Source organism: Heptranchias perlo, unplaced genomic scaffold (genome assembly GCF_035084215.1).
Source record: "Heptranchias perlo isolate sHepPer1 unplaced genomic scaffold, sHepPer1.hap1 HAP1_SCAFFOLD_82, whole genome shotgun sequence".
In the NCBI taxonomy this organism is placed as follows: domain Eukaryota; kingdom Metazoa; phylum Chordata; class Chondrichthyes; order Hexanchiformes; family Hexanchidae; genus Heptranchias; species Heptranchias perlo.
The window spans coordinates 939,646-1,011,734 of record NW_027139855.1 but is presented as its reverse complement, the minus strand read 5'-3'; positions in this window follow the sequence as shown (position 1 = coordinate 1,011,734).

Here is a 72,089-nt window from a genome sequence, read left to right as displayed (position 1 = left end):
ACCACGAAAAGTTCTTGTATTTTAAGACAAAATCTTACTCTATTAAGGAAAAAACTTCCAGCTCGCTGAAATATGTTGATTTGCTGAAAACCATCAAAACCACGAAAAGTTCTTGTATTTGAAGATATAATCCTTTTTCGTTGAAGAAGAAAGATCTGGCTGACTGAAATATGTTCATTAGATGAAAACCAACAAAAATTGACAAGAACCACGAAAACTTCTTGTATTTTAAGATAATATCTTACGCTATTAAAGAAAAAACTTCTGGCTCGCTGAAATATGTTCATTTGCTGAAAACCAACAAAACCACGAAAAGTTCTTGTGTTTGAAGATAAAATCTTTTAGCTTATAAGAAGAAAGATCTAGCTGACTGAAATAAGTTCATTGGATGAAAACCAACAAAAATTGACAAGAACCACGAAAAGTTCTTGTATTTTAAGATAAAATCTTACTCTATTAAGGAAATAACTTCTGGCTCGCTGAAATATGTTCATTTGCTGAAAACCAACAAAACCACGAAAAGTTCTTGTATTTGAAGATAAAATCTTTTTGCTTTGAAGAAGAAAGATCTCGCTGACTGAAATAAGTTCATTCGATGAAAACCAACAAAAATTGACAAGAACCACGAAAAGTTCTTGTATTTTAAGATAAAATCTTACTCTATTAAGGAAAAAACTTCCAGCTCGCTGAAATATGTTCATTTGCTGAAAACCATCAAAACCACGAAAAGTTCTTGTATTTGAAGATAAAATATTTTTGCTTTGAAGAAGAAAGATCCAGCTGACTGAAATAAGTTCATCAGATGAAAACCAACAAAAATTGACAAGAACCACGAAAAGTTCTTGTATTTTAAGATAAAATCTTACTCTATTTAGGAAAAATCTTCCAGCTCGCTGAAATATGTTCATTTGGTGAAAACCATCAAAACCACGAAAAGTTCTTGTATTTGAAGATAAAATCTTTTTGCTTTGAAGAAGAAAGATCTTGCTGACTGAAATAAGTTCATTCGATGAAAACGAACAAAAATTGACAAGAACCACGAAAAGTTTTTGTATTTTAAGATAAAATCTTACACTATTAATAAAAAAAATTCCAGCTCGCTGAAATATGTTCATTTGCTGAAAACCATCAAAACCACGAAAAGTTCTTGTATTTGAAGATAAAATCTTTTTGCTTTGAAGAAGAAAGATCTCGCTGACTGAAATAAGTTCATTAGATGAAAACCAACAAAAATTGACAAGAACCACGAAAAGTTCTTGTATTTTAAGATAAAATCTTACGCTATTAAAGAAAAAACTCCCAGCTCGCTGAAATATGTTCATTTGCTGAAAACCAACAAAACCACGAAAAGTTCTTGTATTTGAAGATAAAATCTTTTTGCTTTGAAGAAGAAAGATCCAGCTGACTGAAATAAGTTCATTGGATGAAAACCAACAAAAATTGACAAGAACCACGAAAATTTCTGGTATTTTGAGATAAAATCTTACACTATTAAGGAAAAAACTTCCAGCTCGCTGAAATATGTTCATTTGCTGAAAACCATCAAAACCACGAAAAGTTCTTGTATTTGAAGATAAAATCTTTTTGCTTTGAAGAAGAAAGATCTAGCTGACTGAAATAAGTTCATTGGATGAAAACCAACAAAAATTGACAAGAACCACGAAAAGTTCTTGTATTTTAAGATAAAATCTTACGCTATTAAGAAAAAACTTCCAGCTCGCTGAAATATGTTCATTTGCTGAAAACCATCAAAACCACGAAAAGTTCTTGTATTTGAAGATAACATCTTTTTGCTTTGAAGAAGAAAGATCTAGCTGACTGAAATAAGTTCATGAGATGAAAACCAACAAAAATTGACAAGAACCACGAAAAGTTCTTGTATTTTAAGATAAAATCTTACACTATTAAAGAAAAAACTCCCAGCTCGCTGAAATATGTTCATTTGCTGAAAACCATCAAAACCACGAAAAGTTCTTGTATTTCAAGATAAAATCTTTTTGCTTTGAAAAAGAAAGATCTCGCTGACTGAAATAAATTCATGAGATGAAAACCAACAACAATTGACAAGAACCACGAAAACTTCTTGTATTTTAAGATAAAATCTTACTCCATTAAGGAAAAAACTTCCAGCTCGCTGAAATATGTTCATTTGCTGAAAACCATCAAAACCACGAAAAGTTCTTGTATTTGAAGATAAAATCTTTTTGCTTTGAAGAAGAAAGATCTAGCTGACTGAAATAAGTTCATCAGATGAAAACCAACAAAAATTGACAAGAACCACGAAAATTTCTTGTATTTTAAGATAAAATCTTATTCTATTTCGGAAAAATCTTCCAGCTCGCTGAAATATGTTCATTTGCTGAAAACCATCAAAACCACGAAAAGTTCTTGTATTTGAAGATAAAATCTTTTTGCTTTGAAGAAGAAAGATCTAGCTGACTGAAATAAGTTCATTAGATGAAAACCAACAAAAATTGACAAGAACCACGAAAAGTTCTTGTATTTTAAGATAAAATCTTACACTATTAAAGAAAAAACTCCCAGCTTGCTGAAATATGTTCATTTGCTGAAAACCATCAAAACCACGAAAAGTTCTTGTATTTCAAGATAAAATCTTTTTGCTTTGAAGAAGAAAGATCTCGCTGACTGAAATAAGTTCATTCGATGAAAACCAACAAAAATTGACAAGAACCACGAAAACTTCTTGTATTTTAAGATAAAATCTTACTCTATTAAGGAAAAAACTTCCAGCTCGCTGAAATATGTTCATTTGCTGAAAACCATCAAAACCACGAAAAGTTCTTGTATTTGAAGATAAAAACTTTTTGCTTTGAAGAAGAAAGATCGAGCTGACTGAAATAAGTTCATCAGATGAAAACCAACAAAAATTGACAAGAACCACAAAAATTTCTTGTATTTTAAGATAAAATCTTATTCTATTTCGGAAAAATCTTCCAGCTCGCTGAAATATGTTCATTTGGTGAAAACCATCAAAACCACGAAAAGTTCTTGTATTTGAAGATAAAATCTTTTTGCTTTGAAGAAGAAAGATCTCGCTGACTGAAATAAGTTCATTAGATGAAAACCAACAAAAATTGACAAGAACCACGAAAAGTTCTTGTATTTTAATATAAAATCTTACACTATTAAAGAAAAAACTCACAGCTCGCTGAAATATGTTCATTTGCTGAAAACCAACAAAAGCACGAAAAGTTCTTGTATTTGAAGATAAAATCTTTTTGCTTTGAAGAAGAAAGATCTAGCTGACTGAAATAAGTTCATCAGATGAAAACCAACAAAAATTGACAAGAACCACGAAAATTTCTTGTATTTTAAGATAAAATCATATTCTATTTCGGAAAAATCTTCCAGCTCGCTGAAATATGTTCATTTGGTGAAAACCATCAAAACCACGAAAAGTTCTTGTATTTGAAGATAAAATCTTTTTGCTTTGAAGAAGAAAGATCTCGCTGACTGAAATAAGTTCATTAGATGAAAACCAACAAAAATTGACAAGAACCACGAAAAGTTCTTGTATTTTAAGATAAAATCTTACACTATTAAAGAATAAACTCACAGCTCTCTGAAATATGTTCATTTGCTGAAAACCAACAAAACCACGAAAAGTTCTTGTATTTGAAGATAGAATCTTTTAGCTTTGAAGAAGAAAGATCTGGCTGACTGAAATAAGTTCATTAGATGAAAACCAACAAAAATTGACAAGAACCACGAAAACTTCTTGTATTTTAAGATAATATCTTACGCTATTAAAGAAAAAACTTCTGGCTCGCTGAAATATGTTCATTTGCTGAAAACCAACAAAACCACGAAAAGTTCTTGTATTTGAAGATAAAATCTTTTTGCTTTGAAGAAGAAAGATCTCGCTGACTGAAATAAGTTCATTAGATGAAAACCAACAAAAATTGACAAGAACCACGAAAAGTTCTTGTATTTTAAGATAAAATCTTGCTCTATTAAGGAAAAAACTTCCAGCTCGCTGAAATATGTTCATTTGCTGAAAACAATCAAAACCACGAAAAGTTCTTGTATTTGAAGATAAAATCTTTTTGCTTTGAAGAAGAAAGATCTCGCTGACTGAAATAAGTTCATGAGATGAAAACCAACAAAAATTGACAAGAACCACGAAAAGTTCTTGTATTTTAAGATAAAATCTTACACTATTAAAGAAAAAACTCCCAGCTTGCTGAAATATGTTCATTTGCTGAAAACCATCAAAACCACGAAAAGTTCTTGTATTTCAAGATAAAATCTTTTTGCTTTGAAGAAGAAAGATCTCGCTGACTGAAATAAGTTCATGAGATGAAAACCAACAAAAATTGTCAAGAACCACGAAAACTTCTTGTATTTTAAGATAAAATCTTACTCTATTAAGGACAAAACTTCCAGCTCGCTGAAATATGTTCATTTGCTGAAAACCATCAAAACCACGAAAAGTTCTTGTATTTGAAGATAAAAACTTTTTGCTTTGAAGAAGAAAGATTGAGCTGACTGAAATAAGTTCATCAGATGAAAACCAACAAAAATTGACAAGAACCACGAAAATTTCTTGTATTTTAAGATAAAATCTTATTCTATTTCGGAAAAATCTTCCAGCTCGCTGAAATATGTTCATTTGGTGAAAACCATCAAAACCACGAAAAGTTCTTGTATTTGAAGATAAAATCTTTTTGCTTTGAAGAAGAAAGATCTCGCTGACTGAAATAAGTTCATTAGATGAAAACCAACAAAAATTGACAAGAACCACGAAAAGTTCTTGTATTTTAATATAAAATCTTACACGATTAAAGAAAAAACTCACAGCTCGCTGAAATATGTTCATTTGCTGAAAACCAACAAAAGCACGAAAAGTTCTTGTATTTGAAGATAAAATCTTTTTGCTTTGAAGAAGAAAGATCTAGCTGACTGAAATAAGTTCATCAGATGAAAACCAACAAAAATTGACAAGAACCACGAAAATTTCTTGTATTTTAAGATAAAATCATATTCTATTTCGGAAAAATCTTCCAGCTCGCTGAAATATGTTCATTTGGTGAAAACCATCAAAACCACGAAAAGTTCTTGTATTTGAAGATAAAATCTTTTTGCTTTGAAGAAGAAAGATCTCGCTGACTGAAATAAGTTCATTAGATGAAAACCAACAAAAATTGACAAGAACCACGAAAAGTTCTTGTATTTTAAGATAAAATCTTACACTATTAAAGAAAAAACTCACAGCTCGCTGAAATATGTTCATTTGCTGAAAACCAACAAAAGCACGAAAAGTTCTTGTATTTGAAGATAAAATCTTTTTGCTTTGAAGAAGAAAAATCTTGCTGACTGAAATAAGTTCATTAGATGAAAACCAACAAAAATTGACAAGAACCACGAAAACTTCTTGTATTTTAAGATAAAATCTTACGTTATTAAAGAATAAACTCCCAGCTCACTGAAATATGTTCATTTGCTGAAAACCAACAAAACCACGAAAAGTTCTTGTATTTGAAGATAGAATCTTTTAGCTTTGAAGAAGAAAGATCTGGCTGACTGAAATAAGTTCATTCGATGAAAACCAACAAAAATTGACAAGAACCACGAAAACATCTTGTATTTTAAGATAATATCTTACGCTATTAAAGAAAAAACTTCTGGCTCGCTGAAATATGTTCATTTGCTGAAAACCAACAAAACCACGAAAAGTTCTTGTATTTGAAGATAAAATCTTTTTGCTTTGAAGAAGAAAGATCTCGCTGACTGAAATAAGTTCATTAGATGAAAACCAACAAAAATTGACAAGAACCACGAAAAGTTCTTGTATTTTAAGATAAAATCTTGCTCTATTAAGGAAAAAACTTCCAGCTCGCTGAAATATGTTCATTTGCTGAAAACCATCAAAACCACGAAAAGTTCTTGTATTTGAAGATAAAATCTTTTTGCTTTGAAGAAGAAAGATCTAGCTGACTGAAATAAGTTCATCAGATGAAAACCAACAAAAATTGACAAGAACCACGAAAAGTTCTTGTATTTTAAGATAAAATCTTACTCTATTTAGGAAAAATCTTCCAGCTCGCTGAAATATGTTCATTTGGTGAAAACCATCAAAACCACGAAAAGTTCTTGTATTTGAAGATAAAATCTTTTTGCTTTGAAGAAGAAAGATCTTGCTGACTGAAATAAGTTCATTCGATGAAAACGAACAAAAATTGACAAGAACCATGAAAAGTTTTTGTATTTTAAGATAAAATCTTACACTATTAATAAAAAAAATTCCAGCTCGCTGAAATATGTTCATTTGCTGAAAACCAACAAAACCACGAAAAGTTCTTGTATTTGAAGATAAAATCTTTTTGCTTTGAAGAAGAAAGATCCAGCTGACTGAAATAAGTTCATTGGATGAAAACCAACAAAAATTGACAAGAACCACGAAAATTTCTGGTATTTTGAGATAAAATCTTACACTATTAAGGAAAAAACTTCCAGCTCGCTGAAATATGTTCATTTGCTGAAAACCATCAAAACCACGAAAAGTTCTTGTATTTGAAGATAAAATCTTTTTGCTTTGAAGAAGAAAGATCTAGCTGACTGAAATAAGTTCATGAGATGAAAACCAACAAAAATTGTCAAGAACCACGAAAACTTCTTGTATTTTAAGATAAAATCTTATTCTATTTCGGAAAAATCTTCCAGCTCGCTGAAATATGTTCATTTGGTGAAAACCATCAAAACCACGAAAAGTTCTTGTATTTGAAGATAAAATCTTTTTGCTTTGAAGAAGAAAGATCTCGCTGACTGAAATAAGTTCATTAGATGAAAACCAACAAAAATTGACAAGAACCACGAAAAGTTCTTGTATTTTAATATAAAATCTTACACGATTAAAGAAAAAACTCACAGCTCGCTGAAATATGTTCATTTGCTGAAAACCAACAAAAGCACGAAAAGTTCTTGTATTTGAAGATAAAATCTTTTTGCTTTGAAGAAGAAAGATCTAGCTGACTGAAATAAGTTCATCAGATGAAAACCAACAAAAATTGACAAGAACCACGAAAATTTCTTGTATTTTAAGATAAAATCATATTCTATTTCGGAAAAATCTTCCAGCTCGCTGAAATATGTTCATTTGGTGAAAACCATCAAAACCACGAAAAGTTCTTGTATTTGAAGATAAAATCTTTTTGCTTTGAAGAAGAAAGATCTCGCTGACTGAAATAAGTTCATTAGATGAAAACCAACAAAAATTGACAAGAACCACGAAAACTTCTTGTATTTTAAGATAAAATCTTACTCTATTAAGGAAAAAACTTCCAGCTCGCTGAAATATGTTCATTTGCTGAAAACCATCAAAACCACGAAAAGTTCTTGTATTTGAAGATAAAAACTTTTTGCTTTGAAGAAGAAAGATCGAGCTGACTGAAATAAGTTCATCAGATGAAAACCAACAAAAATTGACAAGAACCACGAAAATTTCTTGTATTTTAAGATAAAATCTTATTCTATTTCGGAAAAATCTTCCAGCTCGCTGAAATATGTTCATTTGGTGAAAACCATCAAAACCACGAAAAGATCTTGTATTTGAAGATAAAATCTTTTTGCTTTGAAGAAGAAAGATCTCGCTGACTGAAATAAGTTCATTAGATGAAAACCAACAAAAATTGACAAGAACCACGAAAAGTTCTTGTATTTTAATATAAAATCTTACACTATTAAAGAAAAAACTCACAGCTCGCTGAAATATGTTCATTTGCTGAAAACCAACAAAAGCACGAAAAGTTCTTGTATTTGAAGATAAAATCTTTTTGCTTTGAAGAAGAAAGATCTAGCTGACTGAAATAAGTTCATCAGATGAAAACCAACAAAAATTGACAAGAACCACGAAAATTTCTTGTATTTTAAGATAAAATCATATTCTATTTCGGAAAAATCTTCCAGCTCGCTGAAATATGTTCATTTGGTGAAAACCATCAAAACCACGAAAAGTTCTTGTATTTGAAGATAAAATCTTTTTGCTTTGAAGAAGAAAGATCTCGCTGACTGAAATAAGTTCATTAGATGAAAACCAACAAAAATTGACAAGAACCACGAAAAGTTCTTGTATTTTAAGATAAAATCTTACACTATTAAAGAAAAAACTCACAGCTCGCTGAAATATGTTCATTTGCTGAAAACCAACAAAAGCACGAAAAGTTCTTGTATTTGAAGATAAAATCTTTTTGCTTTGAAGAAGAAAAATCTTGCTGACTGAAATAAGTTCATTAGATGAAAACCAACAAAAATTGACAAGAACCACGAAAACTTCTTGTATTTTAAGATAAAATCTTACGTTATTAAAGAATAAACTCCCAGCTCACTGAAATATGTTCATTTGCTGAAAACCAACAAAACCACGAAAAGTTCTTGTATTTGAAGATAGAATCTTTTAGCTTTGAAGAAGAAAGATCTGGCTGACTGAAATAAGTTCATTCGATGAAAACCAACAAAAATTGACAAGAACCACGAAAACATCTTGTATTTTAAGATAATATCTTACGCTATTAAAGAAAAAACTTCTGGCTCGCTGAAATATGTTCATTTGCTGAAAACCAACAAAACCACGAAAAGTTCTTGTATTTGAAGATAAAATCTTTTTGCTTTGAAGAAGAAAGATCTCGCTGACTGAAATAAGTTCATTAGATGAAAACCAACAAAAATTGACAAGAACCACGAAAACTTCTTGTATTTTAAGATAAAATCTTACTCTATTAAGGACAAAACTTCCAGCTCGCTGAAATATGTTCATTTGCTGAAAACCATCAAAACCACGAAAAGTTCTTGTATTTGAAGATAAAAACTTTTTGCTTTGAAGAAGAAAGATTGAGCTGACTGAAATAAGTTCATCAGATGAAAACCAACAAAAATTGACAAGAACCACGAAAATTTCTTGTATTTTAAGATAAAATCTTATTCTATTTCGGAAAAATCTTCCAGCTCGCTGAAATATGTTCATTTGGTGAAAACCATCAAAACCACGAAAAGTTCTTGTATTTGAAGATAAAATCTTTTTGCTTTGAAGAAGAAAGATCTCGCTGACTGAAATAAGTTCATTAGATGAAAACCAACAAAAATTGACAAGAACCAAGAAAAGTTCTTGTATTTTAATATAAAATCTTACACGATTAAAGAAAAAACTCACAGCTCGCTGAAATATGTTCATTTGCTGAAAACCAACAAAAGCACGAAAAGTTCTTGTATTTGAAGATAAAATCTTTTTGCTTTGAAGAAGAAAGATCTAGCTGACTGAAATAAGTTCATCAGATGAAAACCAACAAAAATTGACAAGAACCACGAAAATTTCTTGTATTTTAAGATAAAATCATATTCTATTTCGGAAAAATCTTCCAGCTCGCTGAAATATGTTCATTTGGTGAAAACCATCAAAACCACGAAAAGTTCTTGTATTTGAAGATAAAATCTTTTTGCTTTGAAGAAGAAAGATCTCGCTGACTGAAATAAGTTCATTAGATGAAAACCAACAAAAATTGACAAGAACCACGAAAAGTTCTTGTATTTTAAGATAAAATCTTACACTATTAAAGAAAAAACTCACAGCTCGCTGAAATATGTTCATTTGCTGAAAACCAACAAAAGCACGAAAAGTTCTTGTATTTGAAGATAAAATCTTTTTGCTTTGAAGAAGAAAAATCTTGCTGACTGAAATAAGTTCATTAGATGAAAACCAACAAAAATTGACAAGAACCACGAAAACTTCTTGTATTTTAAGATAAAATCTTACGTTATTAAAGAATAAACTCCCAGCTCACTGAAATATGTTCATTTGCTGAAAACCAACAAAACCACGAAAAGTTCTTGTATTTGAAGATAGAATCTTTTAGCTTTGAAGAAGAAAGATCTGGCTGACTGAAATAAGTTCATTAGATGAAAACCAACAAAAATTGACAAGAACCACGAAAACATCTTGTATTTTAAGATAATATCTTACGCTATTAAAGAAAAAACTTCTGGCTCGCTGAAATATGTTCATTTGCTGAAAACCAACAAAACCACGAAAAGTTCTTGTATTTGAAGATAAAATCTTTTTGCTTTGAAGAAGAAAGATCTCGCTGACTGAAATAAGTTCATTAGATGAAAACCAACAAAAATTGACAAGAACCACGAAAAGTTCTTGTATTTTAAGATAAAATCTTGCTCTATTAAGGAAAAAACTTCCAGCTCGCTGAAATATGTTCATTTGCTGAAAACCATCAAAACCACGAAAAGTTCTTGTATTTGAAGATAAAATCTTTTTGCTTTGAAGAAGAAAGATCTAGCTGACTGAAATAAGTTCATCAGATGAAAACCAACAAAAATTGACAAGAACCACGAAAAGTTCTTGTATTTTAAGATAAAATCTTACTCTATTTAGGAAAAATCTTCCAGCTCGCTGAAATATGTTCATTTGGTGAAAACCATCAAAACCACGAAAAGTTCTTGTATTTGAAGATAAAATCTTTTTGCTTTGAAGAAGAAAGATCTTGCTGACTGAAATAAGTTCATTCGATGAAAACGAACAAAAATTGACAAGAACCATGAAAAGTTTTTGTATTTTAAGATAAAATCTTACACTATTAATAAAAAAAATTCCAGCTCGCTGAAATATGTTCATTTGCTGAAAACCAACAAAACCACGAAAAGTTCTTGTATTTGAAGATAAAATCTTTTTGCTTTGAAGAAGAAAGATCCAGCTGACTGAAATAAGTTCATTGGATGAAAACCAACAAAAATTGACAAGAACCACGAAAATTTCTGGTATTTTGAGATAAAATCTTACACTATTAAGGAAAAAACTTCCAGCTCGCTGAAATATGTTCATTTGCTGAAAACCATCAAAACCACGAAAAGTTCTTGTATTTGAAGATAAAATCTTTTTGCTTTGAAGAAGAAAGATCTAGCTGACTGAAATAAGTTCATGAGATGAAAACCAACAAAAATTGACAAGAACCACGAAAAGTTCTTGTATTTTAAGATAAAATCTTACGCTATTAAGAAAAAACTTCCAGCTCGCTGAAATATGTTCATTTGCTGAAAACCATCAAAACCACGAAAAGTTCTTGTATTTGAAGATAACATCTTTTTGCTTTGAAGAAGAAAGATCTAGCTGACTGAAATAAGTTCATGAGATGAAAACCAACAAAAATTGACAAGAACCACGAAAAGTTCTTGTATTTTAAGATAAAATCTTACACTATTAAAGAAAAAACTCCCAGCTCGCTGAAATATGTTCATTTGCTGAAAACCATCAAAACCACGAAAAGTTCTTCTATTTCAAGATAAAATCTTTTTGCTTTGAAGAAGAAAGATCTCGCTGACTGAAATAAATTCATGAGATGAAAACCAACAAAAATTGACAAGAACCACGAAAACTTCTTGTATTTTAAGATAAAATCTTACTCCATTAAGGAAAAAACTTCCAGCTCGCTGAAATATGTTCATTTGGTGAAAACCATCAAAACCACGAAAAGTTCTTGTATTTGAAGATAAAATCTTTTTGCTTTGAAGAAGAAAGATCTCGCTGACTGAAATAAGTTCATTAGATGAAAACCAACAAAAATTGACAAGAACCACGAAAAGTTCTTGTATTTTAATATAAAATCTTACACTATTAAAGAAAAAACTCACAGCTCGCTGAAATATGTTCATTTGCTGAAAACCAACAAAAGCACGAAAAGTTCTTGTATTTGAAGATAAAATCTTTTTGCTTTGAAGAAGAAAGATCTGGCTGACTGAAATAAGTTCATTAGATGAAAACCAACAAAAATTGACAAGAACCACGAAAACTTCTTGTATTTTAAGATAATATCTTACGCTATTAAAGAAAAAACTTCTGGCTCGCTGAAATATGTTCATTTGCTGAAAACCAACAAAACCACGAAAAGTTCTTGTATTTGAAGATAAAATCTTTTTGCTTTGAAGAAGAAAGATCTCGCTGACTGAAATAAGTTCATCAGATGAAAACCAACAAAAATTGACAAGAACCACGAAAAGTTCTTGTATTTTAAGATAAAATCTTGCTCTATTAAGGAAAAAACTTCCAGCTCGCTGAAATATGTTCATTTGCTGAAAACAATCAAAACCACGAAAAGTTCTTGTATTTGAAGATAAAATCTTTTTGCTTTGAAGAAGAAAGATCTGGCTGACTGAAATAAGTTCATGAGATGAAAACCAACAAAAATTGACAAGAACCACGAAAAGTTCTTGTATTTTAAGATAAAATCTTACACTATTAAAGAAAAAACTCCCAGCTTGCTGAAATATGTTCATTTGCTGAAAACCATCAAAACCACGAAAAGTTCTTGTATTTCAAGATAAAATCTTTTTGCTTTGAAGAAGAAAGATCTCGCTGACTGAAATAAGTTCATGAGATGAAAACCAACAAAAATTGTCAAGAACCACGAAAACTTCTTGTATTTTAAGATAAAATCTTATTCTATTTCGGAAAAATCTTCCAGCTCGCTGAAATATGTTCATTTGGTGAAAACCATCAAAACCACGAAAAGTTCTTGTATTTGAAGATAAAATCTTTTTGCTTTGAAGAAGAAAGATCTCGCTGACTGAAATAAGTTCATTAGATGAAAACCAACAAAAATTGACAAGAACCACGAAAATTTCTTGTATTTTAAGATAAAATCATATTCTATTTCGGAAAAATCTTCCAGCTCGCTGAAATATGTTCATTTGGTGAAAACCATCAAAACCACGAAAAGTTCTTGTATTTGAAGATAAAATCTTTTTGCTTTGAAGAAGAAAGATCTCGCTGACTGAAATAAGTTCATTAGATGAAAACCAACAAAAATTGACAAGAACCACGAAAAGTTCTTGTATTTTAAGATAAAATCTTACACTATTAAAGAAAAAACTCACAGCTCGCTGAAATATGTTCATTTGCTGAAAACCAACAAAAGCACGAAAAGTTCTTGTATTTGAAGATAAAATCTTTTTGCTTTGAAGAAGAAAAATCTTGCTGACTGAAATAAGTTCATCAGATGAAAACCAACAAAAATTGACAAGAACCACGAAAACTTCTTGTATTTTAAGATAAAATCTTACGTTATTAAAGAATAAACTCCCAGCTCACTGAAATATGTTCATTGCTGAAAACCAACAAAACCACGAAAAGTTCTTGTATTTGAAGATAGAATCTTTTAGCTTTGAAGAAGAAAGATCTGGCTGACTGAAATAAGTTCATTAGATGAAAACCAACAAAAATTGACAAGAACCACGAAAAGTTCTTGTATTTTAAGATAATATCTTACGCGATTAAAGAAAAAACTTCTGGCTCGCTGAAATATGTTCATTTGCTGAAAACCAACAAAACCACGAAAAGTTCTTGTATTTGAAGATAAAATCTTTTTGCTTTGAAGAAGAAAGATCTCGCTGACTGAAATAAGTTCATTCGATGAAAACCAACAAAAATTGACAAGAACCACGAAAAGTTCTTGTATTTTAAGATAAAATCTTACTCTATTGAGGAAAAAACTTCCAGCTCGCTGAAATATGTTCATTTGCTGAAAACCATCAAAACCACGAAAAGTTCTTGTATTTGAAGATAAAATCTTTTTGCTTTGAAGAAGAAAGATCCAGCTGACTGAAATAAGTTCATCAGATGAAAACCAACAAAAATTGACAAGAACCACGAAAAGTTCTTGTATTTTAAGATAAAATCTTACTCTATTTAGGAAAAATCTTCCAGCTCGCTGAAATATGTTCATTTGGTGAAAACCATCAAAACCACGAAAAGTTCTTGTATTTGAAGATAAAATCTTTTTGCTTTGAAGAAGAAAGATCTTGCTGACTGAAATAAGTTCATTAGATGAAAACGAACAAAAATTGACAAGAACCACGAAAAGTTTTTGTATTTTAAGATAAAATCTTACACTATTAATAAAAAAAATTCCAGCTCGCTGAAATATGTTCATTTGCTGAAAACCATCAAAACCACGAAAAGTTCTTGTATTTGAAGATAAAATCTTTTTGCTTTGAAGAAGAAAGATCTCGCTGACTGAAATAAGTTCATTAGATGAAAACCAACAAAAATTGACAAGAACCACGAAAAGTTCTTGTATTTTAAGATAAAATCTTACTCTATTAAAGAAAAAACTCCCAGCTCGCTGAAATATGTTCATTTGCTGAAAACCAACAAAACCACGAAAAGTTCTTGTATTTGAAGATAAAATCTTTTTGCTTTGAAGAAGAAAGATCCAGCTGACTGAAATAAGTTCATTGGATGAAAACCAACAAAAATTGACAAGAACCACGAAAATTTCTGGTATTTTGAGATAAAATCTTACACTATTAAGGAAAAAACTTCCAGCTCGCTGAAATATGTTCATTTGCTGAAAACCATCAAAACCACGAAAAGTTCTTGTATTTGAAGATAAAATCTTTTTGCTTTGAAGAAGAAAGATCTAGCTGACTGAAATAAGTTCATTAGATGAAAACCAACAAAAATTGACAAGAACCACGAAAAGTTCTTGTATTTTAAGATAAAATCTTACGCTATTAAGAAAAAACTTCCAGCTCGCTGAAATATGTTCATTTGCTGAAAACCATCAAAACCACGAAAAGTTCTTGTATTTGAAGATAACATCTTTTTGCTTTGAAGAAGAAAGATCTAGCTGACTGAAATAAGTTCATGAGATGAAAACCAACAAAAATTGACAAGAACCACGAAAAGTTCTTGTATTTTAAGATAAAATCTTGCACTATTAAAGAAAAAACTCCCAGCTCGCTGAAATATGTTCATTTGCTGAAAACCATCAAAACCACGAAAAGTTCTTGTATTTCAAGATAAAATCTTTTTGCTTTGAAGAAGAAAGATCTCGCTGACTGAAATAAATTCATGAGATGAAAACCAACAAAAATTGACAAGAACCACGAAAACTTCTTGTATTTTAAGATAAAATCTTACTCCATTAAGGAAAAAACTTCCAGCTCGCTGAAATATGTTCATTTGCTGAAAACCATCAAAACCACGAAAAGTTCTTGTATTTGAAGATAAAATCTTTTTGCTTTGAAGAAGAAAGATCTAGCTGACTGAAATAAGTTCATCAGATGAAAACCAACAAAAATTGACAAGAACCACGAAAATGTCTTGTATTTTAAGATAAAATCTTATTCTATTTCGGAAAAATCTTCCAGCTCGCTGAAATATGTTCATTTGGTGAAAACCATCAAAACCACGAAAAGTTCTTGTATTTGAAGATAAAATCTTTTTGCTTTGAAGAAGAAAGATCTCGCTGCCTGAAATAAGTTCATTCGATGAAAACCAACAAAAATTGACAAGAACCACGAAAAGTTCTTGTATTTTAAGATAAAATCTTACACTATTAAAGAAAAAACTCACAGCTCGCTGAAATATGTTTATTTCCTGAAAACCAACAAAAGCACGAAAAGTTCTTGTATTTGAAGATAAAATCTTTTTGCTTTGAAGAAGAAAGATCGAGCTGACTGAAATAAGTTCATCAGATGAAAACCAACAAAAATTGACAAGAACCACGAAAATTTCTTGTATTTTAAGATAAAATCTTATTCTATTTCGGAAAAATCTTCCAGCTCGCTGAAATATGTTCATTTGGTGAAAACCATCAAAACCACGAAAAGTTCTTGTATTTGAAGATAAAATCTTTTTGCTTTGAAGAAGAAAGATCTCGCTGACTGAAATAAGTTCATTAGATGAAAACCAACAAAAATTGACAAGAACCACGAAAAGTTCTTGTATTTTAAGATAAAATCTTACACTATTAAAGAAAAAACTCACAGCTCGCTGAAATATGTTCATTTGCTGAAAACCAACAAAACCACGAAAAGTTCTTGTATTTGAAGATAAAATCTTTTTGCTTTGAAGAAGAAAGATCTTGCTGACTGAAATAAGTTCATGAGATGAAAACCAACAAAAATTGACAAGAACCACGAAAAGTTCTTGTATTTTAAGATAAAATCTTACACTATTAAAGAAAAAACTCCCAGCTTGCTGAAATATGTTCATTTGCTGAAAACCATCAAAACCACGAAAAGTTCTTGTATTTCAAGATAAAATCTTTTTGCTTTGAAGAAGAAAGATCTCGCTGACTGAAATAAGTTCATGAGATGAAAACCAACAAAAATTGTCAAGAACCACGAAAACTTCTTGTATTTTAAGATAAAATCTTACTCTATTAAGGAAAAAACTTCCAGCTCGCTGAAATATGTTCATTTGCTGAAAACCATCAAAACCACGAAAAGTTCTTGTATTTGAAGATAAAATCTTTTTGCTTTGAAGAAGAAAGATCTCGCTGACTGAAATAAGTTCATCAGATGAAAACCAACAAAAATTGACAAGAACCACGAAAATTTCTTGTATTTTAAGATAAAATCTTATTCTATTTCGGAAAAATCTTCCAGCTCGCTGAAATATGTTCATTTGGTGAAAACCATCAAAACCACGAAAAGTTCTTGTATTTGAAGATAAAATCTTTTTGCTTTGAAGAAGAAAGATCTCGCTGACTGAAATAAGTTCATGAGATGAAAACCAACAAAAATTGACAAGAACCACGAAAACTTCTTGTATTTTAAGATAAAATCTTACTCTATTAAGGAAAAAACTTCCAGCTCGCTGAAATATGTTCTTTTGCTGAAAACCATCAAAACCACGAAAAGTTCTTGTATTTGAAGATAAAAACTTTTTGCTTTGAAGAAGAAAGATCGAGCTGACTGAAATAAGTTCATCAGATGAAAACCAACAAAAATTGACAAGAACCACAAAAATTTCTTGTATTTTAAGATAAAATCTTATTCTATTTCGGAAAAATCTCCCAGCTCGCTGAAATATGTTCATTTGGTGAAAACCATCAAAACCACGAAAAGTTCTTGTATTTGAAGATAAAATCTTTTTGCTTTGAAGAAGAAAGATCTCGCTGACTGAAATAAGTTCATTAGATGAAAACCAACAAAAATTGACAAGAACCACGAAAAGTTCTTGTATTTTAATATAAAATCTTACACTATTAAAGAAAAAACTCACAGCTCGCTGAAATATGTTCATTTGCTGAAAACCAACAAAAGCACGAAAAGTTCTTGTATTTGAAGATAAAATCTTTTTGCTTTGAAGAAGAAAGATCTAGCTGACTGAAATAAGTTCATCAGATGAAAACCAACAAAAATTGACAAGAACCACGAAAACTTCTTGTATTTTAAGATAATATCTTACGCTATTAAAGAAAAAACTTCTGGCTCGCTGAAATATGTTCATTTGCTGAAAACCAACAAAACCACGAAAAGTTCTTGTATTTGAAGATAAAATCTTTTTGCTTTGAAGAAGAAAGATCTCGCTGACTGAAATAAGTTCATTGGATGAAAACCAACAAAAATTGACAAGAACCACGAAAAGTTCTTGTATTTTAAGATAAAATCTTGCTCTATGAAGGAAAAAACTTCCAGCTCGCTGAAATATGTTCATTTGCTGAAAACAATCAAAACCACGAAAAGTTCTTGTATTTGAAGATAAAATCTTTTTGCTTTGAAGAAGAAAGATCTAGCTGACTGAAATAAGTTCATGAGATGAAAACCAACAAAAATTGACAAGAACCACGAAAAGTTCTTGTATTTTAAGATAAAATCTTACACTATTAAAGAAAAAACTCCCAGCTTGCTGAAATATGTTCATTTGCTGAAAACCATCAAAACCACGAAAAGTTCTTGTATTTCAAGATAAAATCTTTTTGCTTTGAAGAAGAAAGATCTCGCTGACTGAAATAAGTTCATGAGATGAAAACCAACAAAAATTGTCAAGAACCACGAAAACTTCTTGTATTTTAAGATAAAATCTTATTCTATTTCGGAAAAATCTTCCAGCTCGCTGAAATATGTTCATTTGGTGAAAACCATCAAAACCACGAAAAGTTCTTGTATTTGAAGATAAAATCTTTTTGCTTTGAAGAAGAAAGATCTCGCTGACTGAAATAAGTTCATTAGATGAAAACCAACAAAAATTGACAAGAACCACGAAAACTTCTTGTATTTTAAGATAAAATCTTACTCTATTAAGGAAAAAACTTCCAGCTCGCTGAAATATGTTCATTTGCTGAAAACCATCAAAACCACGAAAAGTTCTTGTATTTGAAGATAAAAACTTTTTGCTTTGAAGAAGAAAGATTGAGCTGACTGAAATAAGTTCATCAGATGAAAACCAACAAAAATTGACAAGAACCACGAAAATTTCTTGTATTTTAAGATAAAATCTTATTCTATTTCGGAAAAATCTTCCAGCTAGCTGAAATATGTTCATTTGGTGAAAACCATCAAAACCACGAAAAGTTCTTGTATTTGAAGATAAAATCTTTTTGCTTTGAAGAAGAAAGATCTCGCTGACTGAAATAAGTTCATTAGATGAAAACCAACAAAAATTGACAAGAACCACGAAAACTTCTTGTATTTTAAGATAAAATCTTACTCTATTAAGGAAAAAACTTCCAGCTCGCTGAAATATGTTCATTTGCTGAAAACCATCAAAACCACGAAAAGTTCTTGTATTTGAAGATAAAAACTTTTTGCTTTGAAGAAGAAAGATTGAGCTGACTGAAATAAGTTCATCAGATGAAAACCAACAAAAATTGACAAGAACCACGAAAATTTCTTGTATTTTAAGATAAAATCTTATTCTATTTCGGAAAAATCTTCCAGCTCGCTGAAATATGTTCATTTGGTGAAAACCATCAAAACCACGAAAAGTTCTTGTATTTGAAGATAAAATCTTTTTGCTTTGAAGAAGAAAGATCTCGCTGACTGAAATAAGTTCATTAGATGAAAACCAACAAAAATTGACAAGAACCACGAAAAGTTCTTGTATTTTAATATAAAATCTTACACTATTAAAGAAAAAACTCACAGCTCGCTGAAATATGTTCATTTGCTGAAAACCAACAAAAGCACGAAAAGTTCTTGTATTTGAAGATAAAATCTTTTTGCTTTGAAGAAGAAAGATCTAGCTGACTGAAATAAGTTCATCAGATGAAAACCAACAAAAATTGACAAGAACCACGAAAATTTCTTGTATTTTAAGATAAAATCATATTCTATTTCGGAAAAATCTTCCAGCTCGCTGAAATATGTTCATTTGGTGAAAACCATCAAAACCACGAAAAGTTCTTGTATTTGAAGATAAAATCTTTTTGCTTTGAAGAAGAAAGATCTCGCTGACTGAAATAAGTTCATTAGATGAAAACCAACAAAAATTGACAAGAACCACGAAAAGTTCTTGTATTTTAAGATAAAATCTTACACTATTAAAGAAAAAACTCACAGCTCGCTGAAATATGTTCATTTGCTGAAAACCAACAAAAGCACGAAAAGTTCTTGTATTTGAAGATAAAATCTTTTTGCTTTGAAGAAGAAAAATCTTGCTGACTGAAATAAGTTCATTAGATGAAAACCAACAAAAATTGACAAGAACCACGAAAACTTCTTGTATTTTAAGATAAAATCTTACGTTATTAAAGAATAAACTCCCAGCTCACTGAAATATGTTCATTGCTGAAAACCAACAAAACCACGAAAAGTTCTTGTATTTGAAGATAGAATCTTTTAGCTTTGAAGAAGAAAGATCTGGCTGACTGAAATAAGTTCATTAGATGAAAACCAACAAAAATTGACAAGAACCACGAAAAGTTCTTGTATTTTAAGATAATATCTTACGCGATTAAAGAAAAAACTTCTGGCTCGCTGAAATATGTTCATTTGCTGAAAACCAACAAAACCACGAAAAGTTCTTGTATTTGAAGATAAAATCTTTTTGCTTTGAAGAAGAAAGATCTCGCTGACTGAAATAAGTTCATTCGATGAAAACCAACAAAAATTGACAAGAACCACGAAAAGTTCTTGTATTTTAAGATAAAATCTTACTCTATTGAGGAAAAAACTTCCAGCTCGCTGAAATATGTTCATTTGCTGAAAACCATCAAAACCACGAAAAGTTCTTGTATTTGAAGATAAAATCTTTTTGCTTTGAAGAAGAAAGATCCAGCTGACTGAAATAAGTTCATCAGATGAAAACCAACAAAAATTGACAAGAACCACGAAAAGTTCTTGTATTTTAAGATAAAATCTTACTCTATTTAGGAAAAATCTTCCAGCTCGCTGAAATATGTTCATTTGGTGAAAACCATCAAAACCACGAAAAGTTCTTGTATTTGAAGATAAAATCTTTTTGCTTTGAAGAAGAAAGATCTTGCTGACTGAAATAAGTTCATTAGATGAAAACGAACAAAAATTGACAAGAACCACGAAAAGTTTTTGTATTTTAAGATAAAATCTTACACTATTAAGGAAAAAACTTCCAGCTCGCTGAAATATGTTCATTTGCTGAAAACCATCAAAACCACGAAAAGTTCTTGTATTTGAAGATAAAATATTTTTGCTTTGAAGAAGAAAGATCTAGCTGACTGAAATAAGTTCATTAGATGAAAACCAACAAAAATTGACAAGAACCACGAAAAGTTCTTGTATTTTAAGATAAAATCTTACGCTATTAAGAAAAAACTTCCAGCTCGCTGAAATATGTTCATTTGCTGAAAACCATCAAAACCACGAAAAGTTCTTGTATTTGAAGATAACATCTTTTTGCTTTGAAGAAGAAAGATCTAGCTGACTGAAATAAGTTCATGAGATGAAAACCAACAAAAATTGACAAGAACCACGAAAAGTTCTTGTATTTTAAGATAAAATCTTGCACTATTAAAGAAAAAACTCCCAGCTCGCTGAAATATGTTCATTTGCTGAAAACCATCAAAACCACGAAAAGTTCTTGTATTTCAAGATAAAATCTTTTTGCTTTGAAGAAGAAAGATCTCGCTGACTGAAATAAATTCATGAGATGAAAACCAACAAAAATTGACAAGAACCACGAAAACTTCTTGTATTTTAAGATAAAATCTTACTCCATTAAGGAAAAAACTTCCAGCTCGCTGAAATATGTTCATTTGCTGAAAACCATCAAAACCACGAAAAGTTCTTGTATTTGAAGATAAAATCTTTTTGCTTTGAAGAAGAAAGATCTAGCTGACTGAAATAAGTTCATCAGATGAAAACCAACAAAAATTGACAAGAACCACGAAAATTTCTTGTATTTTAAGATAAAATCTTATTCTATTTCGGAAAAATCTTCCAGCTCGCTGAAATATGTTCATTTGGTGAAAACCATCAAAACCACGAAAAGTTCTTGTATTTGAAGATAAAATCTTTTTGCTTTGAAGAAGAAAGATCTCGCTGCCTGAAATAAGTTCATTCGATGAAAACCAACAAAAATTGACAAGAACCACGAAAAGTTCTTGTATTTTAAGATAAAATCTTACACTATTAAAGAAAAAACTCACAGCTCGCTGAAATATGTTTATTTCCTGAAAACCAACAAAAGCACGAAAAGTTCTTGTATTTGAAGATAAAATCTTTTTGCTTTGAAGAAGAAAGATCGAGCTGACTGAAATAAGTTCATCAGATGAAAACCAACAAAAATTGACAAGAACCACGAAAATTTCTTGTATTTTAAGATAAAATCTTATTCTATTTCCGAAAAATCTTCCAGCTCGCTGAAATATGTTCATTTGGTGAAAACCATCAAAACCACGAAAAGTTCTTGTATTTGAAGATAAAATCTTTTTGCTTTGAAGAAGAAAGATCTCGCTGACTGAAATAAGTTCATTAGATGAAAACCAACAAAAATTGACAAGAACCACGAAAAGTTCTTGTATTTTAAGATAAAATCTTACACTATTAAAGAAAAAACTCACAGCTCGCTGAAATATGTTCATTTGCTGAAAACCATCAAAACCACGAAAAGTTCTTGTATTTCAAGATAAAATCTTTTTGCTTTGAAGAAGAAAGATCTCGCTGACTGAAATAAGTTCATGAGATGAAAACCAACAAAAATTGTCAAGAACCACGAAAACTTCTTGTATTTTAAGATAAAATCTTACTCTATTAAGGAAAAAACTTCCAGCTCGCTGAAATATGTTCATTTGCTGAAAACCATCAAAACCACGAAAAGTTCTTGTATTTGAAGATAAAATCTTTTTGCTTTGAAGAAGAAAGATCTCGCTGACTGAAATAAGTTCATCAGATGAAAACCAACAAAAATTGACAAGAACCACGAAAATTTCTTGTATTTTAAGATAAAATCTTATTCTATTTCGGAAAAATCTTCCAGCTCGCTGAAATATGTTCATTTGGTGAAAACCATCAAAACCACGAAAAGTTCTTGTATTTGAAGATAAAATCTTTTTGCTTTGAAGAAGAAAGATCTCGCTGACTGAAATAAGTTCATGAGATGAAAACCAACAAAAATTGACAAGAACCACGAAAACTTCTTGTATTTTAAGATAAAATCTTACTCTATTAAGGAAAAAACTTCCAGCTCGCTGAAATATGTTCTTTTGCTGAAAACCATCAAAACCACGAAAAGTTCTTGTATTTGAAGATAAAAACTTTTTGCTTTGAAGAAGAAAGATCGAGCTGACTGAAATAAGTTCATCAGATGAAAACCAACAAAAATTGACAAGAACCACAAAAATTTCTTGTATTTTAAGATAAAATCTTATTCTATTTCGGAAAAATCTTCCAGCTCGCTGAAATATGTTCATTTGGTGAAAACCATCAAAACCACGAAAAGTTCTTGTATTTGAAGATAAAATCTTTTTGCTTTGAAGAAGAAAGATCTCGCTGACTGAAATAAGTTCATTAGATGAAAACCAACAAAAATTGACAAGAACCACGAAAAGTTCTTGTATTTTAATATAAAATCTTACACTATTAAAGAAAAAACTCACAGCTCGCTGAAATATGTTCATTTGCTGAAAACCAACAAAAGCACGAAAAGTTCTTGTATTTGAAGATAAAATCTTTTTGCTTTGAAGAAGAAAGATCTAGCTGACTGAAATAAGTTCATCAGATGAAAACCAACAAAAATTGACAAGAACCACGAAAACTTCTTGTATTTTAAGATAATATCTTACGCTATTAAAGAAAAAACTTCTGGCTCGCTGAAATATGTTCATTTGCTGAAAACCAACAAAACCACGAAAAGTTCTTGTATTTGAAGATAAAATCTTTTTGCTTTGAAGAAGAAAGATCTCGCTGACTGAAATAAGTTCATTGGATGAAAACCAACAAAAATTGACAAGAACCACGAAAAGTTCTTGTATTTTAAGATAAAATCTTGCTCTATGAAGGAAAAAACTTCCAGCTCGCTGAAATATGTTCATTTGCTGAAAACAATCAAAACCACGAAAAGTTCTTGTATTTGAAGATAAAATCTTTTTGCTTTGAAGAAGAAAGATCTAGCTGACTGAAATAAGTTCATGAGATGAAAACCAACAAAAATTGACAAGAACCACGAAAAGTTCTTGTATTTTAAGATAAAATCTTACACTATTAAAGAAAAAACTCCCAGCTTGCTGAAATATGTTCATTTGCTGAAAACCATCAAAACCACGAAAAGTTCTTGTATTTCAAGATAAAATCTTTTTGCTTTGAAGAAGAAAGATCTCGCTGACTGAAATAAGTTCATGAGATGAAAACCAACAAAAATTGTCAAGAACCACGAAAACTTCTTGTATTTTAAGATAAAATCTTATTCTATTTCGGAAAAATCTTCCAGCTCGCTGAAATATGTTCATTTGGTGAAAACCATCAAAACCACGAAAAGTTCTTGTATTTGAAGATAAAATCTTTTTGCTTTGAAGAAGAAAGATCTCGCTGACTGAAATAAGTTCATTAGATGAAAACCAACAAAAATTGACAAGAACTACGAAAACTTCTTGTATTTTAAGATAAAATCTTACTCTATTAAGGAAAAAACTTCCAGCTCGCTGAAATATGTTCATTTGCTGAAAACCATCAAAACCACGAAAAGTTCTTGTATTTGAAGATAAAAACTTTTTGCTTTGAAGAAGAAAGATTGAGCTGACTGAAATAAGTTCATCAGATGAAAACCAACAAAAATTGACAAGAACCACGAAAATTTCTTGTATTTTAAGATAAAATCTTATTCTATTTCGGAAAAATCTTCCAGCTAGCTGAAATATGTTCATTTGGTGAAAACCATCAAAACCACGAAAAGTTCTTGTATTTGAAGATAAAATCTTTTTGCTTTGAAGAAGAAAGATCTCGCTGACTGAAATAAGTTCATTAGATGAAAACCAACAAAAATTGACAAGAACCACGAAAAGTTCTTGTATTTTAATATAAAATCTTACACTGTTAAAGAAAAAACTCACAGCTCGCTGAAATATGTTCATTTGCTGAAAACCAACAAAAGCACGAAAAGTTCTTGTATTTGAAGATAAAATCTTTTTGCTTTGAAGAAGAAAGATCTAGCTGACTGAAATAAGTTCATCAGATGAAAACCAACAAAAATTGACAAGAACCACGAAAATTTCTTGTATTTTAAGATAAAATCATATTCTATTTCGGAAAAATCTTCCAGCTCGCTGAAATATGTTCATTTGGTGAAAACCATCAAAACCACGAAAAGTTCTTGTATTTGAAGATAAAATCTTTTTGCTTTGAAGAAGAAAGATCTCGCTGACTGAAATAAGTTCATTAGATGAAAACCAACAAAAATTGACAAGAACCACGAAAAGTTCTTGTATTTTAAGATAAAATCTTACACTATTAAAGAAAAAACTCACAGCTCGCTGAAATATGTTCATTTGCTGAAAACCAACAAAAGCACGAAAAGTTCTTGTATTTGAAGATAAAATCTTTTTGCTTTGAAGAAGAAAAATCTTGCTGACTGAAATAAGTTCATCAGATGAAAACCAACAAAAATTGACAAGAACCACGAAAACTTCTTGTATTTTAAGATAAAATCTTACGTTATTAAAGAATAAACTCCCAGCTCACTGAAATATGTTCATTTGCTGAAAACCAACAAAACCACGAAAAGTTCTTGTATTTGAAGATAGAATCTTTTAGCTTTGAAGAAGAAAGATCTGGCTGACTGAAATAAGTTCATTAGATGAAAACCAACAAAAATTGACAAGAACCACGAAAACATCTTGTATTTTAAGATAATATCTTACGCTATTAAAGAAAAAACTTCTGGCTCGCTGAAATATGTTCATTTGCTGAAAACCAACAAAACCACGAAAAGTTCTTGTATTTGAAGATAAAATCTTTTTGCTTTGAAGAAGAAAGATCTCGCTGACTGAAATAAGTTCATGAGATGAAAACCAACAAAAATTGACAAGAACCACGAAAAGTTCTTGTATTTTAAGATAAAATCTTGCTCTATTAAGGAAAAAACTTCCAGCTCGCTGAAATATGTTCATTTGCTGAAAACAATCAAAACCACGAAAAGTTCTTGTATTTGAAGATAAAATCTTTTTGCTTTGAAGAAGAAAGATCTAGCTGACTGAAATAAGTTCATCAGATGAAAACCAACAAAAATTGACAAGAACCACGAAAAGTTCTTGTATTTTCAGATAAAATCTTACACTATTAAAGAAAAAACTCACAGCTCGCTGAAATATGTTCATTTGCTGAAAACCAACAAAAGCACGAAAAGTTCTTGTATTTGAAGATAAAATCTTTTTGCTTTGAAGAAGAAAAATCTTGCTGACTGAAATAAGTTCATCAGATGAAAACCAACAAAAATTGACAAGAACCACGAAAACTTCTTGTATTTTAAGATAAAATCTTACGTTATTAAAGAATAAACTCCCAGCTCACTGAAATATGTTCATTGCTGAAAACCAACAAAACCACGAAAAGTTCTTCTATTTGAAGATAGAATCTTTTAGCTTTGAAGAAGAAAGATCTGGCTGACTGAAATAAGTTCATTAGATGAAAACCAACAAAAATTCACAAGAACCACGAAAAGTTCATGTATTTTAAGATAATATCTTACGCGATTAAAGAAAAAACTTCTGGCTCGCTGAAATATGTTCATTTGCTGAAAACCAACAAAACCACGAAAAGTTCTTGTATTTGAAGATAAAATCTTTTTGCTTTGAAGAAGAAAGATCTCGCTGACTGAAATAAGTTCATTAGATGAAAACCAACAAAAATTGACAAGAACCACGAAAAGTTCTTGTATTTTAAGATAAAATCTTGCTCTATTAAGGAAAAAACTTCCAGCTCGCTGAAATATGTTCATTTGCTGAAAACAATCAAAACCACGAAAAGTTCTTGTATTTGAAGATAAAATCTTTTTGCTTTGAAGAAGAAAGATCTAGCTGACTGAAATAAGTTCATCAGATGAAAACCAACAAAAATTGACAAGAACCACGAAAAGTTCTTGTATTTTAAGATAAAATCTTACTCTATTAGGGAAAAAACTTCCAGCTCGCTGAAATATGTTCATTTGCTGAAAACCATCAAAACCACGAAAAGTTCTTGTATTTGAAGATAAAATCTTTTTGCTTTGAAGAACAAAGATCTAGCTGACTGAAATAAGTTCATCAGATGAAAACCAACAAAAATTGACAAGAACCACGAAAAGTTCTTGTTTTTTAAGATAAAATCTTACTCTATTTCGGAAAAATCTTCCAGCTCGCTGAAATATGTTCATTTGGTGAAAACCATCAAAACCACGAAAAGTTCTTGTATTTGAAGATAAAATCTTTTTGCTTTGAAGAAGAAAGATCTTGCTGACTGAAATAAGTTCATTAGATGAAAACCAACAAAAATTGACAAGAACCACGAAAAGTTCTTGTATTTTAAGATAAAATCTTACGCTATTAAAGAAAAAACTCCCAGCTCGCTGAAATATGTTCATTTGCTGAAAACCAACAAAACCACGAAAAGTTCTTGTATTTGAAGATAAAATCTTTTTGCTTTGAAGAAGAAAGATCTAGCTGACTGAAATAAGTTCATTAGATGAAAACCAACAAAAATTGACAAGAACCACGAAAGGTTCTTGTATTTTAAGATAAAATCTTACGCTATTAAAGAAAAAACTCCCAGCTCGCTGAAATATGTTCATTTGCTGAAAACCAACAAAACCACGAAAAGTTCTTGTATTTGAAGATAAAATCTTTTTGCTTTGAAGAAGAAAGATCTAGCTGACTGAAATAAGTTCATCAGATGAAAACCAACAAAAACTGACAAGAACCACGAAAAGTTCTTGTATTTTAAGATAAAATCTTACTCTATTTAGGAAAAATCTTCCAGCTCGCTGAAATATGTTCATTTGGTGAAAACCATCAAAACCACGAAAAGTTCTTGTATTTGAAGATAAAATCTTTTTGCTTTGAAGAAGAAAGATCTTGCTGACTGAAATAAGTTCATTAGATGAAAACGAACAAAAATTGACAAGAACCACGAAAAGTTCTTGTATTTTAAGATAAAATCTTACACTATTAAGGAAAAAACTTCCAGCTCACTGAAATATGTTCATTTGCTGAAAACCATCAAAACCACAAAAAGTTCTTGTATTTGAAGATAAAATATTTTTGCTTTGAAGAAGAAAGATCTCGCTGACTGAAAAAAGTTCATGAGATGAAAACCAACAAAAATTGACAAGAACCACGAAAAGTTCTTGTATTTTAAGATAAAATCTTACGCTATTAAAGAAAAAACTCCCAGTTCGCTGAAATATGTTCATTTGCTGAAAACCAACAAAACCACGAAAAGTTCTTGTGTTTGAAGATAAAATCTTTTAGCTTATAAGAAGAAAGATCTCGCTGACTGAAATAAGTTCATTAGATGAAATCCAACAAAAATTGACAAGAACCACGAAAAGTTCTTGTATTTTAAGATAAAATCTTACTCTATTAAGGAAAAAACTTCCAGATCGCTGAAATATGTTCATTTGCTGAAAACCATCAAAACCACGAAAAGTTCTTGTATTTGAAGATAAAATCTTTTTGCTTTGAAGAAGAAAGATCCAGCTGACTGAAATAAGTTCATTTGATGAAAACCAACAAAAATTGACAAGAACCACGAAAAGTTCTTGTATTTTAAGATAAAATCTTACTCTATTTAGGAAAAATCTTCCAGCTCGCTGAAATATGTTCATTTGGTGAAAACCAACAAAACCACGAAAAGTTCTTGTATTTGAAGATAAAATCTTTTTGCTTTGAAGAAGAAAGATCTAGCTGACTGAAATAAGTTCATTAGATGAAAACCAACAAAAATTGACAAGAACCACGAAAATTTCTGGTATTTTAAGATAAAATCTTACTCTATTGAGGAAAAAACTTCCAGCTCGCTGAAATATGTTGATTTGCTGAAAACCATCAAAACCACGAAAAGTTCTTGTATTTGAAGATAAAATCCTTTTTCTTTGAAGAAGAAAGATCTGGCTGACTGAAATAAGTTCATTGGATGAAAACCAACAAAAATTGACAAGAACCACGAAAACTTCTTGTATTTTAAGATAATATCTTACGCTATTAAAGAAAAAACTTCTGGATCGCTGAAATATGTTCATTTGCTGAAAACCAACAAAACCACGAAAAGTTCTTGTATTTGAAGATAAAATCTTTTTGCTTTGAAGAAGAAAGATCTCGCTGACTGAAATAAGTTCATGAGATGAAAACCAACAAAAATTGAGAAGAACCACGAAATGTTCTTGTATTTTAAGATAAAATCTTACTCTATTAAGGAAAAAACTTCCAGCTCGCTGAAATATGTTCATTTGCTGAAAACCATCAAAACCACGAAAAGTTCTTGTATTTGAAGATAAAATCTTTTTGCTTTGAAGAAGAAAGATCTAGCTGACTGAAATAAGTTCATCAGATGAAAACCAACAAAAATTGACAAGAACCACGAAAAGTTCTTGTATTTTAAGATAAAATCTTACTCTATGAAGGAAAAATCTTCCAGCTCGCTGAAATATGTTCATTTGGTGAAAACCATCAAAACCACGAAAAGTTCTTGTATTTGAAGATAAAATCTTTTTGCTTTGAAGAAGAAAGATCCAGCTGACTGAAATAAGTTCATCAGATGAAAACCAACAAAAATTGACAACAACCACGAAAATTTCTGGTATTTCAAGATAAAATCTTACTCTATTAAGGAAAAAACTTCCAGCTCGCTGAAATATGTTCATTTGGTGAAAACCATCAAAACCACGAAAAGTTCTTGTATTTGAAGATAAAATCTTTTTGCTTTGAAGAAGAAAGATCTCGCTGACTGAAATAAGTTCATTAGATGAAAACCAACAAAAATTGACAAGAACCACGAAAACTTCTTGTATTTTAAGATAAAATCTTACTCTATTAAGGAAAAAACTTCCAGCTCGCTGAAATATGTTGATTTGCTGAAAACCATCAAAACCACGAAAAGTTCTTGTATTTGAAGATAAAATCTTTTTGCTTTGAAGAAGAAAGATCTTGCTGACTGAAATAAGTTCATTAGATGAAAACGAACAAAAATTGACAAGAACCACGAAAAGTTCTTGTATTTTAAGATAAAATCTTACTCTATTAAGGAAAAAACTTCCAGCTCGCTGAAATATGTTCATTTGCTGAAAACCATCAAAACCACGAAAAGTTCTTGTATTTGAAGATAAAATCCTTTTGCTTTGAAGAAGAAAGATCTAGCTGACTGAAATAAGTTCATGAGATGAAAACCAACAAAAATTGACAAGAACCACGAAAAGTTCTTGTATTTTAAGATAAAATCTTACTCTATGAAGGAAAAATCTTCCAGCTCGCTGAAATATGTTCATTTGGTGAAAACCATCAAAACCACGAAAAGTTCTTGTATTTGAAGATAAAATCTTTTTGCTTTGAAGAAGAAAGATCTTGCTGACTGAAATAAGTTCATTAGATGAAAACGAACAAAAATTGACAAGAACCACGAAAAGTTCTTGTATTTTAAGATAAAATCTTACTCTGTTAAGGAAAAATCTTCCAGCTCGTTGAAATATGTTCATTTGCTGAAAACCATCAAAACCACGAAAAGTTCTTGTATTTGAAGATAAAATCTTTTTGCTTTGAAGAAGAAAGATCTTGCTGACTGAAATAAGTTCATCAGATGAAAACCAACAAAAATTGACAAGAACCACGAAAAGTTCTTGTATTTTAAGATAAAATCTTACGCTATTAAAGAAAAAACTCCCAGCTCGCTGAAATATGTTCATTTGCTGAAAACCAACAAAACCACGAAAAGTTCTTGTATTTGAAGATAAAATCTTTTTGCTTTGAAGAAGAAAGATCTAGCTGACTGAAATAAGTTCATTCGATGAAAACCAACAAAAATTGACAAGAACCACGAAAAGTTCTTGTATTTTAAGATAAAATCTTACACTCTTTAAGAAAAAACTCCCAGCTCGCTGAAATATGTTCATTTGCTGAAAACCAACAAAACCACGAAAAGTTCTTGTATTTGAAGATAAAATCTTTTTGCTTTGAAGAAGAAAGATCTAGCTGACTGAAATAAGTTCATCAGATGAAAACCAACAAAAAATGACAAGAACCACGAAAATTTCTGGTATTTCAAGATAAAATCTTACTCTATTAAGGAAAAAACTTCCAGCTCGCTGAAATATGTTCATTTGCTGAAAATCATCAAAACCACGAAAAGTTCTTGTATTTGAAGATAAAATCTTTTTGCTTTGAAGAAGGAAGATCTAGCTGACTGAAATAAGTTCATTTGATGAAAACCAACAAAAATTGACAAGAACCACGAAAATTTCTGGTATTTTAAGATAAAATCTTACTCTATTAAGGAAAAAACTTCCAGCTCGCTGAAATATGTTGATTTGCTGAAAATCATCAAAAGCACGAAAAGTTCTTGTATTTGAAGATAAAATCTTTTTGCTTTGAAGAAGAAAGATCTTGCTGACTGAAATAAGTTCATTAGATGAAAACCAACAAAAATTGACAAGAACCACGAAAAGTTCTTGTATTTTAAGATAAAATCTTACTCTATTAAGGAAAAAACTTCCAGCTCGCTGAAATATGTTCATTTGCTGAAAACCATCAAAACCACGAAAAGTTCTTGTATTTGAAGATAAAATCTTTTTGCTTTGAAGAAGAAAGATCTTGCTGACTGAAATAAGTTCATTAGATGAAAACGAACAAAAATTGACAAGAACCACGAAAAGTTCTTGTATTTTAAGATAAAATCTTACACTATTAAGGAAAAAACTTCCAGCTCGCTGAAATATGTTCATTTGCTGAAAACCATCAAAACCACGAAAAGTTCTTGTATTTGAAGATAAAATCTTTTTGCTTTGAAGAAGGAAGATCTAGCTGACTGAAATAAGTTCATTAGATGAAAACCAACAAAAATTGACAAGAACCACGAAAATTTCTGGTATTTTAAGATAAAATCTTACTCTATTAAGGAAAAAACTTCCAGCTCGCTGAAATATGTTGATTTGCTGAAAATCATCAAAAGCACGAAAAGTTCTTGTATTTGAAGATAAAATCTTTTTGCTTTGAAGAAGAAAGATCTTGCTGACTGAAATAAGTTCATTAGATGAAAACCAACAAAAATTGACAAGAACCACGAAAAGTTCTTGTATTTTAAGATAAAATCTTACTCTATTAAGGAAAAAACTTCCAGCTCGCTGAAATATGTTCATTTGCTGAAAACCATCAAAACCACGAAAAGTTCTTGTATTTGAAGATAAAATCTTTTTGCTTTGAAGAAGAAAGATCTTGCTGACTGAAATAAGTTCATTCGATGAAAACGAACAAAAATTGACAAGAACCACGAAAAGTTCTTGTATTTTAAGATAAAATCTTACACTATTAAGGAAAAAACTTCCAGCTCGCTGAAATATGTTCATTTGCTGAAAACCATCAAAACCACGAAAAGTTCTTGTATTTGAAGATAAAATCTTTTTGCTTTGAAGAAGAAAGATCTCGCTGACTGAAATAAGTTCATGAGATGAAAACCAACAAAAATTGACAAGAACCACGAAAAGTTCTTGTATTTTAAGATAAAATCTTACTCTATTAAGGAAAAAACTTCCAGCTCGCTGAAATATGTTCATTTGCTGAAAACCATCAAAACCACGAAAAGTTCTTGTATTTGAAGATAAAATCTTTTTGCTTTGAAGAAGGAAGATCTAGCTGACTGAAATAAGTTCATTAGATGAAAACCAACAAAAATTGACAAGAACCACGAAAATTTCTGGTATTTTAAGATAAAATCTTACTCTATTAAGGAAAAAACTTCCAGCTCGCTGAAATATGTTGATTTGCTGAAAATCATCAAAAGCACGAAAAGTTCTTGTATTTGAAGATAAAATCTTTTTGCTTTGAAGAAGAAAGATCTTGCTGACTGAAATAAGTTCATTAGATGAAAACCAACAAAAATTGACAAGAACCACGAAAAGTTCTTGTATTTTAAGATAAAATCTTACTCTATTAAGGAAAAAACTTCCAGCTCGCTGAAATATGTTCATTTGCTGAAAACCATCAAAACCACGAAAAGTTCTTGTATTTGAAGATAAAATCTTTTTGCTTTGAAGAAGAAAGATCTTGCTGACTGAAATAAGTTCATTCGATGAAAACGAACAAAAATTGACAAGAACCACGAAAAGTTCTTGTATTTTAAGATAAAATCTTGCACTATTAAGGAAAAAACTTCCAGCTCGCTGAAATATGTTCATTTGCTGAAAACCATCAAAACCACGAAAAGTTCTTGTATTTGAAGATAAAATCTTTTTGCTTTGAAGAAGAAAGATCTCGCTGACTGAAATAAGTTCATGAGATGAAAACCAACAAAAATTGACAAGAACCACGAAAAGTTCTTGTATTTTAAGATAAAATCTTACTCTATTAAGGAAAAAACTTCCAGCTCGCTGAAATATGTTCATTTGCTGAAAACCATCAAAACCACGAAAAGTTCTTGTATTTGAAGATAAAATCTTTTTGCTTTGAAGAAGAAAGATCTCGCTGACTGAAATAAGTTCATGAGATGAAAACCAACAAAAATTGACAAGAACCACGAAAAGTTCTTGTATTTTAAGATAAAATCTTACTCTATTAAGGAAAAAACTTCCAGCTCGCTGAAATATGTTCATTTGCTGAAAACCATCAAAACCACGAAAAGTTCTTGTATTTGAAGATAAAATCTTTTTGCTTTGAAGAAGAAAGATCCAGCTGACTGAAATAAGTTCATCAGATGAAAACCAACAAAAATTGACAAGAACCACGAAAAGTTCTTGTATTTTAAGATAAAATCTTACTCTATGAAGGAAAAATCTTCCAGCTCGCTGAAATATGTTCATTTGGTGAAAACCATCAAAACCACGAAAAGTTCTTGTATTTGAAGATAAAATCTTTTTGCTTTGAAGAAGGAAGATCTAGCTGACTGAAATAAGTTCATTAGATGAAAACCAACAAAAATTGACAAGAACCACGAAAATTTCTGGTATTTTAAGATAAAATCTTACTCTATTAAGGAAAAAACTTCCAGCTCGCTGAAATATGTTGATTTGCTGAAAATCATCAAAAGCACGAAAAGTTCTTGTATTTGAAGATAAAATCTTTTTGCTTTGAAGAAGAAAGATCTTGCTGACTGAAATAAGTTCATTAGATGAAAACCAACAAAAATTGACAAGAACCACGAAAAGTTCTTGTATTTTAAGATAAAATCTTACTCTATTAAGGAAAAAACTTCCAGCTCGCTGAAATATGTTCATTTGCTGAAAACCATCAAAACCACGAAAAGTTCTTGTATTTGAAGATAAAATCTTTTTGCTTTGAAGAAGAAAGATCTTGCTGACTGAAATAAGTTCATTCGATGAAAACGAACAAAAATTGACAAGAACCACGAAAAGTTCTTGTATTTTAAGATAAAATCTTACACTATTAAGGAAAAAACTTCCAGCTCGCTGAAATATGTTCATTTGCTGAAAACCATCAAAACCACGAAAAGTTCTTGTATTTGAAGATAAAATCTTTTTGCTTTGAAGAAGAAAGATCTCGCTGACTGAAATAAGTTCATGAGATGAAAACCAACAAAAATTGACAAGAACCACGAAAAGTTCTTGTATTTTAAGATAAAATCTTACTCTATTAAGGAAAAAACTTCCAGCTCGCTGAAATATGTTCATTTGCTGAAAACCATCAAAACCACGAAAAGTTCTTGTATTTGAAGATAAAATCTTTTTGCTTTGAAGAAGAAAGATCTCGCTGACTGAAATAAGTTCATGAGATGAAAACCAACAAAAATTGACAAGAACCACGAAAAGTTCTTGTATTTTAAGATAAAATCTTACTCTATTAAGGAAAAAACTTCCAGCTCGCTGAAATATGTTCATTTGCTGAAAACCATCAAAACCACGAAAAGTTCTTGTATTTGAAGATAAAATCTTTTTGCTTTGAAGAAGAAAGATCCAGCTGACTGAAATAAGTTCATCAGATGAAAACCAACAAAAATTGACAAGAACCACGAAAAGTTCTTGTATTTTAAGATAAAATCTTACTCTATGAAGGAAAAATCTTCCAGCTCGCTGAAATATGTTCATTTGGTGAAAACCATCAAAACCACGAAAAGTTCTTGTATTTGAAGATAAAATCTTTTTGCTTTGAAGAAGAAAGATCTTGCTGACTGAAATAAGTTCATTAGATGAAAACGAACAAATATTGACAAGAACCACGAAAAGTTCTTGTATTTTAAGATAAAATCTTACTCTATTAAGGAAAAACCTTCCAGCTCGTTGAAATATGTTCATTTGCTGAAAACCATCAAAACCACGAAAAGTTCTTGTATTTGAAGATAAAATCTTTTTGCTTTGAAGAAGAAAGATCTAGCTGACTGAAATAAGTTCATCAGATGAAAACCAACAAAAATTGACAAGAACCACGAAAAGTTCTTGTATTTTAAGATAAAATCTTACGCTATTAAAGAAAAAACTCCCAGCTCGCTGAAATATGTTCATTTGCTGAAAACCAACAAAACCACGAAAAGTTCTTGTATTTGAAGATAAAATCTTTTTGCTTTGAAGAAGAAAGATCCAGCTGACTGAAATAAGTTCATCAGATGAAAACCAACAAAAATTGACAACAACCACGAAAATTTCTGGTATTTCAAGATAAAATCTTACTCTATTAAGGAAAAAACTTCCAGCTCGCTGAAATATGTTCATTTGCTGAAAATCATCAAAACCACGAAAAGTTCTTGTATTTGAAGATAAAATCTTTTTGCTTTGAAGAAGAAAGATCTAGCTGACTGAAATAAGTTCATTAGATGAAAACCAACAAAAATTGACAAGAACCACGAAAATTTCTGGTATTTTAAGATAAAATCTTACTCTATTAAGGAAAAAACTTCCAGCTCGCTGAAATATGTTGATTTGCTGAAAACCATCAAAACCACGAAAAGTTCTTGTATTTGAAGATAAAATCTTTTTGCTTTGAAGAAGAAAGATCTTGCTGACTGAAATAAGTTCATTAGATGAAAACGAACAAAAATTGACAAGAACCACGAAAAGTTCTTGTATTTTAAGATAAAATCTTACTCTATTAAGGAAAAAACTTCCAGCTCGCTGAAATATGTTCATTTGCTGAAAACCATCAAAACCACGAAAAGTTCTTGTATTTGAAGATAAAATCTTTTTGCTTTGAAGAAGAAAGATCTAGCTGACTGAAATAAGTTCATCAGATGAAAACCAACAAAAATTGACAAGAACCACGAAAAGTTCTAGTATTTTAAGATAAAATCTTACTCTATTAAGGAAAAAACTTCCAGCTCGCTGAAATATGTTCATTTGCTGAAAACCATCAAAACCACGAAAATTTCTTGTATTTGAAGATAAAATCTTTTTGCTTTGAAGAAGAAAGATCCAGCTGACTGAAATAAGTTCATCAGATGAATACCAACAAAAATTGACAAGAACCACGAAAAGTTCTTGTATTTTAAGATAAAATCTTACGCTATTAAAGAAAAAACTTCTGGCTCGCTGAAATATGTTCATTTGTTGAAAACCAACAAAACCACGAAAAGTTCTTGTATTTGAAGATGAAATCTTTTTGCTTTGAAGAAGAAAGATCACGCTGACTGAAATAAGTTCATTAGATGAAAACCAACAAAAATTGACAAGAACCACGAAAAGTTCTTGTATTTTAAGATAAAATCTTACTCTATTTAGGAAAAATCTTCCAGCTCGCTGCAATATGTTCATTTGGTGAAAACCATCAAAACCACGAAAAGTTATTGTATTTTAAGATAAAATCTTACACTATTAAGGAAAAAACTTCCAGCTCGCTGAAATATGTTCATTTGCTGAAAACCATCAAAACCACGAAAAGTTCTTGTATTTGAAGATAAAATCTTTTTGCTTTGAAGAAGAAAGATCTTGCTGACTGAAATAAGTTCATTAGATGAAAACCAACAAAAATTGACAAGAACCACGAAAAGTTCTTGTATTTTAAGATAAAATCTTACGCTATTAAAGAAAAAACTCCCAGCTCGCTGAAATATGTTCATTTGCTGAAAACCAACAAAACCACGAAAAGTTCTTGGATTTGAAGATAAAATCTTTTTGCTTTGAAGAAGAAAGATCTAGCTGACTGAAATAAGTTCATCAGATGAAAACCAACAAAAATTGACAAGAACCACGAAAAGTTCTTGTATTTTAAGGTAAAATCTTACACTATTAAAGAAAAAACTCCCAGCTCGCTGAAATATGTTCATTTGCTGAAAACCATCAAAACCACGAAAAGTTCTTGTATTTCAAGATAAAATCTTTTTGCTTTGAAGAAGAAAGATCTCGCTGACTGAAATAAGTTCATTAGATGAAAACCAACAAAAATTGACAAGAACCACGAAAAGTTCTTGTATTTTAAGATAAAATCTTACGCTATTAAAGAAAAAACTCCCAGCTCGCTGAAATATGTTCATTGCTGAAAACCAACAAAACCACGAAAAGTTCTTGTATTTGAAGATAAAATCTTTTTGCTTTGAAGAAGAAAGATCTAGCTGACTGAAATAAGTTCATCAGATGAAAACCAACAAAAATTGACAAGAACCACGAAAAGTTCTTGTATTTTAAGATAAAATCTTACTCTATTTAGGAAAAATCTTCCAGCTCGCTGAAATATGTTCATTTGGTGAAAACCATCAAAACCACGAAAAGTTCTTGTATTTGAAGATAAAATCTTTTTGCTTTGAAGAAGAAAGATCTTGCTGACTGAAATAAGTTCATTAGATGAAAACGAACAAAAATTGAAAAGAACCACGAAAAGTTCTTGTATTTTAAGATAAAATCTTACACTATTAAGGAAAAAACTTCCAGCTCGCTGAAATATGTTCATTTGCTGAAAACCATCAAAACCACGAAAAGTTCTTGAATTTGAAGATAAAATCTTTTTGCTTTGAAGAAGAAAGATCTAGCTGACTGAAATAAGTTCATCAGATGAAAACCAACAAAAATTGACAAGAACCACGAAAAGTTCTAGTATTTTAAGATAAAATCTTACTCTATTAAGGAAAAAACTTCCAGCTCGCTGAAATATGTTCATTTGCTGAAAACCATCAAAACCACGAAAATTTCTTGTATTTGAAGATAAAATCTTTTTGCTTTGAAGAAGAAAGATCCAGCTGACTGAAATAAGTTCATCAGATGAATACCAACAAAAATTGACAAGAACCACGAAAAGTTATTGTATTTTAAGATAAAATCTTACACTATTAAAGAAAAAACTTCCAGCTCGCTGAAATATGTTCATTTGCTGAAAACCATCAAAACCACGAAAAGTTCTTGTATTTGAAGATAAAATCTTTTTGCTTTGAAGAAGAAAGATCTAGCTGACTGAAATAAGTTCATTAGATGAAAACCAACAAAAATTGACAAGAACCACGAAAAGTTCTTGTATTTTAAGGTAAAATCTTACACTATTAAAGAAAAAACTCCCAGCTCGCTGAAATATGTTCATTTGCTGAAAACCATCAAAACCACGAAAAGTTCTTGTATTTCAAGATAAAATCTTTTTGCTTTGAAGAAGAAAGATCTCGCTGACTGAAATAAGTTCATTAGATGAAAACCAACAAAAATTGACAAGAACCACGAAAAGTTCTTGTATTTTAAGATAAAATCTTACGCTATTAAAGAAAAAACTCCCAGCTCGCTGAAATATGTTCATTGCTGAAAACCAACAAAACCACGAAAAGTTCTTGTATTTGAAGATAAAATCTTTTTGCTTTGAAGAAGAAAGATCTAGCTGACTGAAATAAGTTCATCAGATGAAAACCAACAAAAATTGACAAGAACCACGAAAAGTTCTTGTATTTTAAGATAAAATCTTACTCTATTTAGGAAAAATCTTCCAGCTCGCTGAAATATGTTCATTTGGTGAAAACCATCAAAACCACGAAAAGTTCTTGTATTTGAAGATAAAATCTTTTTGCTTTGAAGAAGAAAGATCTTGCTGACTGAAATAAGTTCATTAGATGAAAACGAACAAAAATTGACAAGAACCACGAAAAGTTCTTGTATTTTAAGATAAAATCTTACACTATTAAGGAAAAAACTTCCAGCTCGCTGAAATATGTTCATTTGCTGAAAACCATCAAAACCACGAAAAGTTCTTGTATTTGAAGATAAAATCTTTTTGCTTTGAAGAAGAAAGATCTAGCTGACTGAAATAAGTTCATGAGATGAAAACCAACAAAAATTGACAAGAACCACGAAAAGTTCTTGTATTTTAAGATAAAATCTTACGCTATTAAAGAAAAAACACCCAGCTCGCTGAAATATGTTCATTTGCTGAAAACCAACAAAACCACGAAAAGTTCTTGTATTTGAAGATAAAATCTTTTTGCTTTGAAGAAGAAAGATCTAGCTGACTGAAATAAGTTCATTAGATGAAAACCAACAAAAATTGACAAGAACCACGAGAAGTTCTTGTATTTTAAGATAAAATCTTACACTATTAAAGAAAAAACTCCCAGCTCGCTGAAATATGTTCATTTGCTGAAAACCATCAAAACCACGAAAAGTTGTTGTATTTGAAGATAAAATCTTTTTGCTTTGAAGAAGAAAGATCCAGCTGACTGAAATAAGTTCATCAGATGAAAACCAACAAAAATTGACAAGAACCACGAAAAGTTCTTGTATTTTAAGATAAAATCTTACACTATTAAGGAAAAAACTTCCAGCTCGCTGAAATATGTTCATTTGCTGAAAACCATCAAAACCACGAAAAGTTCTTGTATTTGAAGATAAAATCTTTTTGCTTTGAAGAAGAAAGATCTTGCTGACTGAAATAAGTTCATTAGATGAAAACCAACAAAAATTGACAAGAACCACGAAAAGTTCTTGTATTTTAAGATAAAATCTTACTCTATTAAGGAAAAATCTTCCAGCTCGCTGAAATATGTTCATTTGGTGAAAACCATCAAAACCACGAAAAGTTCTTGTATTTGAAGATAAAATCTTTTTGCTTTGAAGAAGAAAGATCTTGCTGACTGAAATAAGTTCATTAGATGAAAACGAACAAAAATTGACAAGAACCACGAAAAGTTCTTGTATTTTAAGATAAAATCTTACTCTATTAAGGAAAAAACTTCCAGCTCGCTGAAATATGTTCATTTGGTGAAAACCATCAAAACCACGAAAAGTTCTTGTATTTGAAGATAAAATCTTTTTGCTTTGAAGAAGAAAGATCTTGCTGACTGAAATAAGTTCATCAGATGAAAACGAACAAAAATTGACAAGAACCACGAAAAGTTCTTGTATTTTAAGATAAAATCTTACACTATTAAGGAAAAACTTCCAGCTCGCTGAAATATGTTCATTTGCTGAAAACCATCAAAACCACGAAAAGTTCTTGTATTTGAAGATAAAATCTTTTTGCTTTGAAGAAGAAAGATCTAGCTGACTGAAATAAGTTCATCAGATGAAAACCAACAAAAATTGACAAGAACCACGAAAAGTTCTTGTATTTTAAGATAAAATCTTACGCTATTAAAGAAAAAACTCCCAGCTCGCTGAAATATGTTCATTTGCTGAAAACCAACAAAACCACGAAAAGTTCTTGTATTTGAAGATAAAATCTTTTTGCTTTGAAGAAGAAAGATCTAGCTGACTGAAATAAATTCATTAGATGAAAACCAACAAAAATTGACAAGAACCACGAAAATTTCTGGTATTTTAAGATAAAATCTTACTCTATTAAGGAAAAAACTTCCAGCTCGCTGAAATATGTTCATTTGGTGAAAACCATCAAAATCACGAAAAGTTCTTGTATTTGAAGATAAAATCTTTTTGCTTTGAAGAAGAAAGATCTTGCTGACTGAAATAAGTTCATTAGATGAAAACGAACAAAAATTGACAAGAACCACGAAAAGTTCTTGTATTTTAAGATAAAATCTTACTCTATTAAGGAAAAAACTTCCAGATCGCTGAAATATGTTCATTTGCTGAAAACCATCAAAACCACGAAAAGTTCTTGTATTTGAAGATAAAATCTTTTTGCTTTGAAGAAGAAAGATCGAGCTGACTGAAATAAGTTCATCAGATGAAAACCAACAAAAATTGACAAGAACCACGAAAAGTTCTTGTATTTTAAGATAAATCTTACTCTATTAAGGAAAAATCTTCCAGCTCGCTGAAATATATTCATTTGGTGAAAACCATCAAAACCACGAAAAGTTCTTGTATTTGAAGATAAAATCTTTTTGCTTTGAAGAAGAAAGATCTTGCTGACTGAAATAAGTTCATTAGATGAAAACGAACAAAAATTGACAAGAACCACGAAAAGTTCTTGTATTTTAAGATAAAATCTTACTCTATTAAGGAAAAAACTTCCAGCTCGCTGAAATATGTTCATTTGCTGAAAACCATCAAAACCACGAAAAGTTCTTGTATTTGAAGATAAAATCTTTTTGCTTTGAAGAAGAAAGATCTAGCTGACTGAAATAAGTTCATCAGATGAAAACGAACAAAAATTGACAAGAACCACGAAAAGTTGTTGTATTTTAAGATAAAATCTTACTCTATTGAGGAAAAAACTTCCAGCTCGCTGAAATATGTTCATTTGGTGAAAACCATCAAAACCACGAAAAGTTCTTGTATTTGAAGATAAAATCTTTTTGCTTTGAAGAAGAAAGATCTTGCTGACTGAAATAAGTTCATCAGATGAAAACGAACAAAAATTGACAAGAACCACGAAAAGTTCTTGTATTTTAAGATAAAATCTTACACTATTAAGGAAAAACTTCCAGCTCGCTGAAATATGTTCATTTGCTGAAAACCATCAAAACCACGAAAAGTTCTTGTATTTGAAGATAAAATCTTTTTGCTTTGAAGAAGAAAGATCTAGCTGACTGAAATAAGTTCATCAGATGAAAACCAACAAAAATTGACAAGAACCACGAAAAGTTCTTGTATTTTAAGATAAAATCTTACGCTATTAAAGAAAAAACTCCCAGCTCGCTGAAATATGTTCATTTGCTGAAAACCAACAAAACCACGAAAAGTTCTTGTATTTGAAGATAAAATCTTTTTGCTTTGAAGAAGAAAGATCTAGCTGACTGAAATAAATTCATTAGATGAAAACCAACAAAAATTGACAAGAACCACGAAAATTTCTGGTATTTTAAGATAAAATCTTACTCTATTAAGGAAAAAACTTCCAGCTCGCTGAAATATGTTCATTTGGTGAAAACCATCAAAATCACGAAAAGTTCTTGTATTTGAAGATAAAATCTTTTTGCTTTGAAGAAGAAAGATCTTGCTGACTGAAATAAGTTCATTAGATGAAAACGAACAAAAATTGACAAGAACCACGAAAAGTTCTTGTATTTTAAGATAAAATCTTACTCTATTAAGGAAAAAACTTCCAGATCGCTGAAATATGTTCATTTGCTGAAAACCATCAAAACCACGAAAAGTTCTTGTATTTGAAGATAAAATCTTTTTGCTTTGAAGAAGAAAGATCGAGCTGACTGAAATAAGTTCATCAGATGAAAACCAACAAAAATTGACAAGAACCACGAAAAGTTCTTGTATTTTAAGATAAATCTTACTCTATTAAGGAAAAATCTTCCAGCTCGCTGAAATATATTCATTTGGTGAAAACCATCAAAACCACGAAAAGTTCTTGTATTTGAAGATAAAATCTTTTTGCTTTGAAGAAGAAAGATCTTGCTGACTGAAATAAGTTCATTAGATGAAAACGAACAAAAATTGACAAGAACCACGAAAAGTTCTTGTATTTTAAGATAAAATCTTACTCTATTAAGGAAAAAACTTCCAGCTCGCTGAAATATGTTCATTTGCTGAAAACCATCAAAACCACGAAAAGTTCTTGTATTTGAAGATAAAATCTTTTTGCTTTGAAGAAGAAAGATCTAGCTGACTGAAATAAGTTCATCAGATGAAAACCAACAAAAATTGACAAGAACCACGAAAAGTTCTAGTATTTTAAGATAAAATCTTACTCTATTAAGGAAAAAACTTCCAGCTCGCTGAAATATGTTCATTTGCTGAAAACCATCAAAACCATGAAAATTTCTTGTATTTGAAGATAAAATCTTTTTGCTTTGAAGAAGAAAGATCCAGCTGACTGAAATAAGTTCATCAGATGAATACCAACAAAAATTGACAAGAACCAAGAAAAGTTCTTGTATTTTAAGATAAAATCTTACTCTATTAAGGAAAAAACTTCCAGCTCGCTGAAATATGTTCATTTTCTGAAAACCATCAAAACCACGAAAAGTTCTTGTATTTGAAGATAAAATCTTTTTGCTTTGAAGAAGAAAGATCTTGCTGACTGAAATAAGTTCATTAGATGAAAACGAACAAAAATTGACAAGAACCACGAAAAGTTCTTGTATTTTAAGATAAAATCTTACTCTATTAAGGAAAAAACTTCCAGCTCGCTGAAATATGTTCATTTGCTGAAAACCATCAAAACCACGAAAAGTTCTTGTATTTGAAGATAAAATCTTTTTGCTTTGAAGAAGAAAGATCTTGCTGACTGAAATAAGTTCATTGGATGAAAACGAACAAAAATTGACAAGAACCACGCAAACTTCTTGTATTTTAAGATAATATCTTACGCTATAAAAGAAAAAACTTCTGGCTCGCTGAAATATGTTCATTTGCTGAAAACCAACAAAACCACGAAAAGTTCTTGTGTTTGAAGATAAAATCTTTTAGCTTATAAGAAGAAAGATCTAGCTGACTGAAATAAGTTCATGAGATGAAATCCAACAAAAATTGACAAGAACCACGAAAAGTTCTTGTATTTTAAGATAAAATCTTACTCTATTAAGGAAAAAACTTCCAGATCGCTGAAATATGTTCATTTGCTCAAAACCATCAAAACCACGAAAAGTTCTTGTATTTGAAGATAAAATCTTTTTGCTTTGAAGAAGAAAGATCTAGCTGACTGAAATAAGTTCATCAGATGAAAACCAACAAAAATTGACAAGAACCACAAAAAGTTCTTGTATTTTTAGATAAAATCTTACTGTATTTAGGAAAAATCTTCCAGCTCGCTGAAATATGTTCATTTGGTGAAAACCATCAAAACCACGAAAAGTTCTTGTATTTGAAGATAAAATCTTTTTGCTTTGAAGAAGAAAGATCTTGCTGACTGAAATAAGTTCATCAGATGAAAACGAACAAAAATTGACAAGAACCACGAAAAGTTCTTGTATTTTAAGATAAAATCTTACACTATTAAGGAAAAACTTCCAGCTCGCTGAAATATGTTCATTTGCTGAAAACCATCAAAACCACGAAAAGTTCTTGTATTTGAAGATAAAATCTTTTTGCTTTGAAGAAGAAAGATCTAGCTGACTGAAATAAGTTCATCAGATGAAAACCAACAAAAATTGACAAGAACCACGAAAAGTTCTTGTATTTTAAGATAAAATCTTACGCTATTAAAGAAAAAACTCCCAGCTCGCTGAAATATGTTCATTTGCTGAAAACCAACAAAACCACGAAAAGTTCTTGTATTTGAAGATAAAATCTTTTTGCTTTGAAGAAGAAAGATCTAGCTGACTGAAATAAATTCATTAGATGAAAACCAACAAAAATTGACAAGAACCACGAAAAGTTCTTGTATTTTAAGATAAAATCTTACTCTATTAAGGAAAAAACTTCCAGCTCGCTGAAATATGTTCATTTGCTGAAAACCATCAAAACCACGAAAAGTTCTTGTATTTGAAGATAAAATCTTTTTGCTTTGAAGAAGAAAGATCTAGCTGACTGAAATAAGTTCATCAGATGAAAACCAACAAAAATTGACAAGAACCACGAAAAGTTCTAGTATTTTAAGATAAAATCTTACTCTATTAAGGAAAAAACTTCCAGCTCGCTGAAATATGTTCATTTGCTGAAAACCATCAAAACCATGAAAATTTCTTGTATTTGAAGATAAAATCTTTTTGCTTTGAAGAAGAAAGATCCAGCTGACTGAAATAAGTTCATCAGATGAATACCAACAAAAATTGACAAGAACCACGAAAAGTTCTTGTATTTTAAGATAATCTTACTCTATTAAGGAAAAAACTTCCAGCTCGCTGAAATATGTTCATTTGCTGAAAACCATCAAAACCACGAAAAGTTCTTGTATTTGAAGATAAAATCTTTTTGCTTTGAAGAAGAAAGATCTAGCTGACTGAAATAAGTTCATCAGATGAAAACCAACAAAAATTGACAAGAACCACGAAAAGTTCTTGTATTTTAAGATAAAATCTTACTCTATTTAGGAAAAATCTTCCAGCTCGCTGAAATATGTTCATTTGGTGAAAACCATCAAAACCACGAAAAGTTCTTGTATTTGAAGATAAAATCTTTTTGCTTTGAAGAAGAAAGATCTTGCTGACTGAAATAAGTTCATTAGATGAAAACGAACAAAAATTGACAAGAACCACGAAAAGTTCTTGTATTTTAAGATAAAATCTTACGCTATTAAAGAAAAAACTCCCAGCTCGCTGAAATATGTTCATTTGCTGAAAACCAACAAAACCACGAAAAGTTCTTGTATTTGAAGATAAAATCTTTTTGCTTTGAAGAAGAAAGATCTAGCTGACTGAAATAAGTTCATTAGATGAAAACCAACAAAAATTGACAAGAACCACGAGAAGTTCTTGTATTTTAAGATAAATTCTTACACTATTAAAGAAAAAACTCCCAGCTCGCTGAAATATGTTCATTTGCTGAAAACCATCAAAACCACGAAAAGTTGTTGTATTTGAAGATAAAATCTTTTTGCTTTGAAGAAGAAAGATCTAGCTGACTGAAATAAGTTCATCAGATGAAAACCAACAAAAATTGACAAGCACCACGAAAAGTTCTTGTATTTTAAGATAAAATCTTACACTATTAAGGAAAAAACTTCCAGCTCGCTGAAATATGTTCATTTGCTGAAAACCATCAAAACCACGAAAAGTTCTTGTATTTGAAGATAAAATCTTTTTGCTTTGAAGAAGAAAGATCTTGCTGACTGAAATAAGTTCATCAGATGAAAACCAACAAAAATTGACAAGAACCACGAAAAGTTCTTGTATTTTAAGATAAAATCTTACTCTATTAAGGAAAAAACTTCCAGCTCGCTGAAATATGTTCATTTGCTGAAAACCATCAAAACCACGAAAAGTTCTTGTATTTGAAGATAAAATCTTTTAGCTTATAAGAAGAAAGATCTCGCTGACTGAAATAAGTTCATGAGATGAAATCCAACAAAAATTGACAAGAACCACGAAAAGTTCTTGTATTTTAAGATAAAATCTTACTCTATTAAGGAAAAAACTTCCAGATCGCTGAAATATGTTCATTTGCTCAAAACCATCAAAACCACGAAAAGTTCTTGTATTTGAAGATAAAATCTTTTTGCTTTGAAGAAGAAAGATCTAGCTGACTGAAATAAGTTCATCAGATGAAAACCAACAAAAATTGACAAGAACCACAAAAAGTTCTTGTATTTTTAGATAAAATCTTACTGTATTTAGGAAAAATCTTCCAGCTCGCTGAAATATGTTCATTTGGTGAAAACCATCAAAACCACGAAAAGTTCTTGTATTTGAAGATAAAATCTTTTTGCTTTGAAGAAGAAAGATCTAGCTGACTGAAATAAGTTCATCAGATGAAAACCAACAAAAATTGACAAGAACCACGAAAAGTTCTAGTATTTTAAGATAAAATCTTACTCTATTAAGGAAAAAACTTCCAGCTCGCTGAAATATGTTCATTTGCTGAAAACCATCAAAACCATGAAAATTTCTTGTATTTGAAGATAAAATCTTTTTGCTTTGAAGAAGAAAGATCCAGCTGACTGAAATAAGTTCATCAGATGAATACCAACAAAAATTGACAAGAACCACGAAAAGTTCTTGTATTTTAAGATAAAATCTTACTCTATTAAGGAAAAAACTTCCAGCTCGCTGAAATATGTTCATTTGCTGAAAACCATCAAAACCACGAAAAGTTCTTGTATTTGAAGATAAAATCTTTTTGCTTTGAAGAAGAAAGATCTTGCTGACTGAAATAAGTTCATTAGATGAAAACGAACAAAAATTGACAAGAACCACGAAAAGTTCTTGTATTTTAAGATAAAATCTTACGCTATTAAAGAAAAAACTCCCAGCTCGCTGAAATATGTTCATTTGCTGAAAACCAACAAAACCACGAAAAGTTCTTGTATTTGAAGATAAAATCTTTTTGCTTTGAAGAAGAAAGATCTAGCTGACTGAAATAAGTTCATTAGATGAAAACCAACAAAAATTGACAAGAACCACGAGAAGTTCTTGTATTTTAAGATAAATTCTTACACTATTAAAGAAAAAACTCCCAGCTCGCTGAAATATGTTCATTTGCTGAAAACCATCAAAACCACGAAAAGTTGTTGTATTTGAAGATAAAATCTTTTTGCTTTGAAGAAGAAAGATCTAGCTGACTGAAATAAGTTCATCAGATGAAAACCAACAAAAATTGACAAGCACCACGAAAAGTTCTTGTATTTTAAGATAAAATCTTACACTATTAAGGAAAAAACTTCCAGCTCGCTGAAATATGTTCATTTGCTGAAAACCATCAAAACCACGAAAAGTTCTTGTATTTGAAGATAAAATCTTTTTGCTTTGAAGAAGAAAGATCTTGCTGACTGAAATAAGTTCATCAGATGAAAACCAACAAAAATTGACAAGAACCACGAAAAGTTCTTGTATTTTAAGATAAAATCTTACTCTATTAAGGAAAAAACTTCCAGCTCGCTGAAATATGTTCATTTGCTGAAAACCATCAAAACCACGAAAAGTTCTTGTATTTGAAGATAAAATCTTTTAGCTTATAAGAAGAAAGATCTAGCTGACTGAAATAAGTTCATGAGATGAAATCCAACAAAAATTGACAAGAACCACGAAAAGTTCTTGTATTTTAAGATAAAATCTTACTCTATTAAGGAAAAAACTTCCAGCTCGCTGAAATATGTTCATTTGGTGAAAACCATCAAAACCACGAAAAGTTCTTGTATTTGAAGATAAAATCTTTTTGCTTTGAAGAAGAAAGATCTTGCTGACTGAAATAAGTTCATTAGATGAAAACGAACAAAAATTGACAAGAACCACGAAAAGTTCTTGTATTTTAAGATAAAATCTTACGCTATTAAAGAAAAAACTCCCAGCTCGCTGAAATATGTTCATTTGCTGAAAACCAACAAAACCACGAAAAGTTCTTGTATTTGAAGATAAAATCTTTTTGCTTTGAAGAAGAAAGATCTAGCTGACTGAAATAAGTTCATTAGATGAAAACCAACAAAAATTGACAAGAACCACGAGAAGTTCTTGTATTTTAAGATAAATTCTTACACTATTAAAGAAAAAACTCCCAGCTCGCTGAAATATGTTCATTTGCTGAAAACCATCAAAACCACGAAAAGTTGTTGTATTTGAAGATAAAATCTTTTTGCTTTGAAGAAGAAAGATCTAGCTGACTGAAATAAGTTCATCAGATGAAAACCAACAAAAATTGACAAGCACCACGAAAAGTTCTTGTATTTTAAGATAAAATCTTACACTATTAAGGAAAAAACTTCCAGCTCGCTGAAATATGTTCATTTGCTGAAAACCATCAAAACCACGAAAAGTTCTTGTATTTGAAGATAAAATCTTTTTGCTTTGAAGAAGAAAGATCTTGCTGACTGAAATAAGTTCATCAGATGAAAACCAACAAAAATTGACAAGAACCACGAAAAGTTCTTGTATTTTAAGATAAAATCTTACTCTATTAAGGAAAAAACTTCCAGCTCGCTGAAATATGTTCATTTGCTGAAAACCATCAAAACCACGAAAAGTTCTTGTATTTGAAGATAAAATCTTTTAGCTTATAAGAAGAAAGATCTAGCTGACTGAAATAAGTTCATGAGATGAAATCCAACAAAAATTGACAAGAACCACGAAAAGTTCTTGTATTTTAAGATAAAATCTTACTCTATTAAGGAAAAAACTTCCAGATCGCTGAAATATGTTCATTTGCTCAAAACCATCAAAACCACGAAAAGTTCTTGTATTTGAAGATAAAATCTTTTTGCTTTGAAGAAGAAAGATCTAGCTGACTGAAATAAGTTCATCAGATGAAAACCAACAAAAATTGACAAGAACCACAAAAAGTTCTTGTATTTTTAGATAAAATCTTACTGTATTTAGGAAAAATCTTCCAGCTCGCTGAAATATGTTCATTTGGTGAAAACCATCAAAACCACGAAAAGTTCTTGTATTTGAAGATAAAATCTTTTTGCTTTGAAGAAGAAAGATCTAGCTGACTGAAATAAGTTCATCAGATGAAAACCAACAAAAATTGACAAGAACCACGAAAAGTTCTAGTATTTTAAGATAAAATCTTACTCTATTAAGGAAAAAACTTCCAGCTCGCTGAAATATGTTCATTTGCTGAAAACCATCAAAACCATGAAAATTTCTTGTATTTGAAGATAAAATCTTTTTGCTTTGAAGAAGAAAGATCCAGCTGACTGAAATAAGTTCATCAGATGAATACCAACAAAAATTGACAAGAACCACGAAAAGTTCTTGTATTTTAAGATAAAATCTTACTCTATTAAGGAAAAAACTTCCAGCTCGCTGAAATATGTTCATTTGCTGAAAACCATCAAAACCACGAAAAGTTCTTGTATTTGAAGATAAAATCTTTTTGCTTTGAAGAAGAAAGATCTAGCTGACTGAAATAAGTTCATCAGATGAAAACCAACAAAAATTGACAAGAACCACGAAAAGTTCTTGTATTTTAAGATAAAATCTTACTCTATTTAGGAAAAATCTTCCAGCTCGCTGAAATATGTTCATTTGGTGAAAACCATCAAAACCACGAAAAGTTCTTGTATTTGAAGATAAAATCTTTTTGCTTTGAAGAAGAAAGATCTTGCTGACTGAAATAAGTTCATTAGATGAAAACGAACAAAAATTGACAAGAACCGCGAAAAGTTCTTGTATTTTAAGATAAAATCTTACGCTATTAAAGAAAAAACTCCCAGCTCGCTGAAATATGTTCATTTGCTGAAAACCAACAAAACCACGAAAAGTTCTTGTATTTGAAGATAAAATCTTTTTGCTTTGAAGAAGAAAGATCTTGCTGACTGAAATAAGTTCATTAGATGAAAACCAACAAAAATTGACAAGAACCACGAGAAGTTCTTGTATTTTAAGATAAATTCTTACACTATTAAAGAAAAAACTCCCAGCTCGCTGAAATATGTTCATTTGCTGAAAACCATCAAAACCACGAAAAGTTCTTGTATTTGAAGATAAAATCTTTTTGCTTTGAAGAAGAAAGATCTTGCTGACTGAAATAAGTTCATTAGATGAAAACCAACAAAAATTGACAAGAACCACGAAAAGTTCTTGTATTTTAAGATAAAATCTTACTCTATTAAGGAAAAAACTTCCAGCTCGCTGAAATATGTTCATTTGCTGAAAACCATCAAAACCACGAAAAGTTCTTGTATTTGAAGATAAAATCTTTTAGCTTATAAGAAGAAAGATCTAGCTGACTGAAATAAGTTCATGAGATGAAATCCAACAAAAATTGACAAGAACCACGAAAAGTTCTTGTATTTTAAGATAAAATCTTACTCTATTAAGGAAAAAACTTCCAGATCGCTGAAATATGTTCATTTGCTGAAAACCATCAAAACCACGAAAAGTTCTTGTATTTGAAGATAAAATCTTTTTGCTTTGAAGAAGAAAGATCTAGCTGACTGAAATAAGTTCATCAGATGAAAACCAACAAAAATTGACAAGAACCACAAAAAGTTCTTGTATTTTTAGATAAAATCTTACTGTATTTAGGAAAAATCTTCCAGCTCGCTGAAATATGTTCATTTGGTGAAAACCATCAAAACCACGAAAAGTTCTTGTATTTGAAGATAAAATCTTTTTGCTTTGAAGAAGAAAGATCTTGCTGACTGAAATAAGTTCATCAGATGAAAACGAACAAAAATTGACAAGAACCACGAAAAGTTCTTGTATTTTAAGATAAAATCTTACACTATTAAGGAAAAAACTTCCAGCTCGCTGAAATATGTTCATTTGCTGAAAACCATCAAAACCACGAAAAGTTCTTGTATTTGAAGATAAAATCTTTTTGCTTTGAAGAAGAAAGATCTAGCTGACTGAAATAAGTTCATCAGATGAAAACCAACAAAAATTGACAAGAACCACGAAAAGTTCTTGTATTTTAAGATAAAATCTTACGCTATTAAAGAAAAAACTCCCAGCTCGCTGAAATATGTTCATTTGCTGAAAACCAACAAAACCACGAAAAGTTCTTGTATTTGAAGATAAAATCTTTTTGCTTTGAAGAAGAAAGATCGAGCTGACTGAAATAAATTCATTAGATGAAAACCAACAAAAATTGACAAGAACCACGAAAATTTCTGGTATTTTAAGATAAAATCTTACTCTATTAAGGAAAAAACTTCCAGCTCGCTGAAATATGTTCATTTGGTGAAAACCATCAAAATCACGAAAAGTTCTTGTATTTGAAGATAAAATCTTTTTGCTTTGAAGAAGAAAGATCTTGCTGACTGAAATAAGTTCATTCGATGAAAACGAACAAAAATTGACAAGAACCACGAAAAGTTCTTGTATTTTAAGATAAAATCTTACTCTATTAAGGAAAAAACTTCCAGATCGCTGAAATATGTTCATTTGCTGAAAACCATCAAAACCACGAAAAGTTCTTGTATTTGAAGATAAAATCTTTTTGCTTTGAAGAAGAAAGATCGAGCTGACTGAAATAAGTTCATCAGATGAAAACCAACAAAAATTGACAAGAACCACGAAAAGTTCTTGTATTTTAAGATAAAATCTTACTCTATTAAGGAAAAATCTTCCAGCTCGCTGAAATATATTCATTTGGTGAAAACCATCAAAACCACGAAAAGTTCTTGTATTTGAAGATAAAATCTTTTTGCTTTGAAGAAGAAAGATCTTGCTGACTGAAATAAGTTCATTAGATGAAAACGAACAAAAATTGACAAGAACCACGAAAATTTCTTGTATTTTAAGATAAAATCTTACTCTATTAAGGAAAAAACTTCCAGCTCGCTGAAATATGTTCATTTGCTGAAAACCATCAAAACCACGAAAAGTTCTTGTATTTGAAGATAAAATCTTTTTGCTTTGAAGAAGAAAGATCTAGCTGACTGAAATAAGTTCATCAGATGAAAACCAACAAAAATTGACAAGAACCACGAAAAGTTCTAGTATTTTAAGATAAAATCTTACTCTATTAAGGAAAAAACTTCCAGCTCGCTGAAATATGTTCATTTGCTGAAAACCATCAAAAACATGAAAATTTCTTGTATTTGAAGATAAAATCTTTTTGCTTTGAAGAAGAAAGATCCAGCTGACTGAAATAAGTTCATCAGATGAATACCAACAAAAATTGACAAGAACCACGAAAAGTTCTTGTATTTTAAGATAAAATCTTACTCTATTAAGGAAAAAACTTCCAGCTCGCTGAAATATGTTCATTTGCTGAAAACCATCAAAACCACGAAAAGTTCTTGTATTTGAAGATAAAATCTTTTTGCTTTGAAGAAGAAAGATGTAGCTGACTGAAATAAGTTCATCAGATGAAAACCAACAAAAATTGACAAGAACCACGAAAAGTTCTTGTATTTTAAGATAAAATCTTACTCTATTTAGGAAAAATCTTCCAGCTCGCTGAAATATGTTCATTTGGTGAAAACCATCAAAACCACGAAAAGTTCTTGTATTTGAAGATAAAATCTTTTTGCTTTGAAGAAGAAAGATCTTGCTGACTGAAATAAGTTCATTAGATGAAAACGAACAAAAATTGACAAGAACCACGAAAAGTTCTTGTATTTTAAGATAAAATCTTACGCTATTAAAGAAAAAACTCCCAGCTCGCTGAAATATGTTCATTTGCTGAAAACCAACAAAACCACGAAAAGTTCTTGTATTTGAAGATAAAATCTTTTTGCTTTGAAGAAGAAAGATCTAGCTGACTGAAATAAGTTCATTAGATGAAAACCAACAAAAATTGACAAGAACCACGAGAAGTTCTTGTATTTTCAGATAAATTCTTACACTATTAAAGAAAAAACTCCCAGCTCGCTGAAATATGTTCATTTGCTGAAAACCATCAAAACCACGAAAAGTTGTTGTATTTGAAGATAAAATCTTTTTGCTTTGAAGAAGAAAGATCTAGCTGACTGAAATAAGTTCATCAGATGAAAACCAACAAAAATTGACAAGCACCACGAAAAGTTCTTGTATTTTAAGATAAAATCTTACACTATTAAGGAAAAAACTTCCAGCTCGCTGAAATATGTTCATTTGCTGAAAACCATCAAAACCACGAAAAGTTCTTGTATTTGAAGATAAAATCTTTTTGCTTTGAAGAAGAAAGATCTTGCTGACTGAAATAAGTTCATGAGATGAAAACCAACAAAAATTGACAAGAACCACGAAAAGTTCTTGTATTTTAAGATAAAATCTTACTCTATTAAGGAAAAAACTTCCAGCTCGCTGAAATATGTTCATTTGCTGAAAACCATCAAAACCACGAAAAGTTCTTGTATTTGAACATAAAATCTTTTTGCTTTGAAGAAGAAAGATCGAGCTGACTGAAATAAGTTCATCAGATGAAAACCAACAAAAATTGACAAGAACCACGAAAAGTTCTTGTATTTTAAGATAAAATCTTACTCTATTAAGGAAAAATCTTCCAGCTCGCTGAAATATGTTCATTTGGTGAAAACCATCAAAACCACGAAAAGTTCTTGTATTTGAAGATAAAATCTTTTTGCTTTGAAGAAGAAAGATCTTGCTGACTGAAATAAGTTCATCAGATGAAAACGAACAAAAATTGACAAGAACCACGAAAAGTTCTTGTATTTTAAGATAAAATCTTACTCTATTAAGGAAAAAACTTCCAGCTCGCTGAAATATGTTCATTTGCTGAAAACCATCAAAACCACGAAAAGTTCTTGTATTTGAAGATAAAATCTTTTTGCTTTGAAGAAGAAAGATCTTGCTGACTGAAATAAGTTCATGAGATGAAAACGAACAAAAATTGACAAGAACCACGAAAACTTCTTGTATTTTAAGATAATATCTTACGCTATAAAAGAAAAAACTTCTGGCTCGCTGAAATATGTTCATTTGCTGAAAACCAACAAAACCACGAAAAGTTCTTGTGTTTGAAGATAAAATCTTTTAGCTTATAAGAAGAAAGATCTAGCTGACTGAAATAAGTTCATGAGATGAAATCCAACAAAAATTGACAAGAACCACGAAAAGTTCTTGTATTTTAAGATAAAATCTTACTCTATTAAGGAAAAAACTTCCAGATCGCTGAAATATGTTCATTTGCTGAAAACCATCAAAACCACGAAAAGTTCTTGTATTTGAAGATAAAATCTTTTTGCTTTGAAGAAGAAAGATCTAGCTGACTGAAATAAGTTCATCAGATGAAAACCAACAAAAATTGACAAGAACCACAAAAAGTTCTTGTATTTTTAGATAAAATCTTACTCTATTTAGGAAAAATCTTCCAGCTCGCTGAAATATGTTCATTTGGTGAAAACCATCAAAACCACGAAAAGTTCTTGTATTTGAAGATAAAATCTTTTTGCTTTGAAGAAGAAAGATCTTGCTGACTGAAATAAGTTCATCAGATGAAAACGAACAAAAATTGACAAGAACCACGAAAAGTTCTTGTATTTTAAGATAAAATCTTACACTATTAAGGAAAAAACTTCCAGCTCGCTGAAATATGTTCATTTGCTGAAAACCATCAAAACCACGAAAAGTTCTTGTATTTGAAGATAAAATCTTTTTGCTTTGAAGAAGAAAGATCTAGCTGACTGAAATAAGTTCATCAGATGAAAACCAACAAAAATTGACAAGAACCACGAAAAGTTCTTGTATTTTAAGATAAAATCTTACGCTATTAAAGAAAAAACTCCCAGCTCGCTGAAATATGTTCATTTGCTGAAAACCATCAAAACCACGAAAAGTTCTTGTATTTGAAGATAAAATCTTTTTGCTTTGAAGAAGAAAGATCTTGCTGACTGAAATAAGTTCATCAGATGAAAACCAACAAAAATTGACAAGAACCACGAAAAGTTCTTGTATTTTAAGATAAAATCTTACGCTATTAAAGAAAAAACTCCCAGCTCGCTGAAATATGTTCATTTGCTGAAAACCAACAAAACCACGAAAAGTTCTTGTATTTGAAGATAAAATCTTTTTGCTTTGAAGAAGAAAGATCTAGCTGACTGAAATAAATTCATTAGATGAAAACCAACAAAAATTGACAAGAGCCACGAAAATTTCTGGTATTTTAAGATAAAATCTTACTCTATTAAGGAAAAAACTTCCAGCTCGCTGAAATATGTTCATTTGGTGAAAACCATCAAAATCACGAAAAGTTCTTGTATTTGAAGATAAAATCTTTTTGCTTTGAAGAAGAAAGATCTTGCTGACTGAAATAAGTTCATTAGATGAAAACGAACAAAAATTGACAAGAACCACGAAAAGCTCTTGTATTTTAAGATAAAATCTTACACTATTAAGGAAAAAACTTCCAGCTCGCTGAAATATGTTCATTTGCTGAAAACCATCAAAACCACGAAAAGTTCTTGTATTTGAAGATAAAATCTTTTTGCTTTGAAGAAGAAAGATCTAGCTGACTGAAATAAGTTCATCAGATGAAAACCAACAAAAATTGACAAGAACCACGAAAAGCTCTTGTATTTTAAGATAAAATCTTACGCTATTAAAGAAAAAACTCCCAGCTCGCTGAAATATGTTCATTTGCTGAAAACCAACAAAACCACGAAAAGTTCTTGTATTTGAAGATAAAATCTTTTTGCTTTGAAGAAGAAAGATCTAGCTGACTGAAATAAATTCATCAGATGAAAACCAACAAAAATTGACAAGAACCACGAAAATTTCTGGTATTTTAAGATAAAATCTTACGCTATTAAAGAAAAAACTCCCAGCTCGCTGAAATATGTTCATTTGGTGAAAACCATCAAAATCACGAAAAGTTCTTGTATTTGAAGATAAAATCTTTTTGCTTTGAAGAAAGATCTTGCTGACTGAAATAAGTTCATTAGATGAAAACGAACAAAAATTGACAAGAACCACGAAAAGTTCTTGTATTTTAAGATAAAATCTTACACTATTAAGGAAAAAACTTCCAGCTCGCTGAAATATGTTCATTTGCTGAAAACCATCAAAACCACGAAAAGTTCTTGTATTTGAAGATAAAATCTTTTTGCTTTGAAGAAGAAAGATCTGGCTGACTGAAATAAGTTCATTAGATGAAAACGAACAAAAATTGACAAGAACCACGAAAAGTTCTTGTATTTCAAGATAAAATCTTACTCTATTAAGGAAAAAACTTCCAGCTCGCTGAAATATGTTCATTTGGTGAAAACCATCAAAATCACGAAAAGTTCTTGTATTTGAAGATAAAATCTTTTTGCTTTGAAGAAGAAAGATCTTGCTGACTGAAATAAGTTCATTAGATGAAAACGAACAAAAATTGACAAGAACCACGAAAAGTTCTTGTATTTTAAGATAAAATCTTACACTATTAAGGAAAAAACTTCCAGCTCGCTGAAATATGTTCATTTGGTGAAAACCATCAAAACCACGAAAAGTTCTTGTATTTGAAGATAAAATCTTTTTGCTTTGAAGAAGAAAGATCTAGCTGACTGAAATAAGTTCATTAGATGAAAACCAACAAAAATTGACAAGAACCACGAAAATTTCTGGTATTTTAAGATAAAATCTTACTCTATTGAGGAAAAAACTTCCATCTCGCTGAAATATGTTCATTTGCTGAAAACCATCAAAACCACGAAAAGTTCTTGTATTTGAAGATAAAATCTTTTTGCTTTGAAGAAGAAAGATCTCGCTGACTGAAATAAGTTCATGAGATGAAAACCAACAAAAATTGACAAGAACCACGAAAAGTTCTTGTATTTTAAGATAAAATCTTACGCTATTAAAGAAAAAACTCCCAGCTCGCTGAAATATGTTCATTTGCTGAAAACCAACAAAACTACGAAAAGTTCTTGTATTTGAAGATAAAATCTTTTTGCTTTGAAGAAGAAAGATCTAGCTGACTGAAATAAGTTCATTAGATGAAAACCAACAAAAATTGACAAGAACCACGAAAATCTCTGGTATTTTAAGATAAAATCTTACTCTATTAAGGAAAAAACTTCCAGCTCGCTGAAATATGTTCATTTGCTGAAAACCATCAAAACCACGAAAAGTTCTTGTATTTGAAGATAAAATCTTTTTGCTTTGAAGAAGAAAGATCGAGCTGACTGAAATAAGTTCATCAGATGAAAACCAACAAAAATTGACAAGAACCACGAAAAGTTCTTGTATTTTAAGATAAAATCTTACTCTATTAAGGAAAAATCTTCCAGCTCGCTGAAATATGTTCATTTGGTGAAAACCATCAAAACCACGAAAAGTTCTTGTATTTGAAGATAAAATCTTTTTGCTTTGAAGAAGAAAGATCTTGCTGACTGAAATAAGTTCATTAGATGAAAACGAACAAAAATTGACAAGAACCACGAAAAGTTCTTGTATTTTAAGATAAAATCTGACTCTATTAAGGAAAAAACTTCCAGCTCGCTGAAATATGTTCATTTGGTGAAAACCATCAAAATCACGAAAAGTTCTTGTATTTGAAGATAAAATCTTTTTGCTTTGAAGAAGAAAGATCTTGCTGACTGAAATAAGTTCATTAGATGAAAACGAACAAAAATTGACAAGAACCACGAAAAGTTCTTGTATTTTAAGATAAAATCTTACACTATTAAGGAAAAAACTTCCAGCTCGCTGAAATATGTTCATTTGGTGAAAACCATCAAAACCACGAAAAGTTCTTGTATTTGAAGATAAAATCTTTTTGCTTTGAAGAAGAAAGATCTAGCTGACTGAAATAAGTTCATTAGATGAAAACCAACAAAAATTGACAAGAACCACGAAAATTTCTGGTATTTTAAGATAAAATCTTACTCTATTGAGGAAAAAACTTCCATCTCGCTGAAATATGTTCATTTGCTGAAAACCATCAAAACCACGAAAAGTTCTTGTATTTGAAGATAAAATCTTTTTGCTTTGAAGAAGAAAGATCTCGCTGACTGAAATAAGTTCATGAGATGAAAACCAACAAAAATTGACAAGAACCACGAAAATTTCTGGTATTTTAAGATAAAATCTTACTCTATTAAGGAAAAAACTTCCAGCTCGCTGAAATATGTTCATTTGGTGAAAACCATCAAAATCACGAAAAGTTCTTGTATTTGAAGATAAAATCTTTTTGCTTTGAAGAAGAAAGATCTTGCTGACTGAAATAAGTTCATTAGATGAAAACGAACAAAAATTGACAAGAACCACGAAAAGTTCTTGTATTTTAAGATAAAATCTTACACTATTAAGGAAAAAACTTCCAGCTCGCTGAAATATGTTCATTTGCTGAAAACCATCAAAACCACGAAAAGTTCTTGTATTTGAAGATAAAATCTTTTAGCTTATAAGAAGAAAGATCTAGCTGACTGAAATAAGTTCATGAGATGAAATCCAACAAAAATTGACAAGAACCACGAAAAGTTCTTGTATTTTAAGATAAAATCTTACTCTGTTAAGGAAAAAACTTCCAGATCGCTGAAATATGTTCATTTGCTGAAAACCATCAAAACCACGAAAAGTTCTTGTATTTGAAGATAAAATCTTTTTGCTTTGAAGAAGAAAGATCTAGCTGACTGAAATAAGTTCATCAGATGAAAACCAACAAAAATTGACAAGAACCACGAAAAGTTCTTGTATTTTAAGATAAAATCTTACTCTATTTAGGAAAAATCTTCCAGCTCGCTGAAATATGTTCATTTGGTGAAAACCATCAAAACCACGAAAAGTTCTTGTATTTGAAGATAAAATCTTTTTGCTTTGAAGAAGAAAGATCTTGCTGACTGAAATATGTTCATCAGATGAAAACGAACAAAAATTGACAAGAACCACGAAAAGTTCTTGTATTTTAAGATAAAATCTTACTCTATTAAGGAAAAATCTTCCAGCTCGCTGAAATATGTTCATTTGGTGAAAACCATCAAAACCACGAAAAGTTCTTGTATTTGAAGATAAAATCTTTTTGCTTTGAAGAAGAAAGATCTTGCTGACTGAAATAAGTTCATTAGATGAAAACGAACAAAAATTGACAAGAACCACGAAAAGTTCTTGTATTTTAAGATAAAATCTGACTCCATTAAGGAAAAAACTTCCAGCTCGCTGAAATATGTTCATTTGGTGAAAACCATCAAAATCACGAAAAGTTCTTGTATTTGAAGATAAAATCTTTTTGCTTTGAAGAAGAAAGATCTTGCTGACTGAAATAAGTTCATTAGATGAAAACGAACAAAAATTGACAAGAACCACGAAAAGTTCTTGTATTTTAAGATAAAATCTTACACTATTAAGGAAAAAACTTCCAGCTCGCTGAAATATGTTCATTTGGTGAAAACCATCAAAACCACGAAAAGTTCTTGTATTTGAAGATAAAATCTTTTTGCTTTGAAGAAGAAAGATCTAGCTGACTGAAATAAGTTCATTAGATGAAAACCAACAAAAATTGACAAGAACCACGAAAATTTCTGGTATTTTAAGATAAAATCTTACTCTATTGAGGAAAAAACTTCCATCTCGCTGAAATATGTTCATTTGCTGAAAACCATCAAAACCACGAAAAGTTCTTGTATTTGAAGATAAAATCTTTTTGCTTTGAAGAAGAAAGATCTCGCTGACTGAAATAAGTTCATTAGATGAAAACCAACAAAAATTGACAAGAACCACGAAAAGTTCTTGTATTTTAAGATAAAATCTTACTCTATTAAGGAAAAATCTTCCAGCTCGCTGAAATATGTTCATTTGGTGAAAACCATCAAAACCACGAAAAGTTCTTGTATTTGAAGATAAAATCTTTTTGCTTTGAAGAAGAAAGATCTTGCTGACTGAAATAAGTTCATTAGATGAAAACGAACAAAAATTGACAAGAACCACGAAAAGTTCTTGTATTTTAAGATAAAATCTGACTCTATTAAGGAAAAAACTTCCAGCTCGCTGAAATATGTTCATTTGGTGAAAACCATCAAAATCACGAAAAGTTCTTGTATTTGAAGATAAAATCTTTTTGCTTTGAAGAAGAAAGATCTTGCTGACTGAAATAAGTTCATTAGATGAAAACGAACAAAAATTGACAAGAACCACGAAAAGTTCTTGTATTTTAAGATAAAATCTTACACTATTAAGGAAAAAACTTCCAGCTCGCTGAAATATGTTCATTTGGTGAAAACCATCAAAACCACGAAAAGTTCTTGTATTTGAAGATAAAATCTTTTTGCTTTGAAGAAGAAAGATCTAGCTGACTGAAATAAGTTCATTAGATGAAAACCAACAAAAATTGACAAGAACCACGAAAATTTCTGGTATTTTAAGATAAAATCTTACTCTATTGAGGAAAAAACTTCCATCTCGCTGAAATATGTTCATTTGCTGAAAACCATCAAAACCACGAAAAGTTCTTGTATTTGAAGATAAAATCTTTTTGCTTTGAAGAAGAAAGATCTCGCTGACTGAAATAAGTTCATGAGATGAAAACCAACAAAAATTGACAAGAACCACGAAAATTTCTGGTATTTTAAGATAAAATCTTACTCTATTAAGGAAAAAACTTCCAGCTCGCTGAAATATGTTCATTTGGTGAAAACCATCAAAATCACGAAAAGTTCTTGTATTTGAAGATAAAATCTTTTTGCTTTGAAGAAGAAAGATCTTGCTGACTGAAATAAGTTCATTAGATGAAAACGAACAAAAATTGACAAGAACCACGAAAAGTTCTTGTATTTTAAGATAAAATCTTACACTATTAAGGAAAAAACTTCCAGCTCGCTGAAATATGTTCATTTGCTGAAAACCATCAAAACCACGAAAAGTTCTTGTATTTGAAGATAAAATCTTTTAGCTTATAAGAAGAAAGATCTAGCTGACTGAAATAAGTTCATGAGATGAAATCCAACAAAAATTGACAAGAACCACGAAAAGTTCTTGTATTTTAAGATAAAATCTTACTCTATTAAGGAAAAAACTTCCAGATCGCTGAAATATGTTCATTTGGTGAAAACCATCAAAACCACGAAAAGTTCTTGTATTTGAAGATAAAATCTTTTTGCTTTGAAGAAGAAAGATCTAGCTGACTGAAATAAGTTCATCAGATGAAAACCAACAAAAATTGACAAGAACCACGAAAAGTTCTTGTATTTTAAGATAAAATCTTACTCTATTTAGGAAAAATCTTCCAGCTCGCTGAAATATGTTCATTTGGTGAAAACCATCAAAACCACGAAAAGTTCTTGTATTTGAAGATAAAATCTTTTTGCTTTGAAGAAGAAAGATCTTGCTGACTGAAATATGTTCATCAGATGAAAACGAACAAAAATTGACAAGAACCACGAAAAGTTCTTGTATTTTAAGATAAAATCTTACACTATTAAGGAAAAAACTTCCAGCTCGCTGAAATATGTTCATTTGCTGAAAACCATCAAAACCACGAAAAGTTCTTGTATTTGAAGATAAAATCTTTTTGCTTTGAAGAAGAAAGATCTCGCTGACTGAAATAAGTTCATCAGATGAAAACCAACAAAAATTGACAAGAACCACGAAAAGTTCTTGTATTTTAAGATAAAATCTTACGCTATTGAAGAAAAAACTCCCAGCTCGCTGAAATATGTTCATTTGCTGAAAACCAACAAAACCACGAAAAGTTCTTGTATTTGAAGATCAAATCTTTTTGCTTTGAAGAAGAAAGATCTAGCTGACTGAAATAAATTCATTAGATGAAAACCAACAAAAATTGACAAGAACCACGAAAATTTCTGGTATTTTAAGATAAAATCTTACTCTATGAAGGAAAAAACTTCCAGATCGCTGAAATATGTTCATTTGCTGAAAACCATCAAAACCACGAAAAGTTCTTGTATTTGAAGATAAAATCTTTTTGCTTTGAAGAAGAAAGATCTAGCTGACTGAAATAAGTTCATCAGATGAAAACCAACAAAAATTGACAAGAACCACGAAAAGTTCTTGTATTTTAAGATAAAATCTTACTCTATTTAGGAAAAATCTTCCAGCTCGCTGAAATATGTTCATTTGGTGAAAACCATCAAAACCACGAAAAGTTCTTGTATTTGAAGATAAAATCTTTTTGCTTTGAAGAAGAAAGATCTTGCTGACTGAAATAAGTTCATTAGATGAAAACGAACAAAAATTGACAAGAACCACGAAAAGTTCTTGTATTTTAAGATAAAATCTTACACTATTAAGGAAAAAACTTCCAGCTCGCTGAAATATGTTCATTTGGTGAAAACCATCAAAACCACGAAAAGTTCTTGTGTTTGAAGATAAAATCTTTTTGCTTTGAAGAAGAAAGATCTTGCTGACTGAAATAAGTTCATTAGATGAAAACCAACAAAAATTGACAAGAACCACGAAAATTTCTGGTATTTTAAGATAAAATCTTACTCTATTAAGGAAAAAACTTCCATCTCGCTGAAATATGTTCATTTGCTGAAAACCATCAAAACCACGAAAAGTTCTTGTATTTGAAGATAAAATCTTTTTGCTTTGAAGAAGAAAGATCTCGCTCACTGAAATAAGTTCATGAGATGAAAACCAACAAAAATTGACAAGAACCACGAAAATTTCTGGTATTTTAAGATAAAATCTTACTCTATTAAGGAAAAAACTTCCAGCTCGCTGAAATATGTTCATTTGGTGAAAACCATCAAAATCACGAAAAGTTCTTGTATTTGAAGATAAAATCTTTTTGCTTTCAAGAAGAAAGATCTTGCTGACTGAAATAAGTTCATCAGATGAAAACGAACAAAAATTGACAAGAACCACGAAAAGTTCTTGTATTTTAAGATAAAATCTTACACTATTAAGGAAAAAACTTCCAGCTCGCTGAAATATGTTCATTTGCTGAAAACCATCAAAACCACGAAAAGTTCTTGTATTTGAAGATAAAATCTTTTAGCTTATAAGAAGAAAGATCTAGCTGACTGAAATAAGTTCATGAGATGAAATCCAACAAAAATTGACAAGAACCACGAAAAGTTCTTGTATTTTAAGATAAAATCTTACTCTATTTAGGAAAAATCTTCCAGCTCGCTGAAATATGTTCATTTGGTGAAAACCATCAAAACCACGAAAAGTTCTTGTATTTGAAGATAAAATCTTTTTGCTTTGAAGAAGAAAGATCTTGCTGACTGAAATAAGTTCATCAGATGAAAACGAACAAAAATTGACAAGAACCACGAAAAGTTCTTGTATTTTAAGATAAAATCTTACACTATTAAGGAAAAAACTTCCAGCTCGCTGAAATATGTTCATTTGCTGAAAACCATCAAAACCACGAAAAGTTCTTGTATTTGAAGATAAAATCTTTTTGCTTTGAAGAAGAAAGATCTCGCTGACTGAAATAAGTTCATCAGATGAAAACCAACAAAAATTGACAAGAACCACGAAAAGTTCTTGTATTTTAAGATAAAATCTTACGCTATTAAAGAAAAAACTCCCAGCTCGCTGAAATATGTTCATTTGCTGAAAACCAACAAAACCACGAAAAGTTCTTGTATTTGAAGATAAAATCTTTTTGCTTTGAAGAAGAAAGATCTAGCTGACTGAAATAAATTCATTAGATGAAAACCAACAAAAATTGACAAGAACCACGAAAATTTCTGGTATTTTAAGATAAAATCTTACTCTATGAAGGAAAAAACTTCCAGATCGCTGAAATATGTTCATTTGCTGAAAACCATCAAAACCACGAAAAGTTCTTGTATTTGAAGATAAAATCTTTTTGCTTTGAAGAAGAAAGATCTAGCTGACTGAAATAAGTTCATCAGATGAAAACCAACAAAAATTGACAAGAACCACGAAAAGTTCTTGTATTTTAAGATAAAATCTTACTCTATTTAGGAAAAATATTCCAGCTCGCTGAAATATGTTCATTTGGTGAAAACCATCAAAACCACGAAAAGTTCTTGTATTTGAAGATAAAATCTTTTTGCTTTGAAGAAGAAAGATCTTGCTGACTGAAATAAGTTCATGAGATGAAAACGAACAAAAATTGACAAGAACCACGAAAAGTTCTTGTATTTTAAGATAAAATCTTACGCTATTAAAGAAAAAACTCCCAGCTCGCTGAAATATGTTCATTTGCTGAAAACCAACAAAACCACGAAAAGTTCTTGTATTTGAAGATAAAATCTTTTTGCTTTGAAGAAGAAAGATCTAGCTGACTGAAATAAGTTCATTAGATGAAAACCAACAAAAATTGACAAGAACCACGAGAAGTTCTTGTATTTTAAGATAAAATCTTACACTATTAAAGAAAAAACTCCCAGCTCGCTGAAATATGTTCATTTGCTGAAAACCATCAAAACCACGAAAAGTTGTTGTATTTGAAGATAAAATCTTTTTGCTTTGAAGAAGAAAGATCTCGCTGACTGAAATAAGTTCATCAGATGAAAACCAACAAAAATTGACAAGAACCACGAAAAGTTCTTGTATTTTAAGATAAAATCTTACACTATAAAGGAAAAAACTTCCAGCTCGCTGAAATATGTTCATTTGCTGAAAACCATCAAAACCACGAAAAGTTCTTGTATTTGAAGATAAAATCTTTTTGCTTTGAAGAAGAAAGATCTTGCTGACTGAAATAAGTTCATTAGATGAAAACCAACAAAAATTGACAAGAACCACGAAAAGTTCTTGTATTTTCAGATAAAATCTTACTCTATTAAGGAAAAAACTTCCAGCTCGCTGAAATATGTTCATTTGCTGAAAACCATCAAAACCACGAAAAATTCTTGTATTTGAAGATAAAATCTTTTTGCTTTGAAGAAGAAAGATCGAGCTGACTGAAATAAGTTCATCAGATGAAAACCAACAAAAATTGACAAGAACCACGAAAAGTTCTTGTATTTTAAGATAAAATCTTACTCTATTAAGGAAAAATCTTCCAGCTCGCTGAAATATGTTCATTTGGTGAAAACCATCAAAACCACGAAAAGTTCTTGTATTTGAAGATAAAATCTTTTTGCTTTGAAGAAGAAAGATCTTGCTGACTGAAATAAGTTCATTCGATGAAAACGAACAAAAATTGACAAGAACCACGAAAACTTCTTGTATTTTAAGATAAAATCTTACTCTATTAAGGAAAAAACTTCCAGCTCGCTGAAATATGTTCATTTGCTGAAAACCATCAAAACCACGAAAAGTTCTTGTATTTGAAGATAAAATCTTTTTGCTTTGAAGAAGAAAGATCTTGCTGACTGAAATAAGTTCATTAGATGAAAACGAACAAAAATTGACAAGAACCACGAAAACTTCTTGTATTTTAAGATAATATCTTACGCTATAAAAGAAAAAACTTCTGGCTCGCTGAAATATGTTCATTTGCTGAAAACCAACCAAACCACGAAAAGTTCTTGTGTTTGAAGATAAAATCTTTTAGCTTATAAGAAGAAAGATCTAGCTGACTGAAATAAGTCCATGGGATGAAATCCAACAAAAATTGACAAGAACCACGAAAAGTTCTTGTATTTTAAGATAAAATCTTACTCTATTAAGGAAAAAACTTCCAGATCGCTGAAATATGTTCATTTGCTGAAAACCATCAAAACCACGAAAAGTTCTTGTATTTGAAGATAAAATCTTTTTGCTTTGAAGAAGAAAGATCTTGCTGACTGAAATAAGTTCATCAGATGAAAACGAACAAAAATTGACAAGAACCACGAAAAGTTCTTGTATTTTAAGATAAAATCTTACGCTATTAAAGAAAAAACTCCCAGCTCGCTGAAATATGTTCATTTGCTGAAAACCAACAAAACCACGAAAAGTTCTTGTATTTGAAGATAAAATCTTTTTGCTTTGAAGAAGAAAGATCTTGCTGACTGAAATAAGTTCATTAGATGAAAACGAACAAAAATTGACAAGAACCACGAAAAGTTCTTGTATTTTAAGATAAAATCTTACACTATTAAGGAAAAAACTTCCAGCTCGCTGAAATATGTTCATTTGCTGAAAACCATCAAAACCACGAAAAGTTCTTGTATTTGAAGATAAAATCTTTTTGCTTTGAAGAAGAAAGATCTCGCTGACTGAAATAAGTTCATCAGATGAAAACCAACAAAAATTGACAAGAACCACGAAAAGTTCTTGTATTTTAAGATAAAATCTTACGCTATTAAAGAAAAAACTCCCAGCTCGCTGAAATATGTTCATTTGCTGAAAACCAACAAAACCACGAAAAGTTCTTGTATTTGAAGATAAAATCTTTTTGCTTTGAAGGAGAAAGATCTTGCTGACTGAAATAAGTTCATTAGATGAAAACGAACAAAAATTGACAAGAACCACGAAAAGTTCTTGTATTTTAAGATAAAATCTTACACTATTCAGGAAAAAACTTCCAGCTCGCTGAAATATGTTCATTTGCTGAAAACCATCAAAACCACGAAAAGTTCTTGTATTTGAAGATAAAATCTTTTAGCTTATAAGAAGAAAGATCTAGCTGACTGAAATAAGTTCATGAGATGAAATCCAACAAAAATTGACAAGAACCACGAAAAGTTCTTGTATTTTAAGATAAAATCTTGCTCTATTAAGGAAAAAACTTCCAGATCGCTGAAATATGTTCATTTGCTGAAAACCATCAAAACCACGAAAAGTTCTTGTATTTGAAGATAAAATCTTTTTGCTTTGAAGAAGAAAGATCTAGCTGACTGAAATAAATTCATTAGATGAAAACCAACAAAAATTGACAAGAACCACGAAAAGTTCTTGTATTTTAAGATAAAATCTTACTCTATTTAGGAAAAATCTTCCAGCTCGCTGAAATATGTTCATTTGGTGAAAACCATCAAAACCACGAAAAGTTCTTGTATTTGAAGATAAAATCTTTTTGCTTTGAAGAAGAAAGATCTTGCTGACTGAAATAAGTTCATCAGATGAAAACGAACAAAAATTGACAAGAACCACGAAAAGTTCTTGTATTTTAAGATAAAATCTTACACTGTGAAGGAAAAAACTTCCAGCTCGCTGAAATATGTTCATTTGCTGAAAACCATCAAAACCACGAAAAGTTCTTGTATTTGAAGATAAAATCTTTTTGCTTTGAAGAAGAAAGATCTAGCTGACTGAAATAAGTTCATCAGATGAAAACCAACAAAAATTGACAAGAACCACGAAAAGTTCTTGTATTTTAAGATAAAATCTTACGCTATTAAAGAAAAAACTCCCAGCTCGCTGAAATATGTTCATTTGCTGAAAACCAACAAAACCACGAAAAGTTCTTGTATTTGAAGATAAAATCTTTTTGCTTTGAAGAAGAAAGATCTAGCTGACTGAAATAAATTCATTAGATGAAAACCAACAAAAATTGACAAGAACCACGAAAATTTCTGGTATTTTAAGATAAAATCTTACTCTATTAAGGAAAAAACTTCCAGCTCGCTGAAATATGTTCATTTGCTGAAAACCATCAAAATCACGAAAAGTTCTTGTATTTGAAGATAAAATCTTTTTGCTTTGAAGAAGAAAGATCTTGCTGACTGAAATAAGTTCATTAGATGAAAACCAACAAAAATTGACAAGAACCACGAAAAGTTCTTGTATTTTAAGATAAAATCTTACACTATTAAGGAAAAAACTTCCAGCTCGCTGAAATATGTTCATTTGCTGAAAACCATCAAAACCACGAAAAGTTCTTGTATTTGAAGATAAAATCTTTTAGCTTATAAGAAGAAAGATCTAGCTGACTGAAATAAGTTCATGAGATGAAATCCAACAAAAATTGACAAGAACCACGAAAAGTTCTTGTATTTTAAGATAAAATCTTACTCCATTAAGGAAAAAACTTCCAGATCGCTGAAATATGTTCATTTGCTGAAAACCATCAAAACCACGAAAAGTTCTCGTATTTGAAGATAAAATCTTTTTGCTTTGAAGAAGAAAGATCTAGCTGACTGAAATAAGTTCATCAGATGAAAACCAACAAAAATTGACAAGAACCACGAAAAGTTCTTGTATTTTAAGATAAAATCTTACTCTATTTAGGAAAAATCTTCCAGCTCGCTGAAATATGTTCATTTGGTGAAAACCATCAAAACCACGAAAAGTTCTTGTATTTGAAGATAAAATCTTTTTGCTTTGAAGAAGAAAGATCTAGCTGACTGAAATAAATTCATTAGATGAAAACCAACAAAAATTGACAAGAACCACGAACATTTCTGGTATTTTAAGATAAAATCTTACTCTATTAAGGAAAAAACTTCCAGCTCGCTGAAATATGTTCATTTGGTGAAAACCATCAAAATCACGAAAAGTTCTTGTATTTGAAGATAAAATCTTTTTGCTTTGAAGAAGAAAGATCTTGCTGACTGAAATAAGTTCATTAGATGAAAACGAACAAAAATTGACAAGAACCACGAAAAGTTCTTGTATTTTAAGATAAAATCTTACACTATTAAGGAAAAAACTTCCAGCTCGCTGAAATATGTTCATTTGCTGAAAACCATCAAAACCACGAAAAGTTCTTGTATTTGAAGATAAAATCTTTTTGCTTTGAAGAAGAAAGATCTAGCTGACTGAAATAAGTTCATCAGATGAAAACCAACAAAAATTGACAAGAACCACGAAAAGTTCTTGTATTTTAAGATAAAATCTTACGCTATTAAAGAAAAAACTCCCAGCTCGCTGAAATATGTTCATTTGCTGAAAACCAACAAAACCACGAAAAGTTCTTGTATTTGAAGATAAAATCTTTTTGCTTTGAAGAAGAAAGATCTTGCTGACTGAAATAAGTTCATTAGATGAAAACGAACAAAAATTGACAAGAACCACGAAAAGTTCTTGTATTTTAAGATAAAATCTTACACTTTTCAGGAAAAAACTTCCAGCTCGCTGAAATATGTTCATTTGCTGAAAACCATCAAAACCACGAAAAGTTCTTGTATTTGAAGATAAAATCTTTTAGCTTATAAGAAGAAAGATCTAGCTGACTGAAATAAGTTCATGAGATGAAATCCAACAAAAATTGACAAGAACCACGAAAAGTTCTTGTATTTTAAGATAAAATCTTACTCGATAAAGGAAAAAACTTCCAGATCGCTGAAATATGTTCATTTGCTGAAAACCATCAAAACCACGAAAAGTTCTTGTATTTGAAGATAAAATCTTTTTGCTTTGAAGAAGAAAGATCTAGCTGACTGAAATAAGTTCATCAGATGAAAACCAACAAAAATTGACAAGAACCACGAAAAGTTCTTGTATTTTAAGATAAAATCTTACTCTATTTAGGAAAAATCTTCCAGCTCGCTGAAATATGTTCATTTGGTGAAAACCATCAAAACCACGAAAAGTTCTTGTATTTGAAGATAAAATCTTTTTGCTTTGAAGAAGAAAGATCTTGCTGACTGAAATAAGTTCATCAGATGAAAACGAACAAAAATTGACAAGAACCACGAAAAGTTCTTGTATTTTAAGATAAAATCTTACACTATTAAGGAAAAAACTTCCAGCTCGCTGAAATATGTTCATTTGCTGAAAACCAACAAAACCACGAAAAGTTCTTGTATTTGAAGATAAAATCTTTTTGCTTTGAAGAAGAAAGATCTCGCTGACTGAAATAAATTCATTAGATGAAAACCAACAAAAATTGACAAGAACCACGAAAATTTCTGGTATTTTAAGATAAAATCTTACTCTATTAAGGAAAAAACTTCCAGCTCGCTGAAATATGTTCATTTGGTGAAAACCATCAAAATCACGAAAAGTTCTTGTATTTGAAGATAAAATCTTTTTGCTTTGAAGAAGAAAGATCTTGCTGACTGAAATAAGTTCATTAGATGAAAACGAACAAAAATTGACAAGAACCACGAAAAGTTCTTGTATTTTAAGATAAAATCTTACACTATTAAGGAAAAAACTTCCAGCTCGCTGAAATATGTTCATTTGCTGAAAACCATCAAAACCACGAAAAGTTCTTGTATTTGAAGATAAAATCTTTTTGCTTTGAAGAAGAAAGATCTAGCTGACTGAAATAAGTTCATCAGATGAAAACCAACAAAAATTGACAAGAACCACGAAAAGTTCTTGTATTTTAAGATAAAATCTTACGCTATTAAAGAAAAAACTCCCAGCTCGCTGAAATATGTTCATTTGCTGAAAACCAACAAAACCACGAAAAGTTCTTGTATTTGAAGATAAAATCTTTTTGCTTTGAAGAAGAAAGATCTTGCTGACTGAAATAAGTTCATTAGATGAAAACGAACAAAAATTGACAAGAACCACGAAAAGTTCTTGTATTTTAAGATAAAATCTTACACTATTCAGGAAAAAACTTCCAGCTCGCTGAAATATGTTCATTTGCTGAAAACCATCAAAACCACGAAAAGTTCTTGTATTTGAAGATAAAATCTTTTAGCTTATAAGAAGAAAGATCTAGCTGACTGAAATAAGTTCATGAGATGAAATCCAACAAAAATTGACAAGAACCACGAAAAGTTCTTGTATTTTAAGATAAAATCTTACTCTATTAAGGAAAAAACTTCCAGATCGCTGAAATATGTTCATTTGCTGAAAACCATCAAAACCACGAAAAGTTCTTGTATTTGAAGATAAAATCTTTTTGCTTTGAAGAAGAAAGATCTAGCTGACTGAAATAAGTTCATCAGATGAAAACCAACAAAAATTGACAAGAACCACGAAAAGTTCTTGTATTTTAAGATAAAATCTTACTCTATTTAGGAAAAATCTTCCAGCTCGCTGAAATATGTTCATTTGGTGAAAACCATCAAAACCACGAAAAGTTCTTGTATTTGAAGATAAAATCTTTTTGCTTTGAAGAAGAAAGATCTTGCTGACTGAAATAAGTTCATCAGATGAAAACGAACAAAAATTGACAAGAACCACGAAAAGTTCTTGTATTTTAAGATAAAATCTTACACTATTAAGGAAAAAACTTCCAGCTCGCTGAAATATGTTCATTTGCTGAAAACCATCAAAACCACGAAAAGTTCTTGTATTTGAAGATAAAATCTTTTTGCTTTGAAGAAGAAAGATCTAGCTGACTGAAATAAGTTCATCAGATGAAAACCAACAAAAATTGACAAGAACCACGAAAAGTTCTTGTATTTTAAGATAAAATCTTACGCTATTAAAGAAAAAACTCCCAGCTCGCTGAAATATGTTCATTTGCTGAAAACCAACAAAACCACGAAAAGTTCTTGTATTTGAAGATAAAATCTTTTTGCTTTGAAGAAGAAAGATCTAGCTGACTGAAATAAATTCATTAGATGAAAACCAACAAAAATTGACAAGAACCACGAAAATTTCTGGTATTTTAAGATAAAATCTTACTCTATTAAGGAAAAAACTTCCAGCTCGCTGAAATATGTTCATTTGGTGAAAACCATCAAAATCACGAAAAGTTCTTGTATTTGAAGATAAAATCTTTTTGCTTTGAAGAAGAAAGATCTTGCTGACTGAAATAAGTTCATTAGATGAAAACCAACAAAAATTGACAAGAACCACGAAAAGTTCTTGTATTTTAAGATAAAATCTTACACTATTAAGGAAAAAACTTCCAGCTCGCTGAAATATGTTCATTTGCTGAAAACCATCAAAACCACGAAAAGTTCTTGTATTTGAAGATAAAATCTTTTAGCTTATAAGAAGAAAGATCTAGCTGACTGAAATAAGTTCATGAGATGAAATCCAACAAAAATTGACAAGAACCACGAAAAGTTCTTGTATTTTAAGATAAAATCTTACTCTATTTAGGAAAAATCTTCCAGCTCGCTGAAATATGTTCATTTGGTGAAAACCATCAAAACCACGAAAAGATCTTGTATTTGAAGATAAAATCTTTTTGCTTTGAAGAAGAAAGATCTTGCTGACTGAAATAAGTTCATCAGATGAAAACGAACAAAAATTGACAAGAACCACGAAAAGTTCTTGTATTTTAAGATAAAATCTTACACTATGAAGGAAAAAACTTCCAGCTCGCTGAAATATGTTCATTTGCTGAAAACCATCAAAACCACGAAAAGTTCTTGTATTTGAAGATAAAATCTTTTTGCTTTGAAGAAGAAAGATCTAGCTGACTGAAATAAGTTCATCAGATGAAAACCAACAAAAATTGACAAGAACCACGAAAAGTTCTTGTATTTTAAGATAAAATCTTACACTATTAAGGAAAAAACTTCCAGCTCGCTGAAATATGTTCATTTGCTGAAAACCAACAAAACCACGAAAAGTTCTTGTATTTGAAGATAAAATCTTTTTGCTTTGAAGAAGAAAGATCTAGCTGACTGAAATAAATTCATTAGATGAAAACCAACAAAAATTGACAAGAACCACGAAAATTTCTGGTATTTTAAGATAAAATCTTACTCTATTAAGGAAAAAACTTCCAGCTCGCTGAAATATGTTCATTTGGTGAAAACCATCAAAATCACGAAAAGTTCTTGTATTTGAAGATAAAATCTTTTTGCTTTGAAGAAGAAAGATCTTGCTGACTGAAATAAGTTCATTAG